Source organism: Anguilla anguilla, chromosome 15, assembly GCF_013347855.1.
Source record: "Anguilla anguilla isolate fAngAng1 chromosome 15, fAngAng1.pri, whole genome shotgun sequence".
NCBI lineage: Eukaryota > Metazoa > Chordata > Actinopteri > Anguilliformes > Anguillidae > Anguilla > Anguilla anguilla.
Window position 1 is genome coordinate 12292453 of NC_049215.1, and position 69326 is coordinate 12361778.

At 45.2% G+C, this 69326-nt stretch overlaps 2 protein-coding genes and 1 long non-coding RNA gene across 7 annotated transcripts; 1 reads left to right on the top strand and 2 right to left on the bottom strand.

The window, feature by feature from the left end:
* Positions 1–470: 470 nt before the first annotated feature.
* On the bottom strand, positions 471–39910 carry LOC118214520 (vang-like protein 1). 4 transcript variants are annotated; one of them, XM_035394534.1, is made up of 10 exons: positions 39695–39910; positions 31679–31739; positions 28013–28281; positions 21790–21919; positions 10103–10534; positions 9486–9661; positions 8179–8312; positions 4411–4543; positions 3949–4183; positions 471–3606 (listed from the first exon to the last, which is right to left on the bottom strand). In XM_035394534.1, exons 3-10 carry the CDS (start codon positions 28081–28083, stop codon positions 3346–3348), a joined length of 1572 nt encoding a protein of 523 aa, XP_035250425.1. In that variant the 5' UTR covers positions 28084–28281; positions 31679–31739; positions 39695–39910; the 3' UTR covers positions 471–3345. The 4 variants fall into 4 exon arrangements, with proteins under 4 accessions (XP_035250425.1, XP_035250426.1, XP_035250427.1 ...); XM_035394535.1 differs by having other exon boundaries at positions 39842–39909; XM_035394536.1 differs by lacking the exon at positions 31679–31739.
* On the top strand, positions 38528–46524 carry LOC118214521. 2 transcript variants are annotated; one of them, XR_004762640.1, is made up of 3 exons: positions 38528–39043; positions 42701–42792; positions 46046–46524. It is a non-coding gene; the product is annotated as an uncharacterized LOC118214521 (long non-coding RNA). The 2 variants fall into 2 exon arrangements; XR_004762639.1 differs by having other exon boundaries at positions 38528–38993.
* Positions 46525–50288: 3764 nt separating this feature from the next.
* LOC118213835 (helix-loop-helix protein 2-like) lies at positions 50289–54022 on the bottom strand. Its single transcript, XM_035393030.1, has 2 exons — positions 53265–54022; positions 50289–51924 (listed from the first exon to the last, which is right to left on the bottom strand). Exon 2 carries the CDS (start codon positions 51876–51878, stop codon positions 51510–51512), a length of 369 nt encoding a protein of 122 aa, XP_035248921.1. The 5' UTR covers positions 51879–51924; positions 53265–54022; the 3' UTR covers positions 50289–51509.
* Between the last annotated feature and the right edge of the window lie 15304 nt (positions 54023–69326).

Below are 69326 nucleotides of genomic sequence, written 5' to 3' on the forward strand. Positions count from 1 at the left end.
TATATGTACAGACCTACTGTCAGTGTGCATTTACCTGTATAGATCTACTTCCATAGTGTACATTTACCTGCAGATTTACTCTCACAGTGTACATTTACCTGCACAGATCGACTCTGTGTACACTTACCTGCATAGATATACTCTCACGTTGTACATTCACAATACCTGTATAGATCTACTCGCTGCATACCTTTACCTGTACAGATCTCTCAGTGTATATTGACCTGTACAGATCTAGTCTTAGTGTGCATTTACCTGTGTAGATCTACTCTCACATTGTGCATTTACCTGTATATATCTATGCTCACAGTGTACATTTACCTGCACAGATCTGTGGAGGTAAATGTACAGTTGTCGAATGACAGTTCGGGAGAATACATAATCAAACGTGAAGTATCTCTCTAGCGATTACTAAAATGTGAAAATAAGTTTAATTTGGCTGAAAGAATTTTGGCTTTTTCAAAACCAGGTACAATTTTTTTGTAAAAATGTTTATTTTATACAAATATTCACGTTATGAAATTGAAACAATTTGATACAATAAAATGTCAGGACTAAAACAGAAAAAGCCTTGTGCATGTGTGAAAAGAAGAATGGGATGTTTACGTGCTGAGGACCATTGTCCACACACTGCTTGTAAAAGAGGCACGTGTTCACATTGTGAAAGGGACATACAGTGCACTACCATCATCTGTAAAAACCCAAACAGCAATTGGCATAAAAATCAAAAGCTTTCTTTTTAGGAACAGTATAAACAACTGAACAACCATAGACAATATATAAAATGTACTTTCTGTATTTAAGATCTGTATGCATATAAAATGAGGGGTCCTTTTTAATAAAATGCATTGGTTTTTAAAACATTCACTTGAAATAAGAACCCTGTGACTCAATACTGTTAGCTGTCCTGATTCCCAAACACTGCCGGGTATATCTGCTAGATGGCGCTATGAGCCGTTTTTAATTTCCTTACTGGACTGCATCATCTGAATCATGATTTTCTGCACAACATAACCAACATTCCTTTTGCAGTTAGTGTCATATATTCCTGAAATAAATAAAAACCTGCATCTAATGCATGCAAAGTGAATTTCCACTCCTCTTTTAGTCAAATCTCACACGTGCCAGGTAGTGGAGGCCTCTTCCAGCCCCAGACACGGGCGGTGGACTGCAGCACGCTCTTAAAACACTCAGTATCACCACTTTCATTTGGCCAGAGGAGAATGAGCAAGTGGCCATTCTATACAGCAGGGGTTCCCAAACTGGGGGGGGGGGGGGGGGGTCACTGGAGGGGTTGGAGTGGGACGTGAGCTACAGAAGGCAGAAATAACTCACTCTCCACTGACGTTCACATGGTCTGAGGCAGCTGTTAAGGGCACTATACCAGTGCACAGTTATTGACATATGCAAAACCATTTCAATTACACCGATGCACACCAGAGGTTCTCCCTATAATTTCTTCTTTTTCGGCACACTTGAGTTACAGGTAACACTCTACAGATAACTTTAGTTTAATATGACCTTTTAGGAAGTTTAGCCCCATTTATCCACCTGGACTCCACCTACTGCAGGTGTAGGCTGGCCCCTGATGCTCAGTGAAGGTGGAGGTTGAGTGCTACATGTGTACTCCTGATTCACAGAAACAGAAACAGCCCTCTGTAACCTGGGAAATTGGACAGTTCAACACGTGTCTTTGGTTTGTGCTCACAAAAGAAAAAAATGTCATGGAAACAGGACTTATGGGTGGATATAATGGGTCTGAACACAGGTTTGGAAAAAAAGACACGCAAATATGGATAAATAAACAAAGACTGGGACGAAGGGGAAAAATAAATTCATAAATTGCACCGAAGAATTTAAATAAATCTCAAATTGCACTCAATTTAAATTTTAGTTGTAAAAAGGAAGATGAGTTGATCGCTATCCCCACAGTGCAGAAGTTCACACGGGAGTGTTTAAACACAGAGGTGGAAAAATCAATCTACTGTGACCCTCTGGTCTGGCCCAGGCCCAGAGCTGACCACGGGAGTATCAGCTGATGCCAACTCTCCAGGGTTCAAGGAAACTGAGAGCTAACAAAATAACAGCCTTCTGATACGGAAACAACATGTTAATTTGATATCAACACAATGCCATAGAAAAGCTAGAAAAATGTATTCAGAAACTGCGTTTCTAAAAAATATGTATGTATTCAAAAATAAGTTTGTATCCAGGAATGGTGAAGAGAATGTATACGAAGAGGAGTATTTTGGTAGTGTCTGAATTCCACAGTCAGTTTTTATGTGCAGGCAGGCAAATTAGAATATGAAAGTGTATCAAATGAACAGCATTATATACATTTATATTTACACACAGGCAAATACCATATGTTTGTACATATATGTTAAATACATGTATATGTATATACAAACACATATATACACGTGAAGTTCATACTCAGCAAAATTCCATCTGAAAATATGCACCTGAATTGTTTCAATGAAGGTAGCTGCTGATTCGAGCAAACAAGTTATGTTGTGCCCCGCTGAACCTGTTGCTATAGCAAACCCAGGAGAAGCATGTGACCAGGACTCTATCTGACACAACACAAAACAGGACTAGGTGGATTTCTACAAGTAAGCCAAAATAAATGGAAAAAGAAACTTGGTTGGGACTTCATGTTTCTGACATAAAAACAAAACCAGTTTGCTTGAGTGTTGTTGAGCTTTATGACCTTAAAAATGATCTTTCACACTATTCCTCTTCGGTCCAGATGTGTATTGGGGCAGGGCTTCAGTGGTCCTTTAGACAGCCACCCTGTGCCTGCCCTCTGCCCCAGGGGCCCCTCCTCCTACCCCACACTCACACCCACCCCTCCCCCTTCACCTGCCCATGTCACTCATGATGCTGGAACAGGCAGGATGAACGTGTCCATTTACACACACACACACACACACACACACACACATGTGCATGCAAACACATACACACGCACACGCACACACGCACGCACACAAACACACACCACTCACAACAAACACACGCACATGTGCATACACACATAAAAGCAAACACACACTTTCCCACACACACACACACACACACACACACACACACACACACACGAGTACACACTCGCATACTCTCTCTAGGGTTTGATTCCCTGTCTGTACACACAGATGTATCCAACGTGTCATCTGTGTGATTTTTATTTCTTTAAATATCAGCTAATATCTTTTAACCAAAACAAAAAAAAGATTTGCATAAGTGACCAAAAAAGAAAAAAAAAAAAGAAAAACGACACCTCAAATAAAATATAAACCTCGTAAAAAATGATTTAAAAGAGTAAAACCCGCGTGCGCTACGCTACACCGAGGTCTCGGACTGCAGCCGCAGGACGAACTTGTGGGACTTGGGGTCGATGAACTCCTCGGACAGCTGGATGTAGGGGATGCGCTTGGCGGTCACCACCAGGCTGAAGTCTATGCACTTGAGTAGGAAGACTGATCCCTCCTTCAGGCCGCTGGTCACCGTGGCCTCGCTGATCAGCGTCCAGTGCCTGGCCAGCCAGCGCTCCCTCCCGTACTGCAGCGTGGGGCCCGGGGTCAGGTAGCTCTCCAAGAAGGCCTGGGCCAAACACACACCCCCACACAGGTAAACAGTCAGTTAATTAATACATCTATACACCACTCAATCAATAAATACATAAATACATCACTCAATCAATTAATACATCTATACAGATACATCAATCAGACAATCAACAAAATACATCAGTCAATCAATACATCAAATACACCAATACATCAATTGCACGGTCAAATATATCAATGAATACATCAATAAATCAGTAAATACATCAATCAATCAATAGATCAATCAATCAGGTACACAATAAATCAGTCAATCACTCATTTATGTTGTTGGTGATGCTGGAGGCCAGTAGTTCAGATTAAAGTCATGTGCTACCTTGGGTGTCATGTTGTTGGTGATGCAGAAGGCCAGGTGCTGCTGGATGCTCTCCATGGTGTGGCAGTGCTGCTGCCTAGTGGTGCGGAGGTACTTCTGCAGTGCGCGGGCCATGGAGGGGAAGATGGCCTGGGCAGCCTCCCGCGGGTCCATCACCTCCCCAGGAGTCTTCTTCTGCTCCTCCTCCTGCATGCGCTTGATGTGTGTGAAAGCCTCCTCTACCGCCACCACCAACCTGCACACACAGACACACAGACCTTACACAATATCCTCATTTATACCACACACACACACACACACACACACAGAGCTTACACAATATCCTCATATGTACCACACACACACCCACAGAGCTTACACAATATCCTCATTTATAGCCCACACACACATACACACACACACTTGAGCCCCTCATGTGACCACCTCCTTCCTCTCTGCGGGTCATGTGACCGCGCGGCTCACCTGGCGCGGCGTTTCCTGACGCGCCTCTCGTGGTCGGCCTCCTCGTAGTACAGCTCGTTGTGGCTGGTGTCCCTGCGGCGGGCGGCGGCCGCGATCATGGCTCGAGACTGCCCCGCGCTGTTATTCCCCGGACCTGCGGGCAGGGAGGAGCGGGCGTCACGCCTGGACGTCAGCCAGGGGGAGGGGCCCCAGAGGACCAATGGCAACGATGCCGATCGTCACACATCAATAACAAGTGAGGAGAGGCAACAGTACAGCGAGCTGGCCAGTGAACGTACTCCAGGCTGCATCTCCCCATCGTCATACAGTACACCTGGTGGCAACACTCATACACTCTGACCAGGCTGCGATTTACTACAGTGATAAGAATGTGCCTTCAGAAGCGTGCACGTGTGCAGTCGTGTCAGAGTGAAGAGCACACACACATCAGAGAGGAGGCCACCAGCCTCAGGAGAGGGAAAGAGCCACGTGGCTGTTGGTGTGGATGAGTCTGAAACATGCGGACCTTGGCCTGGGGGGGTATAACTGCAGCAGGTGACATCTCTGTTCAGTATTGATCTCCGTGTGAACCCAGCAGTCTCGTCTGCCTGCCCAGCGGCGTGCCCCACGGCACAGACCTGGGCTCCCATTAATTGATTCCTCCTCTGACTCCTCTTCTAAAATGTCATCTCCAGCCTTGCCCTTTGACCGCTGATGCAAAATTCCCAAAATAATCTGAGAACATCTCCGGGGAATAAAGTCTGTTGTCTAAACGTTATGGCAGCCCAATGTCTGCACTGCTGCTGAAATGTCAGGGTAGGAGAGAGCCGTAGCTGGGCATTGCTCGCTTCCTGCTCTCCCTTCCCACAATGCCACAGACATCTCACAAGCCTCTCACTTGGCCAGGTGCTCACAACCCAGGAGCTACAACCCAGGAATCCATTTCACTGAAGCAGTCTAGCTCATTTTTTGCCCTCATATTCCTGCATTCAAAATTTAAATTAGGTAGTTTTGCAACATTAATATGCAAGGCAACCTAATTCTTCTGCAGAAGATGATTTGAATATTGGCTGAGCAGGTGAAGCGCATCGAGGACAGAGCTCCTGAATAATTAATCTCCCTCCTGTGCTGCTCCCACTTTAATATGTGTTCTTCTCCCCTACTTTCAATATCACAGAACACCACAGGGGGCACTGTGACATACAGTAGCCCTCCTGAGCACGCTCAGGAGGGCGAGGATGGAGGCTACCACGGCAACCATGAGGTAAGGGACAGTCCAAGGGCCTTGTCCTTTCTCTGGCCCGTGTGTGTGTGTGTGTGTGTGTGTGTGAGAGAGAGAGTGTGTGTGTGTGTGTGTGTGTGAGAGAGAGAGAGTGCATGTTTGTGTGTGTGTGTGTGTGTGTGTGTGTGTGCGTGCATGCGAGGGGGCAGTGGGATGAAAGGTATTGATTTAATGCCACGGCTGTCTCTGTGTCTAAATCGGCTGCTGAGAGCACAGAAGGGGGTGAGGGAGGAGGGAGGAGGGAGGGGGGAGGGGGGAGGGGGGAAGAGAGAGAATCAGAGAGACAGAAATGACACCGAATAAAAAGTTTCTCTCGTGTGCGATCCTCTTGACACAGTGCCATCTTTGTGTCTCAAATCTAATTTTCTGCGTGATTCCATTCTGCACTTGAGGTGTTATGTCCAATTAAAACGGACACAGCAGTACTGTCTGCATCCACACTTCCAAATCTCTCCGTCGGTTTTCCTCCGACATGCTGTGCTTTCATTTTCCATTCCTTTTGCCTGGTCTGTTCTTTCCCATTGTGGTCCAGCACAACCGCGCATATGACATTCTGGTTTGTAACTGTTTTTTTACTTTTTAACAGGGTAATCTCTATGATAATTATAACTGTTTTGTTAAAGTTAACTGCAGTTGTGCAGTGCATTGCTGTGTTCGGTGGTAAAACTGTATATGTATGCATATGTACAGACATTTCCTTTGAAGTTAGGATGTTCCTTAGATGATTGTGACTTTTCTTGCATGTGCTGCTTCTCTGTGAAATAAATGTGCCCTGCATTGGGACAAATATCTGCTTTGGAAAAAAGTGGTCTGTCATTTCATAAGTATACGCATTTCATGACATCAGTGTGCAAATAGGGCCAGATTCACTCAGACCTGTAGCAGATGCAAAACCTTTTAGCACACGCAGAGCTAATAACACAACCAATGATAGGTGCAGAGCAAATACCAAGACCAACTATTGGCTGTGTTACTGGTTTTGGGTGAAAAGCCGTGTATTGTATACATCAGTTAGGGGAGGCACAGTCCAGATAGCACACTGCTCAATTCCGTCCCCCTCCACCCCACCTCTTGTTCCATTCACACAGACTACACAAAAAATCCCAGCTTCCCCAGGCATGTCTGGATTTATGCTGACAAAATGCAGCGCCCCCTGCAGGCTAAGGGAACAGGGGCAGGACTTTCATCTCCTCCTCCCCCACCGTCCTCAGCTATGACTGACACCTCTCTGAGCCCCGCCCCCTTCATCAGGGTTAGTGCACATCACTGAGACAGCATCGGCCGTGGCTGCATTCACTTCTCTTACATCATCGATTTAAGGTAATCCACAGCAGATATAAGCCCACATCATAGAATTCATCATTCAGGAATAAAAAACTAAATTAGATGTTAAGCCTGGATGTCGACGATATTACTCTGTGTCTATAATGGGAAGGACAGGAGGCTGTGACTGTATGATCTGTATGGGTTATAGAGAACTATAAAATCCCGCAGCTGCAACTGTGCTAGCCCATTTTGCCAGCCACAGGTAAAAATTGTATGATGTACATAATGTATAGATATACAGATAAGCAACCGTGGAAGGAATAATAAGAGAATAATTTGCATGTAGTGCCAGAGTTAACAGTTTGAGATAGTGTAGAAAACTGACCGTGAAACCACATGCTGACCGTGAAACCAAGTGCATGATGGGAGGCATTCTGGACCAGTGACAAGAAGCCTGCTGAGGTGTGGGTATCTCAACAGGCTCGTGGAGAACAGGTGGGGGGCAGCATGAGTGTATATGTGGGTGTGGAAGTGTGTGTGCATGTGTGGGTGTGCACGTGTGGGGAAGGGGGGGGAGAGAGAGGAGATCGTTAACAGGATGCTTTTACTTACTGTCAATAAGGTATGCTTTCAGCTTAGCCTTAACAGCTTTGAAAAGCCAGAGAGAAAGAGAGTATCACACAGAGGAAGTGAATGTTAATGAAAGTCCCAAAGAATGTCAGAACCACAGAAAGGGAGGAAGGAAGGAAAAAAGAAAGAAAGAAAAAAAGAATGCAAGAAAGAAAGAAAGAAATCACGAGAAGAAACACACAATCCTATGACATCACAAACCCAGGTCCATAGCCTTATGACATCACAACTTCAGGTCACCAATTCCTGAGCATAAGCAGAGACCTCTCTTTGTTTCCAAGATGATAACACTTACACCTCGTACAACACGTTTCTAAAAGTTGCTAATCCTTGCTCCACCTTTTAAATTGAAACGTTTTTTTCACCACCACCGATTTGGAAGGTTTTAAGGGGCTGAAATGGTTTTCAAAACCAGTTTTAATGCTAGTGTGTATGAGTCCTAACTTTCTCCCATCTCTATTTTATTATCTCTGGGTGTGAGGGCAGATAACATGGCCTCTGCAGTTATTGGTCCAGAGTGAACAGAACTGCCCTCCGGTGCACTGATTTGTGCAGAACTGCCCTCCTCTGCAGTGATTGGGTCCCAGCCCCCTTCGGGCGGCGGAACTCACCGTCCACGTTGTAGACCTTGAGGCCGGCCAGGTGTTTGGCCGCGCGGGATTTGGAGGCGGTCAGCAGGGCGGGGTTATGGACGGGGAAATCTCGGTAGTAGTTCTCCAGGATGGACAGGGCAGCCCGCTGGATACTGCAGAGAGAGAGGGGGCGGAGTCAGTGAGGTAAATCAGCCTGTTACTGTAAGCCGCGTATACCTCTACTGCAGAGAGAGAGGGGGCGGAGTCAGTGAGGTAAATCAGCCTGCTACAGTAAGCTGCATATACTGCTCCTTTATGCAGAAAAACAATTTAACAAAATGACAAACACATAAATCACTTGGGGAAGGGAGGGATCCCCAGCAAAGTGGATGAAATGAACAGAGCAAACAATCTGCTCTTCAACTGCGCAACATGGATAAGTATCATTCCCACACACTTATATGTTCTTTACAAGAGGTGAGGAAAAACAGCAGCACAGGGAGATGGCTGTGCAGGGAAATGGGAGAACAGTCCTAGTACAAACAGGAGCATAGTGTTTGGCATTCATATAACTAAGTGGCTAACTGAGTTGTCGCCCTCAGTATGTGCTCAGTTTGAACACAAGCTTCCTATTCCCAAAGGCCATTACTGTGTTAGTGCATGTGGAGATAACCACCCCACTGAAATACAGACACCAGCAGTGAGTCATTTATCCATCAGAAAAATATATGAGCCTTCAGTCTGATCAACACTCACCCTGCTCTGACACGAGACTGACACACACGCACGCACACACACACGCACACACACACACTCAAACAGACACAAGCGCACGTGCGCACACACACACACACTCAAATTAACACACGCGCACACACACACTCAAACAGACACACACACACACACACACACACACACACACAGTGAGTTATGAAAAGGACAGAAAGAGACGTTTAGAGTGTAAATCTGAAGCGGCAGATTCATTTGCACCTGCTGTGCTGCGTCAGTATCTGCTGCACGGGCTCTGATGAAAAATTCAGCAGCTGGAAATGGAATGCGTAAATAACAGGCTGAATGGGGCTGGTGTGAGAGCCCTCCCCCCCTGCCCCCCCAATGTGAGCTCAGCACAGGCCCCAGAGCTCAGTGCTCCCACCAGTCCTCCCTGTGGGCGTGGTAGGTGTGTGTTGGGCGGGGCCAGGGGCAGACAGTAGTGTTCTGACACTGATGAGCTTCCTGTTATCAGACTGCCATTTCACAGACTGCCTTAAGGGGCACCCTCGTGCTGTGGCACTGCCCTGCCCCGCCCCCTTACCTGAACTGTCCCAGGTTACAGAGCTGGGTCTCACCTGAGCTGTCCCAGGTTATAGTGGCGTGTCTCTCCGTCAGTGGAGCGTGTGACGCACACAGAGAAGCAGGGCTGCAGCTGTCTCAGCTCCAGGAGCACGATGGCCAGGTAGTGAATGAACAGCAGAGCGTCCACCAGCGACACGGCGTACTGCACTATGCCCTGATAGTTCTCATCCTGAGAAAGAGAGACATTTTTACAATGATGTACACCAATGTAATATCATCTATACACACACACATTAGATTATTATTTTAAATTCACACTCACATACACACAAACTACAAAAAAGCAACACACACACTTACTACCATTAGTTGCTCTGTGTCAAGACAGTGTTTATAATGCCTGTCTCAGATGAATCAGTCTGAATTAAGCCAAATACTGAAATATCTTCTAACCTAAAATTAAGCACTGTATTACTGTGTTATAAACACAATGCAGTACTATATTATTGTTATAAACACCCTGCAGTAATGTATTACTGTGTTATAAACACACTGCAGTTCTGTATTACTGTTATAAACACAATGTGGTACTGTATTACTGTGCTATAAACACCCTTCAGTACTGCATTAGTGTGTTATAAACACACAGCAGTACAGCAGGGGCTCTTACCCGTGACTCCAGGATGCGCACGCCGTAGAACAGCCAGTAGGAGACGACGAAGAGCAGCACCAGCACCATGAGCAGCGCCCGGAAGACGAAGACGCGCGGGAGGCCGGCGCGGGGCGGGCGCAGGAACAGCGCCCACACGGCGATGAGGAGGATGAGCAGCTTGAAGGCCACGGAGATGAAGAGCCCCTCGCAGGCCGTCCCGCAGGCCTTGAGCCGCTCGGGCCAGAGCACGTGGGGCAGCACCAGGAAGGCCAGCGGCGTCAGCAGCACCAGCACGCCCAGCAGCACCCCCACCGTCAGCCCCAGGTACCGCCGGCAGCCCAGCCCCACGCTGTCCTCCAGGTCCTTACTGATGCGCACAATGTCCTCCTGGGACAGGCTGTGCTCCGACGTGCCCGTCACCGCTGTGGTGGTCTCGCCCCAGTTATCATCCTGAGAGAGAGGGAGGGGGGGAGAAAGAGAGAAAGAGAGGGGGACAGAGAGACTCTATTAGAAACAGAACTCAATAGAAAGAAGAGATCACTCACAGACACAGCCATCAGTTCACTGAAAGCTCTCTTATACTTGCCCCAAGGAAACAATTGAACATACCTGACTAATCAGAAACACCTGTGAAGCCATTTGGTCCAAAGATTATGGTGCCCTGAAATGGGAGGCCTATGTACAAAAAGTGCACGTATTTAAATCGGGTGAAACCGAAATGTATAAAAATACTCATTCTCTCAACTGCCCGTCTGACCTGGACGGCATATGGAGCTCTCTCAAAGCCCAGGCCCAGGCCCAGTCTGGACCTAATGTGGAGTGACACTCTTTATGTGTTCGATGAGGAGCGCTAACAGGCTGGTAAGAGTGACGGACACCCCCGCACGCGTGAATCAGAGAGGAAATGAGCCAGCTGATTTACACGGCCCATCACAGTCAATTAGGCCTAAACACATTACCTGCTCTCTGGATGCAATTCAGGAGAAAATATGCAAAGGCAATCTCATCTTCCCAGGCATGACTAAAAGGCCTCAGTGGCTCAGAATATATGGAGATATATGCAGTGTGTGTATTCATGTGCATTTTCAGCATGCATGTGTGCGTGCAGTTTGAGAGCTTGTTTATGTATTTTCCTTGGCCCTGAGACTATTTTTATCCTAGCTCTGCTTGACTGCACCATTAGAACGATCTGTGAAATCATTTCTGAGAGAAATCAGGGTTCAGGACGTACAGTTTCCCAGGATCTTAACTGATGTAAGTGCCAGGGAACACAGCTAACATGGCAGACGGCTCAGACCTGAACATCAGAGCAGCAGAATTCCGGTGGCCGTGGGCCAGGGGGACTGTGTGGCTGTGCGGCAGTGTGCGTTTGGCACTTCTGGTAGTGTGCATTAACACTCCTCAGAGAGCAGCAAGGGAGGAGACAGTCATCCCGCTGCCCCAGGGAGTCGCTTAGCAACACCTTAAATAAGGTGTTAGGAAAGAACACCAGGCCCCACTCCACCATGAATACCAGAGCAGAGGAGAGGTGCACACAATCCCCACTAAACCCTGTGGCTGCGTGGAGACGGTCCGTGTGGGGACGTCGCGGGCAGCAGCGTAGCACGATGGTGACAGGACTGGGCGTGCAGCCTAAAGGCTGCAAGTTCAATTCCCGGGTGGGAAGCTGCCATTGTACCATTGAGCAAGGTACTGGATGTTACACTGAATTACTTCAGGATGACATCCTGCTGCATAAACAGACACTGTAGAACATTCAAAAGCAGTGAAAGTCACTCTGGATAAGAGCGCCTACTAAATGTAGCCTAATCCTACTGATGTTAAACCAGGCCAGTCTTCATTCATTTATCAATTCCTCTCACTCAGCCTTTCCCACTCACTGTGACTGAGAGCACTTTCTGAATGAGCAGCTTCAGTAAAAAAAAAAAAAAAAACCCCTCAAACAGACGGTTAGCAGAACTCCTGTCCCGCCCCCATCTCCCCAAACAGCAGTGACGCTGGGAGGGGCAGGGAAAGAGAAGGAGGGGCAGGGAGGGGGGAGGACAGAGTGAGCCAGGAAGGAAGAGTATGACAGCATAGGCCTCAAACACACTGACGTCTGCGCGTGAGTGGTGTGCAGTCAGAACAGGCGGGCTGTCAAAAGTGAAGGCTCCTAAAATAATAAGATAAAACATTAACATGGCAGCGCCCCCGCCCCAAGCCCTCCTGGAGCTCAGGGGAAGCGCCGTTTCCCCTCGAATACGTCCAGCAGAACGCCGGGGCGTCGGTTCAAAAACAGAGCGGCGCCTCACACAGAATGGCAGAGGGAAGGAAAAAAAAATTAAAATAACAAACTGAGACCTCCGGTGGCAGTTAGGGAGCTATAAACAGACTGTGCTTCGCTCTCTGTGACGCTGCACCCTTGGGTGGGGGAGGGGACGGGCATTGTTCTGCCTCGGGCGGGGCGAATGGGAAACGGGCTGCGGGACAATGCACAGCGAATCAGGGGCAGGGACCAGATCAGGACCAGAGAGACTGGGTCAGCACCCCTGGCCCAGAACTGTACACTGTAACAAAAGCTTATTCCTCTTCACTGATGTCTGCATCTAATGAATGAAATTCAGAAACAAAGAAAAACAGCCCCATCGCTCACTAAACAATCAATGGTGAGCATAGCCTTGGAAATCCCAATCTGAGGTCCATGGAGGTCAAGGGTGGTCCACAGAAAACTTATGAAGAGTAATTACAGTAATACATCCCCATATCCTGGGTAATATTGTGCCCATTGTATTTAAATGGCAGCAGATCCAAATGTCCTGTACAGATGCATCACATACAGAAATGATAGACAGGTTACAGTGTGCTGATGTGTTAAACTGACACTGTGGTGCAGCCTGCAGGAAGTGTTGGATTAAGGAGTTCAAAATGAAAATTTCAAACCATTTTACCAAGCTGTTTATGTTCGTGAGAGTGTAGACTGCCCAATCTGTACTGTAAGACACAGAGAGCACGGACTGTCCAATCACAGCTCTGTATGGCATAGAGAGTGCTGACTGTCCAATCACAGCTCTGTATGGCACAGAGAGTGCAGACTGTCCAATCACGGCGCAGTATGGCACACAGCATGTGCGTGTGTGCAGCCTCTCCCTGCTGCCAGTGACCCACGGTAGCTGCAGGTCAGCTCTGTCTGAGGCGCGCCGCGGGAAGCTAACCTCGCACACGGCTGCAGGCTGGCTCATTCAGCAGCGCAGGCTGGCCCACAGCCAGGCTACATCAGGTGGGAGCAGCCTGTTTATCCTGCGCACAATACCGTGGCGAGGAGGCACTTATCAGCGCTAACGCTAACTTGGCAGCGCGAGCACAGTCTTGTTCACACTGATGATGGTTCAGAGAAGTAATTGAACCTTTTACCTGACCTTCAGGTAATAAGGTAAATAATAAGGAATATGGAAAAACACCAGGAGGAATCCACCCCACCTCCCTGTGTGTTTGCGGAAGAGCCGCCATGGCGTATTTACTCAGGATATAGAGGGGTGTGTGGGCAGAGACATGAAGAGCTCACAGATGCATCGGAAGCAGGTGAACAGGATGGAAAGGAAAGTGCCGGAACGCCACACACAGGTATAGTGGAAAGCCCCCCCCCCCCCCCACTGCCACCAGCAAGCAACACTCCAGAGCTGGAGGAGAAGCTGTCTAACCCTGCAGGCAGAGGCTCCACCCAAAAACTACAGTCACATCCCTCCTTCCTTTAATCACCTGATCTATAGAGCATAGACAGCTGAAAGCACTACAGCAGAAACCTCAGCAGCCACTCCAGATCAGAGAAATGATAAAGAGAGGGAGGGAGGGAGGGAGTTAGGGAGGACGCTACTCCAGAGTATTCAGAAAGAGATTTAGTGAACACCCTCATCCACGGATTTCTGCAATATGAAACGTCAGCCGTTCACATGGTAAACTAAACTAAATTATTTGTATTTTGGAGCATTAACCGAGTGTGTGAGTCTTTTCTAATCTTTTTTTGGGATATGCAGTCATGGGAACAGCAGCTCCTGTGGCCAAAAACTCCATGCTGACCTCAACACACCACTGCCCAACATTTAAACAGCCCGAAAAGCTTCAGTACACTGCCTGAGACAGCTTCATTTAACAGGTTTGAAAGCTTCAGTAAACCACCTGAAACAGCTTCATTTAACAGGTTCGAAAGCTTCAGTAAACCACCTGAGACAGCTTCATTTAACAGGTGTGAAAGCTTCAGTAAACCACCTGAGACAGCTTCATTTAACAAGCTGGGACAGCTTCATTAGATAGACTGGGACAGCTTCAAACTGTAGGCCAATGTCTTCATCACGCAGTGGACATGATATATGACCTCCTCAGTGAGAAATGGCTGCGGAAGGTAACACTATAACCTGGGAGCGGCACACTCACCCCGTCACGAGTCCCAGACCACGCTAACCCACCCCATCAATCACGCCTATGATGTGATGGGGTCAGGGGGTCACGGGGTCAGATCCTGGGGAGGGTCACTGATGAGTATCACCCTAACATAAAACATGAAAGGACGAGTCCATCCAAACCCCTCTCTGTTTACAGCCTCCACAATTAGCATGCCTAACGAAACTGGCATGCAACCAGACACGCTCATAAATCAGGGCTGCCAGGTAGAGCATAAACAGCGTAAACACAGCCAGACTGCAGCGTGCTCTTCCTTCTGCTCTTACGCTACACGGCCGCAGCGCTGACTGTAGCAGCTCTATCAGCATCAGGCAGCAGAGCCGCAGCGCTGACTGTAGCAGCTCTAACAGCATCAGACAGCAGAGCCGCAGCGCTGACTGTAGCAGCTCTAACAGCATCAGACAGCAGAGCCGCAGCGCTGACTGTAGCAGCTCTAACAGCATCAGACAGCAGAGCCGCAGCGCTGACTGTAGCAGCTCTAACAGCATCAGACAGCAGAGCCGCAGCGCTGACTGTAGCAGCTCTAACAGCATCAGACAGCAGAGCCGCAGCGCTGACTGTAGCAGCTCTAACAGCATCAGACAGCAGAGCCGCAGCGCTGACTGTAGCAGCTCTAACAGCATCAGACAGCAGAGCCGCAGCGCTGACTGTAGCAGCTCTAACAGCATCAGACAGCAGAGCCGCAGCGCTGACTGTAGCAGCTCTAACAGCATCAGACAGCAGAGCCGCAGCGCTGACTGTAGCAGCTCTATAGGCATCAGACAGCAGAGCCGCAGCGCTGACTGTAGCAGCTCTAACAGCATCAGACAGCAGAGCCGCAGCGCTGACTGTAGCAGCTCTATAGGCATCAGACAGCAGAGCCGCAGCGCTGACTGTAGCAGCTCTAACAGCATCAGACAGCAGAGCCGCAGCGCTGACTGTAGCAGCTCTATCAGCATCAGACAGCAGAGCTGCAGCGCTGCAGGCGGGGTGAATCTCTGCGGCGTACCCCCTGAGGTCAGCGGGGCCCTAACAGAGCGCTGGTAACCGCAGCCTTACGCCACTTTCACTGAAACACCCGTAAAGGGGCCTGTGACCTTTAGACGGGCTGAGAATCTTCCCCACAGGCTGAAACCTGAGGACCAGGAGTCCACATACAGCCCGAGGAAACACATCAACGGCACAGCATGAGCACTGCACGCATGAGTGTGTGTGCGCGCGCAGGTCTGTGTGTGTGTGTGTGTGTGTGTGTGTGCATGTGTAAACACACAAATGTGTATGTTTGAGTGTGTGTGTGTGTGTGAGCACATGCACAAGTGTGTGTGTGTGTGTGTGAGAGAGAGTGTGTGGGGCGGGTAAGTAGATACGTTATCCGACGCAGGGCTCCAGACGCCTCTGACTCTCCAGGCTGATGGAGTGACAAAAGCCAAGAGAGAAAAGAGAAGAGGAGAAAAGCTGATTCATACGAGAGGAATTCCTCCCTCAGAACTCTGAGAGTATCCTGGGATGATCCCCACAGTGTGCTACAGTCCACTTACTCTGAACCAAAGCTGATTAAAAGCCCATTCTCCGGCTCTCTCCCTCCTAACAGCGACCCACAGTGCATTTTACAGATGGCCAAATTAGGCTGTGTTTATCAAGCTTTTAATGCGTCCACGCTTGGACACGTCCCAGAACGAAGGAGAGCAGGAAAAGAAAGTGGCAGACGGGATAACATGTTAAAGTGCGTGTGAGATTCCACATTCCCCGTCCTCTTCCTATAACTCAAAACACGGGCCGGGCGCAGCGAGCCAAACGCCAGGCCTGCAGTGAGGGCCCGGCTCAAAGTCACTCAATTCCAACTGCCATTTTATTACGTGGAATTGAATCAAAGAACTGGGAGAAAGGCCTGAAAAGGAATATTTTGGTTGGAGTTCTCTAAAATTATTTTGCAGCTTCACAGAAAAAGGCCTATGCCAAATAATGCCTTCAGGGCACAGCTGGCACTCTTCCCCCTGCATAATCAAACAGAAAAAAACAGCCACTAAGCTCTGGTGGCACTTAAAGCAGACTGGCATGCATTAAATACAGTGCTACAGAGTAACCAGCCCTCCCAGCACAGGGATCCCCTGGGCCACATGGATCTGAGGCTCAATGACACAGAAACAAGTCAGCCTCTGAATCAGGCCACAGACACACCAATGCCCAAACCAGCAATTCCAATGATCTCCATTTGAAAAACAAATACACTGAAAACTGGAAAAATGGATTAAAATAGCATAAAAATGGTCAGACCCTAAGCAGAAGCATTCATTCAGCACCATACAGACTGCATACAGATGTGGCAAAAGAAATAAAAATTTGAACGGAGTACAGACTCTATGACCATAGTCCTGTCAAAGAGAAAGGCAGAAGCCTGGTTGCTTGGGGAATGGATAACGCATTTCCTGCCATGCCAGCCACCAGACCCAGACAGGGGCACATTTCCCATTATCCAGCTCAAAATATAAAATAACCTGTGAGAAATATAATTTCCAACAATGTGAAAAAACCATTTAAAAACTCACCCTCCTTCCCAACATACAAAACAACTCCCACCCTACTGGGGGAGGATGCATAAACTATAAATAAACATGTAAACATCCACCAGACTGTCATACCCTGAGGAAAAAGGCTGAACATAAGAATAATGAAAATTCAGGGAATGTCAATGTATTATTCATTTCAATATTCATCTGCAGCTGCAGCCTCGCCGCGGACGAGGAGGGCCCGCCTGCAGCTGCAGCCTCGCCGCGGACGAGGAGGGCCCGCCTGCAGCTGCAGCCTCGCCGCGGACGAGGAGGGCCCGCCTGCAGCTGCAGCCTCGCTGCGGGCGAGGAGGGCCCGCCTACAGCAGCAGCCTCGCTGCGGGCGAGGAGGGCCCGCCTGCAGCTGCAGCCTCGCTGCGGGCGAGGAGGGCCCGCCTACAGCAGCAGCCTCGCCGCGGACGAGGAGGGCCCGCCTGCAGCTGCAGCCTCGCTGCGGGCCAGCGTTCAGCACGCCGGCACTTCATTAAGGCTCTTACAGCCCAGCGTTTTCAATTACTGTAAGTGCTCGGGTCCCCCCAGATTAACTGGGTATTAACCGCAGCCTCCCTGCACAGACGAGCGGATTGTCTGCGCAGAGCCCGCTAAGTGTGAACGCACTGCGCGCGGCGGGGCGAGACCAGCGCGACGCGGTCCCGGATATGACCGCGAGCGCGAGCCGTCTGAAACCAGCGTGCCGCCGACAGACTTCACCTGCGGAGAAACGCGGCGGGGGAGGCAGGCACCGAAAGAGGCAGGGAAGGAAAAACAAAAAGCAGGAGCGGAATATGAACTGCATTAAAGCAGTAGAGCAATGGCGCAGGTTCTTCAATTCGGTGAGCAACTCCTCAGATGCGTGAGAGAGAGGGAAAACTGCAGCGCGGCTGGCATTCACGCGGTACGTTCCAGCAGTATCCACCCCTGGCACAACTCCACCAAACATTTACGAGAACTACTAGAAAAACATCACTGCTGAATCAAAACCAAGACATGAACACGAACAACGGTACCTGCTACTGGCCTGTGTGCTCACACTAAGCGTGAGACAGAAGCTGTGAGCCACATGGAAGCTGCCGTCCTTGGCTCAGTGCCACACCAACATCCCACAATGCAATCCTGCTTCCTTTAGCAGTGATCACAGATTCAGATTCATACCTCAGATTCAGCTGTCCCTCGCTAAGCCCACTTCCATCCCACACACTCCAGCACAGGTGCACCTGAGCCCGTTTCTGCCCAATGTACCCTAGCATGGATATACCTGAGCCCAGAATATTCATTGAATGGTTGCCATTTTTAAGGATTATAGTGACATATTGTACTAAACACCCTTCATACCTGGGCCCTTCACAAGCGGCTGGATTACCATACAGGTGGGTATGTGCTAGATTCCCACACACACAGAGGTGAGGATTTACACAGGCGTTCCACAGGAGTGCTGCGGACAGAGAGCAAATGGGGCACAGGATGCCTGTCACTGAAAGGTATGCTGCACACACACACATGCAGTCGAGGAAACCACAAACACTAAAGGATTTAACTCCAATCGCCTCCACTCAGATCATCCATATTCTTCTGATGAGCAGATGTACACAATTTCAGTCAATGCAGCATCAGCAAGCAATATTCAAACACCAAACATTCAACCATTTCACCACTACTTGATAGGAATGAACTAGAATTTGCACTGTTTTGTGAGACCGCGTTAGGCGCAAATGATAATCTCTGAAGGTCAGAGGACTGTAGAGGGTAGGCGATGTGTGTAAATATGTACTCATGCCCCCTGCACACATACGGTGGATATTTCGGTGGCCTGTGTTTGCAGAGTGATGTCATCTTCTCCAGTTCAGAGCCAAGTCTCTCTGGCCAGAGGCACACATTCCAGCCCCCCCCCCCAGTGTGTGGAGAGCTGTCAGAACGGGCAGAATCAAAGGGCTCGGGTGTCTCCGCTAAGCGACCGGCGCTGTGAACGGAACGCACATCCACACGTTAAACACGCTGATTACGACGTTCACTGGGACCGCAGCCAGGATGGGGCCAGACTGAAGGTCACGTGTTACAGGGGAGTGTAAATGAGGTGCGGAGCACGTCACGCGTGAGGCTGCAGACGCCCCACTTCTGAACGAGGTTCAGACGCTCAGAAAAAACAGCGCACTCCATGTGAAGGGCATCTGCACAGCCAGGTAACTGCAACTGAAGCAGCCTCCTTTCAAATGAGCACCGTTAACACAATACCGCCAAAACAGCACCATTACTCTTCCATGCTATTATTCCTCTCTCTTTCTCACTCACACACACAGGGCCACAGTAAGAACACTCCTGTCACATGATAGGGGTGTGGCCTGCCTGTTCTGACACCCTTGTTTGCTCGGTGCGTAATCCTGTGAAATCTGAACAGGCTGAGGAAAACAAAAAGATCTTAAAGAAAGGTGGAATAAGGGGCACTACCCCCCCACCCCCACGTCGGCTCCTTTACACCAGCTGCCCCCTGTCCCCCATTATGGCCCCTTTACACCAGCCATACCCCCACCCGCACCTACATCAGCTCCTTTACATCAGCCACACCCCCATCCTCACCCTCACCAATACCAGCTCCTTTACACCAGCCACGCCCCCACCCCCACGCCTGCCTCTCTCAGGCCCAATAGGGGCAGTGCCATGCAGTCCCCTCTCCTCCCCAGAAGCGTGCACACGGGACCTCTGGCCTGCCACACGTCAAGAGGAACCAGCAGCGTGAGGAGCCGGTGGGAGAGAACATGGCATAAACGCAGAACAGGAGAAGGCTACTGAAGAGATCAGAGAACACACACCATGATTCAGAAAGCAAGCCGTGACAGAGCAGCGAGAGGACGGGCAGAACTGCAGAGCACAGACTGCGCGTGCTTTATGTCCGCGACTGTGAGTGAAAACACACATCACATGATCACACAGAAGCTATATGACCTTGCTGCTGATTGGCTCTCTAATCAACACCCGATTGACATCAGTGACGTCTTTCCCCCAAAAGCATTTCACATGGCCTCTGAAACTTGGATGTCTACTACCGCATCAGGTATGATCAAAGGAGAAAGAGATGAAAGACCACTGCTAGGCCTCATGGTGGCGATTGTTCTTATTACGCTTTAAAAGCTGCGCTTAGATGTACCATGCAGCCCTAATTTAAAATTTCCCTTAATGAGCAAACATGATGAAGCAATAGGTTTAGCTACATGCCATAAGGCCTTTTTGTGTGGTTTATGAAATGCCACTAATAGTTGGCCTTTTCCACTAATAGTACTTTGATTTATATCCTACCCAGTACCTCATAAAAACATGTTTTGCGCAAGGTTTTTCCTTTTTTCATATACATATATACCACCAGTCTGTAACAAGACACACCTCAGGTCTACAATGGAACAGGCAGAACACAAACAGTTCCGCCCAGCAGAACACCTCTCATCTGTCTAACAGCATGCAGCTGGGCTCTGGTGAGCCGAAGTCTGCTCTGCTGCAGGTTAATGATGTCCCTGTTGAGCCTGTCTGATGCCTGCGTGTGCTGTCTGGTCCTACTGAGTTTTTACAGTCAAAAGGGCCTGTGCTGACTGCTGTCCTTCAGCTTTGTTAAGTAATCCCCTCTGTCAGCGGGTTTTGTGTTAATTTCAGGGGGATCGCGTTTAACACCGGGATTACGAATATCGTCTTTCCACGACGTGCCACTTCATGGTGTGCCCTATTAATGAGCCTGCATTCCTCAAGGAACAACCCCAATCTGTGTGTGCCTTAAAAAAGCATCGAATTACCTAGATTACAGACCACATTAGTTTCCACACATAATTATACATTTCACAGGAGAGATAAAAACACCAAATGAGCATCCATGAATTGAAAGTCTGTGCGCTCTCATAGCCAGAGGCTGGGTACACATACTGGGAGCTGAAAAATTCAGAGAAAATACCTAAAGCACAGGTATGCATTCACACACATGCACACACACACACACACACACACACACACACACACGCGCGCGCATACACATACACACACACACACATGCACGCACGCACACACACACTCAAACAGACACACACACACACATACACACACACACGCATGCACGCACATGCATACACATACACACACACACACACACGCACACATACACACACGCACGCACACACGCATGCACACAAACACACACGCGCATACACACACACGCACGCACGCACGCACACACACACACACACGCACACACAAACGAATATGTACGCGCACACACACACACAAACAAACACGGAAGCACACACACATGTTCCTCACATGATGTTGTCAGAGTAATAGACCACACATTCCCAGAGTCACAGCTTGAAAAAGCACCGACACGCTCTGGAGAATGTCCAACAGCTGGTTCACTCGGTCTCTACGTCAACCTCTCATTTGTCACATGGGCATTTCCATCACTAATACTGCAGAGCCACTGTGCAGAAAATTAATTTAGTGCGTTTCCTGCATGTAGTCCAGTGCATTTCCTGCACATCAGTGTGCACGGCCAAGCTGACTGTAAGCCGCTTGCGTGGGTAAACACAGGGGGTGTTTGGAAAAGTGCAGTGACCTCTGACCTTTTAAAACCCACTCTCCTTATGTCACCCGCGGATGGAAACAGGAGCTCTGATATGCGCAGAGCAGACGCAGCCGTGTGCATGTGCGGACGTGGCGGTTGTGCATGCGCGGATGCGTTAGCGCGGTTGCGCGCGTGCCCAGCGGTGCTGTACGTACCTGCACCTCCTCCCCGCGGGAGGCGGGGTCTCCCAGCAGCGGCTCGGCGGGCGGGGCGTTGATGGTGACAGATTTCTCCGATCGGCTGCTGTCCTTGCTGCGCGACTTGTGCCGGTCCCGGCTACGCTCCCTGAAACACACGGGGGTGAGAGGTGGGGTGAGGGGGGGCTGGAGTCAGGGTGAGGCTGGGACCCCAGCGTTTACCCCAGCTTTACCTTAGAGTTTGACCCCAGAGTTTAACACAAAGTTTACCCCAGATTTACCCTAGAGTTTAACCCTAGAGTTTAACCCCAGAGTTTAACACAAAGTTTACCCCAGATTTACCCTAGAGTTTGACCCCAGAGTTTAACACAAAGTTTACCCCAGATTTACCCTAGAGTTTGACCCCAGAGTTTAACACAAAGTTTACCCCAGATTTACCCTAGAGTTTGACCCCAGAGTTTAACAAAGTTTACCCCAGATTTACCCTAGAGTTTGACCCCAGAGTTTAACACAAAGTTTACCCCAGATTTACCCTAGAGTTTGACCCCAGAGTTTAACACAAAGTTTACCCCAGATTTACCCTAGAGTTTGACCCCAGAGTTTAACACAAAGTTTACCCCAGATTTACCCTAGAGTTTGACCCCAGAGTTTAACACAAAGTTTACCCCAGATTTACCCTAGAGTTTAACCCCAGAGTTTAACACAAAGTTTACCCCAGATTTACCCTAGAGTTTGACCCCAGAGTTTAACACAAAGTTTACCCCAGCCCACATCAAGCTGCCTCTACCGCCCTGTGGCTGTAGTAAATGTCCCACGGAGTTTATACTTTGTACCATCAGACCACACCCGTCTCATTAAGACACATGGCAGCCAAGGACCTGATTGCATAGCTTTGGATTTTGCTGGTTAACAGTGCAATCGTGGCAGAGATCACCTTGCGTAAATATCCAGGGTAACTACAGCACCGGAGCAGAGGTGACAACAAGACTGCAGACATTTAGTGCAAAACTGGTGGGACTCGACCGCTAAGCAAGAGACTGAAATGAGATTTTATGCCCAGGAGCAGGAAACATTAATACTAACCCAACATTACAGTCAAACAGAAGCACTCCAAATCCCTGTCCAAACCACCCTGGCCAGTGAAGTGGTGTGCAGAAACATTTTATTCATGTTTCGCTTCCCCCCATGTGTCCAAGGTGCCAGACTGGAAGCCTGTGTTGTGTGAAATCATGAGGGACCACCCCTCAATTTACATTTCACACCACAGCCCCCCCGACCACCACCACCACCACCCAGCCTGAATCATGTGACCCAGGGCATGACCTCCCACTGGGGAGAGCAGATCCTGAGTGTGGGCCAGCAGGGGCTTCATGAGGGACTCTCCTGTCTGTTCCTGCCCTGCCCGATTCACCGCCAGCCTCACTGCCTTACCAGCGCCAGCCCTAAAGGTCAGGGATTCAAGCCAACGGGACCGCAGTCAAAGCCAAAGCCCAGCCTGTGAGAGCAGGAGTCACACAGAGCTCTGTGTCTCTGAGACAGGAGCGGCTGCAGAGGAACTGGCTCATTTGCATACCTGCATATCTCCAGGAGGGAAGCAACTGAAAAGGGTTCCTCCCGCTTCATTAACTAACTGACGCTAATGTTCAGCGCACGAAAAGCCTGTTCCTTCCAGGGAATTCCTTGGGCAGGAAATACATTATTTCATAAAACTAATCATATCACGTTCTATTAAAATGAGATTTACTCCATTTTTTTCTACAGTCATACTGCAGTCTTCCCTACATTATACGCCTTTCTAAACCCTAGAAAGCCACTTCGAGACGGTGACAAATGGGATTTTTGTTCGGTGGGAATTCTGTGTTCTTTGGTTTCCCCAGGCTATGGAACGGCTTCCACAGCTTCTGAAAGACTGCGGAGGCATTGCAGCGCCATTAATTAATGTCACCTCAATTTAAACCTCCTTCCTACTTCAATTCACCCCTTTCATGCATGTAGACAGATTTGCAACAACACATTCATAGTGTTGATACAGCTTTAATGGCCTGGTGGGTGGGATTAACTTACATAAAAGAGCAGGAATTTAACCGTACGGGCACCACTGTACAAACACCCCACTGCTGAGAAGAGAAAGAGGCAAGTCGGTTGTTTTTCTGTCAGGAACTCGCTTAGGCTGCTGGGCAGATCCTGATCTCCAATCATGAGGAACAGTGATAGGGTGCCAAGCCAATAAGAATGAAGAACATTCAAAAATTCCTGTCTCTCACTGGACAATGTGTCTGAGTGAAAGGTCATATTTGTATTAATAGCATTAATCAAGTCAAAACATCAATAAATTTTAATCAGTGTGCGGCTTTGGCCTTTTTTCCCTGTCAAATAGAGTTCAGATCACACAACAGTATGAAAGGTGTAGGACAGTATTCTATAAACTTGCTGCTGTTGATCAACTCTGTTCATACAGAAATGTTGTTTGACTAATAAAAGATAACCAGTTCTCAATCCATGAGAAAATTTTTTTTTAACGAATAAAAAATGTCATGAAAAATTCTGAATGTTTTTAAGTTTGAAGGCCTGCAACAATTCAATCTCTTTACACCACAGAGGGTCCCCAAATCATAGCCAGACATCACAGACCATGGAACAAGAGGCACCGATTTGACATTCCCTCCCATATGGCAGCATGTAAAGTTCTGTTGGGAAGGGGGGAGGGGAGGTCATGTGATCAGTAGCTGTGACAGCTGGGCATTCAAACACAATCTCTCCTCCCTGACCTGCCCATAACCTTTATTTCCCAGGACACAGAATCTCTCCAGAGCTGAGAAAACTCACAATTAAGCCTGACGCCACGACAACATCGTGTCAGCTGTAGCCCACGGAAACTGGAGCAGCGTGCTGCAGCCCGATTGGCTGAAGGGGAACAGCAGTGGGAAGTGTGCTTAGCTTAGCCGTGCGGAAGCCTAGCATCACGCCGGCATCTGAAAACCTGACGCCGGCCTGTTGGAATCAAAGCCAATTCTGAGACTGGACACACTGATAAAATAATAATTCATCCATCCATCCATCCATTATCTATACCCGCTTATCGTGAGCAGGGTCGCGGAGGGTGCTGGAGCCTATCCCAGCGTGCATTGGGTGAGAGGCAGGAATGCACCCTGGACAGGCTGCTAATCTATCACAGGGCACACTGTTCACTCACACACTCATACCTATGGGCAATTTAGAGTCTCCAATTAGCCTACCTGCATGTCTTTGGATTATGGGAGGAAACCGGAGTACCCGGAGCAAACCCACGCGGACATGGGGGGGACATGCAAACTCCACATAGAAAGGCCTTAAGCCGAGATTCGAACCCATGACCTTCTTGCTGTGAGGCAATAGTGCTACCCACTGCACCACCATGCCGCCCCTAAAATAATAATAATAATAATAATAATAATAATAATAAAAAAACTCAACAAAGACCAATGCAGAGCTCTATAATGTGTTGGGGGGGGTACTTCTCATCAACCACATGAGTGTTACCTGTACCTGCACATCACAGCAAACCTGCACGGCATGGAGGAACTATTTCAGTGAGCTTTAAATTATGAATGACACCATTCCTGTTCTCGCTTAGTCCGGTGGTCAGGGAATGCTGGAGAGTTCCGGTGCTCAGTGGATTCTGGAAATACTTATTTAGTATTCCAAAGCAAACCTGTATGTTTTATGAATGACGGCTGACTTCTATGAGATGGGATGAGCGTGTGAATATCCCCAGGGGATGAGGCTCTGACAGACACTGCCACTGCTAAACAGCACAGGGTGGTGGAAGCATTTCACTCCCACACAAACCAAAAGACACACAAAATGCCCTCAAAATGACCAAAAATAAACAACACAGATAATAAGCCATATCGTATGTGTAAAGACAGGGTAAACCTTCTACACTAATACACTGTTCTGAGAAAAAGTTTTCTTTCCTAAAATAGAAAGGTGTCAAAAAGGTGCCCGTTTTCAGTACTTTGTGCACCCTTCCTTTTCAAGGATAAAACTAGTTATCTTCTAGTGTATTATCAGATCCGTGATCATATTGGGGCAGGGGGACTTTTACCATTCATCCCTACAGAATCGTTAAAGACCCTTTGGTCTGTGCTTGTGCACAACCCCAAATCACTCTTTTTCAATGTCGAGAGACTGAGAATGCACTTGCAAAACAGTAATTTTGTCAGTATACCATGGCTTGGTTGATATCAAATTGTGCTTGAAATCCTTGTCCTGATCAAAGACCCATTTTCAGCCAAGTTAAACTTCCTTCTCCCCCAGATAACGCCAAATGCTTCATGTTTTTATGATGTCAAAATTTATTTGCTGATTAATCAGACTAATTAATATGTTGATCAGAACACCACTTATATATCTATACTTATTCGCTGGCAGACCGCAAAGCTCAGCTTTGTGTATGTACAAGAGAACAAATGTCCGTTTACAAGTTTAGTATCAGCAGGAAATGTCTAAAGTGTCTATCTGGGCATTTCTCCAAGTGCACAGCCAGGGATGGCCAAGTGCCCAATCCCCCTCCCCCCCTCCTTTACAATGGCCTCCTGAACACATACATCCAGCAGTGATTTAGCAAACAGTCATCAATCAGAATAGTGTCCCGTTTGATAAATGAAAAATGTTTTGACATTTCAGGCGTTTCAGGGTTTCAAAACCACTGGGTTTTGACTCAACACTGGGGTTACATGTTCTGTACTTTAGCCAACAGACCCACAGGGCCCCAAACATAACCGACACAGTTGTAGTGATTAGGTATTGTAAATGGGCAGGAAAAGGAGAAACGAGCTTAAAATGTCTATTAAAAAAAGAGTGATATTCTGGGCAGTGTGAATTCCGGAGAAGCCTGGACAGGCCGAGCAGCCTGACACCAGGACAGGAAACTCCACAAACAATCGGAGGCAGTGGGTCACTTCTGGTATGCAGACTGATAAGAATAAAACACATCTATCAATGTGCAGCTCTCCTGGGCTCTGGGCCAATCACAGCACAGCTCTCCTCTACTCTGGGCCAATCACGACGCAGCTCTCTCCGGCTGCGGGCCTATCGCAGCGCAGCATCAGCTGTGTTGACAGCGGGTGAGAGAGAGGAAGCCGGGGCAGGGTGTGAACAGCGCTAACACCCCTCATTGTGTGCAGGTTTAACCCTCTGAGCTGCGCTCTCTGATAACACTGCAGTGAGGAGAGACAGCTCAGAGCAGCAGCCCTACAGCCAGCGCTCAGCCCCACACTAACGCCCAACGCTACGCTGCGCGTGCACGGGCGGGGTTTGGGCGCGGTTGGGGCGGGGTCCGGCGGCAGGAGCGGCACGGTGCCGTGACTCCGCCCCGCCAGGCACGGTGGAAGCAGGGCTGTCCGCACCGTGAGCCTCGGGCGCTGGGGGGCGAATTCTTTTAGCGGGGAATGCGAGAGCAATCAGAGCCCGGAAAGCAGACCCGGCCCCTCTGTCCCCCCTGGGCCCCCATCCATCCACACGGCCTGCTGACACGGCAGCAGCACAGGGGCGGGGCAGAGCGCTGCTGTATGACAGAGTCTGACAGAGTCTGGGAGAAGGGCATCCGCGCTGGGGTGAGTACTGCGTGACAGACACAGAGAGAGGAGCCGCACAGCCACGCCCCGTCACAGCAGCGAGGGGGGGCAGGACCAGGGGGGCAGGGTGACCAATACAGGCCGGAATACGGGCCAGAATGCGGGCCTGTACACCTGGGTCCTGCAGGACTATGGGGAAGGGTAGGAGTTATGTGCACTGCATGAGGAAGTGTGTGCTGTACATGTGCATGACTGTGCACACGCTCCTGCAGCTCTGTCCAACTGAGGGCACACAGAGCCGGTCGCCATGGAGACATCAACACCTGTCCCCTCTCCTTCCCCCAACATGCCTGTTCCCACAATTTCACTAATGACAGACAAATTATTCAGAGAGAGAGAGAATGAGAGAGTGCCTCCTTACCAATGTAAGCAGTAGGGAGAGACAGAGAGAAAGACACAGAGAGACAGAGAGTGAGAGGGAGAGAGAGAGAGAGAGAGAGAGAGAGAGAGAGAGGGAGAGTGAGAGGGAGAGAGAGACAGAGAGAAAGAGAGAGAGAGAGACAGAGAGACAGAGAGACAGAGAGAGAGAGAGAGAGAGAGAGAGAGAGAGAGACAGAGAAAGAGAGAGAGAGAGAGAGAGAGAGAAAGAGAGAGATAGAGAGATAGAGAGAGAGACTCCTTACCCATGTCGGTGAGAACCCCTGGAGCGGCCGGAGTAGTAAGAGTACCCAGAGTAGGTGGACTCCGTGTCCATGGCGACGCTGTCCTGCCCCAGCGATTGGCTGAGGGCCTGCAGGTTGCTGGGCTTGGCGTCGGGCAGACGCAGGGGGAGCTTGTGGGCGGTCTTATCCGGCAGGAGGCGGGACTCGCTCAGGAGATTGGCCGAGGCTGCCTGCTGTTGGGGGTCTATCTTGAAAGCAACCCTGCGGGCCCCCCACAAGAAAACATCAACCTGGGGAGGGAGGGGGGACAGACAACAGGTTACAGACCCGGCGGGGTAGCCCTGCTCTTACAGTGTCACAGCGATCAACGACATCAGCACCATTCAAACAAAAGCCTAATCCAATCCCTCAACAGAGATGCAGCAGTAAGAGGATTTGAAGGGAGAGAAATCAGATTCGAGACAATAAAGCATAACTCATCATTTCATAGTAAACAATAAGACGAGCTGCAACACGTGGAAGCTGAGCAGGAGATCAGTGAGGTACAGACATGCCTACACAGTGCTGTACTCCCCGGTCTGAGAATGCTGCCAGCCAGGTCTGCCATTATTACTCACGTACATCAGCTGGGTGCACTTATGTTCTCCTGCACTGTAAGTCACTCTGGGTAAGAGAGTCTGCTAAATAGATGCTTATGTGATGTAATGTACAGACCACAGGCTCAGTGTTAGCATTTCACAGCTCACTAACCAGAGGAGGCGCTCTTTCACAATGTGACAAGGGAACGCTGCCAAATGAACACTTCCCTTTGAAACTCCACCCCAATTATGGCGAGGGCCAAACAGCCGGTGCTGCCCTGCTCCAGGCTGTAACCAGCCCGAGTGACTCTACTGTGCCTGGGCTGGATGAGCCCTGGGAGGACAAAACTGCAAGTGAGGCTAACACAGGCAAATAGAACTGTGTTCTCCTGCAAGTGAGGCTAACACAGGCAAATAGAATGGTGTTCTCCTGCAAGTGAGGCTAACACAGGCAAATAGAACTGTGTTCTCCTGCAAGTGAGGCTAACACAGGCAAATAGAACTGTGTTCTCCTGTAAGTAAGGCTAAAACAGGCACACATATCTGTGTTCTCCTGTAAGTGAGGCTAACACAGGCGCACAGAACTGTGTTATCCTGTAAGTGAGGCTAACACAGGCGCACAGAACTGTGTTCTCCTGCAAGTGAGGCTAACACAGGCAAATAGAACTGTGTTCTCCTGTAAGTGAGGCTAACACAGGCAAATAGAACTGTGTTCTCCTGTAAGTAAGGCTAAAACAGGCACACATATCTGTGTTCTCCTGTAAGTGAGGCTAACACAGGCGCACAGAACTGTGTTATCCTGTAAGTGAGGCTAACACAGGCGCACAGAACTGTGTTATCATGTAAGTGAGGCTAACACAGGAAAATAGAACTCACAGTGCTCACAGTATGGGAATATCAAGTGAACACTGGAACCCAAGTGGATCAGAAAACAGGGAGCTCTGAGGGTCTGTATCACTCTCTTTCATCAAAGACCACTGAGCTCTTCAGAAATGTCAACAGTTCTGTCCAATTAGCATGTTCTAAATAAGGAACAGTTGGAGAAGAGCAACATTTGGTTTGGGACAAACAGAAAAGTCCAACTAAAACACTGCATTGAAATTGTATTGGTAAGTGATTTTACCGAAAATACATTTACAAATAGACATAGTGAAAAACATACTTAACATGGGCTGTGTTCCTATGATGTAGGCAAGAATTAATACAGCATACTGTAATTAGGTAGCCAATTTGAACAGACATTACACCTGGCAGCTGGAAAGATTCTGTTAATACACACTTATGTATATTGATACCAGCAGCTAATCAAGAAGTTGGCCAACTTTTCAAGTTGTGTCAAAGATATTCTGATGCCAGTAAAGACTTGGTGATGGCGTGTTTCAAATGTAACACAACTCGTGCATACTTGTGTTCTCATATACTATAAAATTATTTTGAGTATGCTTGAATGAGTATAGAGTAGAATTCAAGTATGCACAACGGAACATTCTGGGTCTATTTTTAAGCAGCACTCCCGTATGTGTGTGTGTGTGTGTGCATGCGCGTGTCCAAGTTCCCTCTTTGGCCTTCCCAGTCTGCTCAGCCTGCTTCCTGGTCTCCCGTTTTCCCATAACACTGATGTTCTATGCAAATGTTATAATGTTTATTAATCACTCTGCCCGTCGGGATAAAAAACCAGGAGCGGAAAATTATGCTAATCCTACGGATGGCTTCTCCTTCCTGCCTCAGAATTCCAGGGTGAATTCCTAGAGAGTGGAGTCACTCCATCGGTATGTAAATGAGGTGTGAACATAAAACTCCCTCCCCTCGGTGAGCACGCAGAGCATCCATCTGTCCCACAGCTCAGTAACGACACACAGCGTCAGTCTGTCCCACACACCGCGTCAGTCTGTCCCTCACACAGCGTCAGTCTGTCCCGCAGCTCAGTAATGAAGCGCAGTGTCAGTCTGTCCCTCAGTGTTAGTCTGTTCTGCTGTTCTGGCTACAGCAGTGTTCGGTTCAGTCAGTTAAGCCACAGTAAATGCAGATAGAGGGAAGATGTGGGGAATGAAGAGCGCACTGACAGATAAATCAGCTGGACTCCGCTTCTCCAGGAGCTTCCCGAGCCCCAGACGCCTCTCGCCGGATATGAGCCAGCGATGCCTGTGGGCAGTCACCACACGGGAGTCACGCAGAGAGAAACTCCATTCTGGACCATGTACAGAATCATCACTACACACTGCACTTGGCATCACCTCATTCTACGCACACACCCTCTCTGTCTGTCTGTCTGTCTGTCTGTCTGTCTGTCTGTCTTTGAAGGTGATTGTCACTGTGCTCTGCTGAATTGTGGGATAGCAGTCCCCCCTGTGCACTTTCTTAGAACAGACTCCCTAGGAGGACCCACAGAGCCCTGAAGACACTGCACCCCAGCTGGACCCCAAAAGGGAAGAAAAAATATTGAATATCTTTCCCGGCAGACGTGAGACTCATTTGGGATATTTTAAGATTCAGCAGTGGTGGGGAGCTGTGCTTCCTTTTGGTTTAATGTTTGGGCCGCACAGAGAAATCTATTGTTCAGTGTGTCCTGGTAACCATTGATGGGTATTCCCGAGCCAAATCTGAAAGCTTCCACAAAGCCGCTGTTGCCCCTGACGATCAAACAGACATACTCCTGGCCTTCAACAAGCCCTGTGTGCACAGACCCCAGCAGAGCGTCAGCCCCAGTGGTACATCACTGCACACTGCTGGGGCAAACAGCCCCAACAAACATGCCCTCAGCCATAACCTCCCGGCTTTCCAGGCTCCTTCTCCAGGTCCCGCTGTTCCCGTTAGGCCCCGCCCACATTCATAAGGGGGAGGGGCGGAGGTAGCAGACAGGGTAGTGCTTTAGCGCAGTAATCCGTGTGACTGGCCGCTCCCTCCTGCAGCCCGTCGGTAGCAGAGCCGTATGGTGCTGCTCTGCCGGTTTGGCACTCATCGCTGGGATGTGGTCTTCAGCCAAACACCAGTCACCCAGACACCCGCAGCTGGACAGCTGTACCCCCAGGCCTGAATTCCAGAACATTCCATACCCCCTCCCAGCCCTAACTGTTAAGCAGTATCAATGAACACATGAAGCCTCACTCACCTGGAACTGATCTCAGATCAGCCACACTCAGGGGGTGCAGAGCAGAGGTTTAAAAAGCAGCCTAAGGGAAGAAACATGAACAATTCTTAATTCTTATGAAACACAATGTAATGGAGATCAATCCCCCTTTTCACAGGCCATGTTTAAACCCCGCCCACATCCTCAGAACCACACCGCCAGCTTATCAATGAGTAATCTCCACTCAAAGCATTCCTTTGGGATTGTGTCACACCATCACCAATAAGGAGGCTTTGGCTCAGAACCACTGAATCACATTACAGGTAGGCGAGTTTCACTGATGGGAACAATTCAACCAGCTCCATCACAACAACCAGAGACTGAGTTTCCCCAAGTTTCTCTCTCCAAAAGCCTCTCCTGGAATACAAGCACTCCATCGGTCATCTCTGGTTTCCTGCCAAACACAACGCAACATCTCTGCTCCTCAGCATCAATCAGCTAAAGACAGTTACAAGCCAGAAAGAGTCTCCCACAAAAGTGCTCAAACACAATACACAAACAGAAACAAAGCATGTGAAAGATTTTCAGAATCAAAGAGCCAAAAAGGCCCAGCTAATTCCCCAAACACAGTAAAATCCTGATACCTTACAGCCAGCATTAAGGAGAGACACTGGGCTGCAAGCGGGTTTAGATAAAACAGATGAAAAGAAACAACAGAAGAAGGAGAGACCCGAGTTGAACATGACGCTCGCTTGGCAGCGGAAATTGAGTGCAAGCACCTGATAGCACATGCACTGCAGCGAAAAACAAAAAGTGAGAGAAGGGGAGAAGAGAAGCAGAGAAAAGACAAGCTATAGCTCTGAAAAAAACAAGATTAAGATTAAACGTGTGACTGAGCAGGAACACAAAGGGTGTGTGAGAAGGAGAAAGGACACCCTCATCGCCATGGCACCAGGAAAGCTGGAGCCCTGCACACGCGCGCGCGCGAGTGCCCGCGCTCACACACGCGCATGCACGCAGTTGCAGGTAATGCATTTCCCACTGGAGCTGTCTTTCTGTTCAGCTATCATAATCTCTCATATGGACCCTGGAGACAGAGAATGCAGACAGCCATACCTCAGGAGGATCTGCCTCTCAAACAACTGCAGCAAAAGGGGTATTTGTGATATAAAAACATGCAAACATACACACACATGCAAAGTCTCTCTCTGTCGTAAAACAGAGAAAGCTGGCCTAAATTCACAGAAACGGGGAAGAGGCCTTCAATCTCTCCAAAACAACTATTTTGAGTCATCGTTCATTTCAAAATATTCAACAAGCACAGTGCTCATACTAATTCTGGCCAAAATCTCCAGGCTGCTCATGCAACATTGGGCACCCGCAAACTGTGTGGATTAGCTATGCTGCTTGTGAAGCCTAGAGATGTATGGACCGAATAACACCAGTGTAATATCAGTAAGTGTGTTTATCCTCACACTGGCTGCAGGGTGTGCAGGTGAAGAGTGTGCTCTGTGTGGCACAGTCTCAATAACCTAAAAAGTGAATGTGAGGGTTAAAACGCACTCCCACAAACTCCTGAAGCCCCCGGGCCAAACCTCACCTAGCCTCTGCCACTGCCGGCCAAAACCCAATTACAAAACTGCTCTATTTAGCGGTGCCCGCTGCCGTGGCAACACTAACAGCTCCACGTCGTTTCCTTGTTTGGGGAATAACGAAAGGAAAGGACCAAACTTTTCAAATCAGGATGGCACTGAAAGAATGGATCCAGGCCATACCTTTTAATCACTCCACAGGAGGCCAGTTTCCTCAGCAAACCGCCCGATTATGAACGCCGCCCAAGCCCACCAGCAGTGACACACAAAAAAAAGAGTTCCAATGAACCGAGTGAGAACTGCCCCCAACCTGCCAATGAGAGCCAACTGTGCCAGCCCTGCAGTGCTAACTGCTCCAACCCGCCAACTGGACTGCGCCAATCCGTTAATGGTGAAAACTGGACTGTGCCAAATGATTAATGGTGAAGCCTGGACTGTGCCAATTAGCGAATGGTGACAGCAGGCTGCGCCAACCCCCCCCCCCCCAACAGCTAGAACTGTGCCAACAATGAGCGTGACAACTGTGCAAAATGAAGAATCCAGACAATGGAAAAACAGTGTGCGGCTCCTTTAAGAACAGTGGCTTTGTCTCTCTTTATTAGCCTATGTGCCTAAATCTCCCAGCACAGTGCCAGGTGTGCCGCCTAGGGATGCGGGCTTAGCACAGGCGAGTAACAGCGCAGCCGTGAGTAAGCGCACACAAATTTAGCTTTTCAGCGGGCCTCGTCAGTCACGTCAGGCGGAGCACAGCCTTGGACTGGGCGAGCGTTGGTTTCAGGGAGAATTATGACGCGGCTGTCGCTCGGCGCGTTTGAAGACTGCTGGCTCCAGAAGCCGCAGGACCAGGAAAGGTGTGTTCCTGCCCGCGTGTGCGCCCCAGCTCGCGCACGCGCTCACACACGTGCGCGCGGCCGCCGAGAGCGGGCTGACCTAGATCCCGTCTTCCGTTAACCACAGAGGTGGCGTTCCCCCTCGCGGTTACAATTACCGCTCAGAACCATGCTCTTAAAGATCTGTTACGTTCCGAGGGACATTACCCAGTTCACTATTCCCTCAGTGAGACTACAGAAACTCTAAAAAACCTCACTGAGCAAAAGTGTGATTAATGGAGAAACTGGCTGTGTAACCTGGGTAAATGGAGCATATCCCCAGGGCTAGTCCTGTTTGCTTTCAAAACCAGATTCGCCGCTTTGCTTAAAACATCTCTTCGTGCTACATATATGCATCCACGTACGTAAAGCGCCAAGCCCTGTGCTTACTATCAGCCAATGAAAACTACCGATTGCAAATTTTTTAAAAAACAAGATAAAAATACGGACTGGAGATCGAGGAGCACGGAACCGCTCTGAGAAAATATGACAGAATCACAGGTCAAACAAGGACACCGAATTGGCTCAGAAGTGCAATGACAAATAACTTGTGAGAACGGCGACAATAATTAACCCCAAACAGCAGGTGTGACATGGCTCATCTGAAGTGAGCTGATGCAAACATTACCTTTTTAACACCCTGTTCTGATTTATGTGTAACCGCGCTTGTGCTACGCTAAAAAAGAAAAGCCCTTACTGACAGCTACATTACAGGGCGTAAATAAACAGCTGTGTTTTTAGCCCTTCCAGCGAGGGCCGCATGAAAGTTTTATGTGGAGCTCCAGTGGGCCGTGAGGAAGGCAGGCGGAGTTCAGCTGCTCCCTCGCTGTGCCGAGCGGACACATTCGGCTCCCCATCCCCACCCAGCACACGCCACTCGTCCCAGCAGCCGGCCCTTTCAAAGCCGCTGATCGCCGCTGATCGCCACTAAAACGCCGGCTGTCGGAACTCCGTCTCCGTCTGAAACATTAAGATCGTAATCTGCCTTCGTCTTTCCCTCGCAGTGCGGCGGTCCGTCGCCCGGTCCGAGAGCGCGTGGCGCTCACAGCGCCCCCCTCGCTCCGCCAGGCGGGCGGCGGCAGTGCAGGCGGCGTGACGGGGGGGCCGCTGTCTGGGGGCCGTCGGCGATGCGCTTATCTCTGCCCCGCCTCCTCTCGCAGCCTGTTGCTGTATGGGGGAAGCAGCACGAGCGGGCAAATCCTCATGCTGGTCATGTGACTCTCAAAGGCATTTTATGCCGGTCATTTGACTTAGGCACTCCACAGTGGTCATGTGTACGGATTAGTGGGGCTGCAGAGACAGCACTATCTGTGTCTGTATCTGTTCAACAAAAATGTGTGTAATCATTTTCGGAAAAAAGGGGGGTGCGGACGAACTGTCGATGTGGGGGGTGGGGTTTATCTTCATCTTGCACAGTTATTTGTCAAATTAATCTGTCAAAGTGTAACATTTATAGCCTATACAATACATTATCTGTGCTTTTCCAAACAGGGTATTCAGGTTTGGACACACCTCTAGTAAAGAAGCAAGATAATATCAGGGTCTCATAGGTATGAGCTGATACCAGTTTAGAACAAAATTATCGGTAAACTCACAAGTAAACTTTTGGGAATCAGTAGCTCTTTAGACTCATATTCTCTGCTTAAAATAAGCAAGCTGAAATGCTTTGCTGTGCATGTAATAGGATTGGCTACATTTCTCCTTCATAAGTTATGTTGGCTCAGCTACTTCCTCTGAATGTGGAAATTTAATTTGGTTGCAGTTTGCATTTGTGCTTTACGCAGCACAATAGGGTTAGATACCGGTCGGCCCATAGGTGTGAACACAAGCATACGCGCGCACATGCACACACACAAACTCCTACAATAGTTCCGATTTAATGCCCACTTGTAAATAAAATTATTGTAACAGCAACACAATCCATTAGGATTCAAAGAAGAATAGCAAAGCAGAGGACTCATAGTGATATAAACCAAACCCCAATGTCACACTGGGTCAGTAATATATTCTTGCAAACAGAATTGAAAACAAACTAACTGGAGAAAACCACTGAGCCACATTACCATGCAGACAGTGTCGGCACGCAAATGATCACCAGCGATATGAAATTCCAGCAATGTTCTGCAACGTCAACCTCCCGCCCTCTTGTTTATTAGTCTGTAGCAGACGCTGAAGCAGACACAGTGGGTTAGAGCAGAGACAGAAGAGACAGAAAGGAGGGAAGAAACATTTTAGGCACTTAGCAGACGCTCTGATCCACAGCTTACATCCTTTTACCTATGATCCAGACACACAGCTGGATATTCACTGAAGCACACTGGGTTAATTACCTGGCTCACGGGGCACACTGACAGTGCCCCACATCGAACTTACAACCCGGAGAGCTGCAAGCCCAACTCCCTCAGCATTATGCTGGGGTTAGGGATGGGGAAGGAGGACACAGAAAGAGGAAGAGATGACAAAAATATGGATTTCCCACATTCATAAACAGGACAATTCCCTAAAGAATAGGCTATTTATTATGCGAGTATATGTGTGATTGTGCGTGTGTGTTCTATAGGTTATACAGAAGCTAAAGATTCCATAGAACTGTAGTTTGTGCCTTTGGCAAGCAATTAAATAATCGGTGTGTAGAAACTGCATGATTCTGAGGTGTAATGAAAATAACTGCTTTATTAAATAATAAAATCAGGGAAGCTGTAGGCTGCCGACTGGAACTGTAACCCCTGGCACTGGCACAGTCTGGATTTGATACAGACCATATGACCCTTTTATGTAGAGGCTTATATATATATATATATAATTAAAACCAGTTACTATAGATCATTGTTACATTGCTGTGACTCTGTGCTGTTTGGTGTGGTGCGCTCCTGTTCAGAGCGGAGTGAAAAACAGAAGAAGATGGACAAAGCGTTCAGCGGCAGCTCACGCTGGTGTGAAAAGCAGGGACTGGTGTTAAACCCATTTCTTTCGCTCACACATCTCACAGATTCCTTCTTCGCACATTTTAGTTCAGTAATACACATTTCTTCATACGTCACACATAACAATAAGCAGTTACAGACAGCGAGACAGACAGCCACAGGTACTCACAGACAGTCACTGACACTCACAGACAGCCACAGGTACTCACAGACAGTCATTGACACTCACAGACAGGCACAGGTACTCAGACAGTCCAAGATAATCATAGACACTCACAGATAGCCAAGCACATTCAGCGAAGGTCACAGACAGTAACATCAGTATAAGAGTACTTTACATGCATCACACATCCCTGTGGCTGCAGTGTGCAGATCATTTTAAAAGGCAGGGCGTGCAGCAGGTGGGCGTTAAAACCTGAAGGAGACATTACCCCCATGATAGGTTTTCCTAATCTTATTAAGGCGGATTGTGGCCATGCTGATGAAAGCAGACAAACACCTGTAATGAATTATTCATAGTGACGGCATTGTTGAGGGTGTCGTTTTCATGCTGGGGATAGTCTTCTGATCATTGTACATGTACAATGAGAAATTTCAGAGAGAACCCAATTCCCACCATCCCGACAGAACCACAAGCCCAAAGCCAGATCAGCGCTCACTAACTGAACGAGCGTTCACCAGAAGGAGGCGCTGGTAGGCCTAGCCTGCTGACAGTGAACGTGTGCTAGACAGCTCTGAAGGCCAATACACACAAGCAGTGCCCTGCTCCATTCTGGCACATGATGGTCCTTCTTTCATCCAGTTATCCTCAATTCAAACAGCCCGATAATGAAAACAGTTCAAAACAGTACTAAAGGCAGAAAAGGACCACAGATGATTTAGCTTTTTGGTGAGATGACAAAATGTAAAAAGTCTAGATAGGCTATGTGCTGAATTTAAATGAGGCCAATGGCTTTACCCCGTGGCCTTGCTGCAATCCCTGGTGTGCAGGGGTCTGTGAGTGTGTGTAGACTGATAAGATTGCCCTGACAATATGGCCTGCAGCACTCAGTCACATGACTGTGATAAAATTTACTCCCTAAGTATTCATTGCACTTTTAAAAACTAAAAATGTAGCTAAAGCACAAGATGATTAGTCAAAAAAAATGTAATGAAACCATGACAGCTGAAAATGAAATCACATCTTCGGGAATCAATGATTCAGCTACTGGAATTTGATACGGTGTGGGTGTGTCAGTGTGAGATAAAAGAATCAGCCAAGCTTTTAAATAACGTATAACATACACTATCGTTTCACCTTCAAAATCAACACGGCATGCAGCTGACACGATCTGTGTATATCAAATGCAAGGCCTCTCGCGCTTTAAAGAGCGGGCTGTGGGCAAACGCTATCGCTCCAGAATCTACAAAGGCATTCAATGATCTACAAAAGGGCAACCGGAAAACTGTCCTGGGACCTGATTAGCATGTAGAGGGCCCTCCACTACCTAATCCATTGATGTTCAATTAAATGAAAAAGAAATTTCCGTCCAACGGGCAGAATAGAATATTCTCACATTCAGGGAATTTCTCATGGGAAACTTAACTTGACAACACATAGTTTTACTAAGCATTAATGTTTATTATATAAACGGAGTATATTTATACACAATTAATATTTATTCAACACTGTTTGCATGTTGTTAAACTTTTATAATATTTACAAATGTCTAACCGTAACCATTTTGTTATCGTAAAGAAAGTGCTGGAGAGCAACGCATATTCACAAGTAGCCTTTTTCGGTACATATTTATTGGAGAGTATGGATGTTAAAAGTAAATTGCCTTGCTGCCGCTTATGCTACCTGCAGCCTACCCTACTGCATCCCAAATGGCCGACCGAAGTAGGAAACTCCCTGGTTTGTTTGGGCCTCGACAGCCCTGCCCTGTACATGGGAACTATCAGGCAACAAAACTCTTCTCCAGAACAACCGGTAAGGACAGGAGGAAATGCATACGAAACAATGAAACTGTCACCAAACGAGTAAGTTGAGCATGGCGTTTCGAAAAATGAAATGGGCTATACAAACATACAGCGTTATTCCAAAGAGTCCAATTCACCGATTTTGATCCAGCGCGTGGAAATGCGGCATTATAACACACCGTACGGAGTCCACATAAATTTAAGTTCTCCAAGAATACGATTTATAAGAATCAAACAGTCTTTCGTTCGTTCCTCCATGAAGCAGTAAGTAATAAAACAAATCAGAAGAACAGGGTTGTGCAGCTGGTGGGAGAAAAAACATATTGGCTAATTAGTTTAAATTTAGCTAATTGGTGCATGCATATAGTGAGTGGTAGCATACGTAGCTAGCTAGATTGCTAGTTAGCCTGCTGCATAGCCATTCCCATTGAGTTTGGGACAATTTACATTACGCTCCACCAATTTTCACCGTATCAGTTCTTCGCGTTTCAAAAGAATAGTAGCCTGATCCATAGATAATATCACTAAACACGAATATGGTTATCAGGAAGTTATGTTTCAACACGGGGAATACAAAAACACAAAACAACAGCCGACCAACCCTTTTAAGCGAAAGAGAAAAAAAAAATCATAAAGCTGCAACGAGAACTTTACATTGGCATTTCTACATTGAACGGCGTTCACAATTAAGATAACAATGACTACACTTACCGACGACGAAGTAGGCCAACATAAACTCTGAGGAAATGTGGAAATCCTTAACTACCTAAACATTTCAGTAAGGTAACATTCCCACGGATGGATCTCGCGTACACATTTACATTTAGAAGCTGAGCGGATAGTAGGCTACACACTAACCCGGATAAGAGCTGGAGGATTCCCTCGTACAGCAAAGGCATGGGGGGCTGCACTTTCCGTGGATCTCGCGGAAAAGGTGTAGTACGCGCAGATCGCGCTAGGGGGGAAAACGCTGGTTGTAAACGCTATGTGTTAATGACTTGCAAGCGGTATTAACGTCGCTCCCACAAAAAAATGTTTCCTACTTAGTATTTGATATGATTTGTTACGTTATTTAATAATTATTTACATTATTATACTCAAAATTCATCCAAGGATTTTATGTATTATCTAATTTTTTCTTATTTCCTCATCACCCAATAATGCTTCTACTGGGCAGTTTGCCATTAACATTAGCTCAATATCTTTCCACCTGGCTTGATAACTTGGGTTGCAAGAATTAATCAAGGGCCTAATCTGTGCTGCATAAAAATAATCTTTCAAATTTGGTAAGGATTATCCTCCCTTCTCCTTTGGAAATTGTAATGTTCTGACTCTTATTCTTGGTTAATCTTCGATAATGTTGGGGTGTCCCTTGGTAAATGTACTCCCAGATACAGCATTTCAGTGATTTTTAATCCCACTTCAGTTTATAATTAATTTTAAATCAGTTTGGGGGTTCATAATTGATCATTTAAACTTGAGTCTCTTGGGCATTCAGTGTATAACCTGCCAATGGGCCAAAACCATCTAGAAACTTCATAAATTCTGAAAAGAAGTGAGTGGGGTCCTCTAAATATAGGAGTGCATCATCTGCATATAATGCAATCTTGCAGCATGGTCCTTCCCGTGAATATTATTATTATTATTATTATTATTATTATTATTTTTGCATCTCATTCTATTGTAGCCACTGGGCCAGTAGCTCTATAGCTACAAAAGGCAAAAAGAAGGTAGACTTGGGGACACCTTTCTGTCGTCCTTTGTTCTAAGAAAATACTGTCTGACAGTTAACCATTAAGTTTAATTCATGCTATTGTGTTTTTTTAATATTTATATATATTACTTGAATACTTTTAATTACCTCTTGATGGAAATCAAATTCACTTAAAACTTCATATAAATAATTCCAGCTGACCAAATCAAAAGCATTTTCTGCATCTAAGCTCACCAAGGCTGCTTTCAAATTGTTGTTTTCGAAATGGCTGATGATATGCAATGTGTGCCATATATCATAATGGTCCTGTCTGAGTTGAATGAAATCCAATTGATCATTATGAATGAACTGGGGGAGAATCTTCTCAATTCTCTTTGATAGCTGTGTACAATTTATAATCTACATTAAGAACCGAAATGGGTCTAAACAATCCACAGTCCAATCTATTCTTTCCTTCTTTAGGAAAAACAGAAATAATGGCCTGTCTCTATGATGGGGGGGATTTTCCCCTCCCATAATGCTGAATTACAAGCAAAAAGAAAAGTTGGCACCAGCTCAGTTCGAAAAGTTTTATGCTATTCTGACTTAGACCTGTCGGTACCAGACGATTTATTTGCCTTGAGTCTAGTAATTGCTGCCATAAATTCCTCAGGGGTCATTGCTGCCTTTTTTGTACTATTTCGCCCTTCTGTAAGGACAGGTAAATGCAGGGACTCAAGAAAGGCTTCCGTCTGTTGCTCTCTTTCTGCTTGTGGTTGTGTATACAGCTTTTTATAGTATGTATTAAAAGCAGTCTGAATATCTTTCCATTTATATGTAACCACCCCATTAGTGTTTGGGTCCTAGTATTAATGTTGTATTTTGTATATAGTTTTTTTCCATCTGTTGTTTTTGTAATTCTCTCACTAATAATTTTGTTGAATTGACCAGGCCTCGTAGTATTGTATTAATTATAATTAATTAAAATGATATATCATTAAACTTATATCATTTTATGTATATGTGAAATAATTGTCCCTATACGAGGACATAGCTTCCTGTTCAAAGCCATTGCTTATTTTCCATAGTTATCAGGTGCAACTAGTTGCAAACAGCAAGAAGAAATAAAAAACGCACGCAAAAACATGGGCCAGGTCTCAGGAGGCTATTCAGCGCATCTAATTGATGTTTAAATTGGTGCGAAAGGAAGTGCTTTTAAGCTCAGAGGCCAGGAGCTCTGGAGAGCTATGACAGTCCTCTGAAGTGGAAGCAGCAGCTTGTGTAGAATGTGAATGGAGAGTGTTTGGGGGGGGGTGGGGGGGGCTCGGTCAGAGAGAGCGGGTTGAAGTGTGTGTGTGTGGGGGGGGGGGGGGTGGTCTGGCATTTTCACAGAATTTCTGCTGCCAGCATTTCTATTCTCAGCCAAAGAGCGATGGGAGAAGACAAAATTGTATTTGTTTTAATTGCATTTTTATGAGTTTGATCGCTAGCATTTGGCTGCATTTTCTTCTGCACCAAAATGCAGAATTTAGTGAAAGAAAGCCAGCAGTGATTTATCACCTTGGCCTTAAACAGGCACTATCAGCACACGGCTCCAGACTCCCGCATTAAAGCCAATGGCAGAGGAAACGCAGGAGCTGTCGCCTGTGTGACGTGCTTTTATGAGTGATGGAGTGGAGCATCTGAGCGTCTCCGCCTGGTTTGTCCATCAATACCTCCCATCCTCTGTACAGGGGGGCACTCCCCTCTCTTTCCCAGAGGTCTGAAACTCATAAATGTAACACTGATGCTTTGGCTAGTTGGTTGACTTGTTTTGCAGTGCATTGGTCTGGATTATGTTTGAGTTTGCTCAGTGTGTGGCCAAGGTCATTCCCTTAAGGTATGCACCTGGGTTATTAAAGAATATGCCATTTTATTCAACATTTAATCATAAGAGCCCTCCCTGAAGTCGTGCTTAAAACTTGGTTAGACTTCAGGAATTTGTTTAGTGTGATATACATTTAACACGTTTTGTGTTTACACAGGTTCCATTTGACCATCCATCTATCCATCATCTATACCCGCTCATTCCTGCTCAGGCTTACGGGAGCCTATCCCAGCATGTATTGGGCAAGAGGTAAGAATGCACCCTGGACAGGTTGCCAATCACAGGGCACTCTGTTCACCACATCACCATGCCGCCCCTCCCTTGACAAATATTACAATAATAGCGGAAATCAGGAAGGGGACAAATACTTTTTCACAGGACTATACACACACACACGCACATTTAGTAAAAAATTATTCACAGCCTATGCTATGAGGCACATTGTGAGAGGGGTCTATTGAGATGCTCTGTTCTGCTCCACTGTTTTGTAGCAGTGCCTGGAGGCCCTTGTATACCCTTAGGCAGACATGATTAAAAACCTACAAAATGTTGTAACTAAACACATAAAACTGTCCCAGCTTTGCTCTTACCCCAACATGATATCTTCAGATGTGCATGCTGAATGGAAAATCTCATTAAAGCATGTTACAGTAAAGGGTTGTGTCAGATCATTCACCTCCAATACATGTGTATCAGCACTGGTGTTCATATTGCACAGCGCAGACCTTAAGAGAGACAAGGCACTAAGTCCTGCAGCTCCACTGCTCTGTTTATTTAAATGCTCAAACTAAATCTGTACTTGACATCAAGTCTGCACGCTTCCCACTCAGGCTGGCCTAAATTGAGTGGAATGCTTTTATTCGGTCAGGTGTATTTGACAGTAGGCCTCTGGTTCAGAGGAATGTAAATATGTGTTCATCTTCAGGCTTGAATGTGTTCTGCAGATAGCCAAATCATCCTCTCTGTCAGCCAGAATGCCCTTACAACATATATCAGCCTAATGTGCAGATAAAGACAACACTAAAATAAAATGTGTACGAAACAGGCAGTAATCCAACAGTTCAGGGGTCACTCAGAAACCTCCAATAAAATGGTTCTAATTTCATATTCACTCAGCGTATTAAGACGTATTAAAGATGTTTTCCAGCACTAAGGTATCTGTTTTGCGTTATTTTCTCCTGTTTCTTAATAAATAGAACTGAGAAAGACTGAAGACCTACAATCTGACAATGGAAATTTCCTCTGAAGCACCTATAAACAACTATGGCAAATTTTGGTTCTAATACATTGCCGTGCCAATGTCACAGTTCATTGTGTAATGGTTCACATTGTATGCAGGATAAACAGTACTATAAATATCAAGGTTTATAGATGTATAGCCAGACATGCGTAGAGTAGGAGGTGTGGGGTGGGGTGGGGGTGGGGGGGGGCAGTGAGGCTCTGGGTGCCTGAGCACCTGCCCCTTTCGTGTAAAGTGTTCAATATGTTCAATGTTGATTTGATTTTATATATATATATATATATATATATATATATATATATATATTTTTTTTTTTTTTTTTTTTTTTCTCATTATTATTATGTATGTTGCTGTCATTCATTTTCATTCATTTTGGTAAAATATATTCTGAACAATATATTTTAGACAGATGCGCCCTTTTCTCACTTTGAGCACCTGCCCCTAAAAAGGTCTCTGCACAGATCTACTTAGCAGCCGCAGATACCTCAGTTGGTTCGGTATTGGTTAATGTTTAATGTTCATATTATGTGATATGGCTGATATACAATCGACAGCGCTGGATTTTATTTTGCCCTTTTCCCTCTTATAGGAAAGCATAGTGCTCCCCCTGCAGTCACAGCTGTGTACACCCATAACATTGCACGGATAGGTGTGGAATCCAGTTGTTAGGATTTGCTTTCTTGAAATATTGGCCAATATGTACATCAGCCTATATCTTCTAATTTATTGTAACTGTGCCACAACATGCAACTATACCTTTTATAATATAGTTAGACAGCATCTATACATGCTTAATATTGAATAGTTTCCTCTAAAATACACCTCCCTCTAAAATACACCAGGCACACTCAAATATTATTAGCATGCTATCTCTTACGCAAAAGTAGGATGCAGTGAAATAAAAACGAATTGTACTTACAGCAAGTGACCCGTTGTAGTAACGGTTGATCTGGTATCCTGTACTATGCGACCGACAGAGGGCAACCGTATAACGCCTAAACGGAGCATATGCTTCAAGACTGGACTAGAGCGCTGTTTCTTTCCTACGATATTGGGGAGGATTTATATCACCGGTGCACACGCTTGTCAAGTTGTCAGTTAAATTTTCTATTTTCATTACTTTAAATAAATTAATCTGGTTTTCGTTCTCAAGTTCTGTTTTACCCTTGTTTTTCGTCGAAGCTTTTTGTTGGGCTACTGCAAGCACAACTAACAGAAATTACTGTTTATTTTTGGAGCCCTCGATGCTGTTATAGCCAAATAATTAGGTGTAAATTCCATATGCATAACTGAGCTAATTTGGTATTTTAAAAACATCTTCCAGTTGCAATCAGTTCATCAAATTGAAATACATAGCCTACTCTGTAAACTCGGCTCATCTAATCTGCAAATAATTAAGCCTACTCGGTGTCTGTTGTCAAAACATTTAATGTGGGCCTGCTAATTAATACAATCAGCCGAGGCACTTATTCGGATGAGCGGTGAAACGGTTTTGTGTAATAAGAAAAAGGCACGGCTGCAGACTAAGTTTTGCCAAGAATAGTTAATCGTTAACCTTACAAGTTCACATGAAATATTTTTTGTATCACTTAATCGAGCATGGACATTGCTGAACAGACTTTACACCGACATCTATGACAGCCGTACGACTATGCTTCAGAATAAATTACAGTTAAGTAAAATTGATCCAAGTGAAAATATCACCGTTAGAAGTGTGCCGAACACGCTCTTTCACGTGAATGCACGCTCCAGGAGCGAGCGAGAAGCGCAATCGAATTCTGTTCATTGGTTTTACAATGCACGGAGGAAACTGAGGTGCAGATGGTCCCTATTGAATATGCAAGATGGGCTCGAGAGATCATTGAATTTGGGTGTCCGCGAGATGGATGGGTACCTCCCTGTAGACTCCAGTGGGGGGTGGGGGTGGGGGGCACTGAAAATGAAGAAAACGTGAAAAGAAATACACTACATTGTATGGGACCACACGCGGAAACTCACGCACGCGCACACGCACACACATCAAAGGCCATTTTTTAACAACCACAGGTTCAGGCACCCATATAAAGTGTTGTCAGTCTGTTGGTATAGGCTACAGATGGTTATTGCCGGAGTCTGAATGTGACGGGACTATCGAGCACCAACATGTTGTATGGAGTGTGCCGGCTACAATGTGAGAGTTAATGAGAACAGACTGACTCTTTTTTCTTTTTCAATTTCTCCATTCTCCCCTCTCTCTCCGCTCGGCACATATCCATCTGTTAGAGACAAAGGGCCAGGAGCCGGAGCGAGCCGGGTCCCTGCTGGTGAAGTGTGCAGGAATAATGCAGCCATCTCCACTGCTGCATTACAACACATGGACCTGCCTTTGTGCTGTAAATCCAACAGAACACACACACGCACTCTCTCTCTCTCTCTCTCTCTCTCACACACACAAACACACACACACAGGCTCTGTTCATTCTGCACCTCCATATCAGCACAGTGCCCAGAAGGAGGGGGACATTCTAAACCATTGTAATAATGATGGTGAATGAAGAGAAGACATTAACACAGGACACTCCTCAGTACTTCTGATGTTCCTTCATAAGGAAGTGTTTGGTTGTTTCATTATGAAATGGATTATATTGTATATGGTGTGCTGCAGCCTCTTAGGCAGGACTCTGTAAAAAAAGAGATTATTATCTAAATGGATCTCACCTGGAAAAATAGTGGATGAATAAAAATAAATACGAATGATCATACACATGCATCCTGGGGCTTTTTCCGTGCATGTGCCTTGATCACAGACTCATTTTCTAAGGGTACATATCTGGGATATAACCTTAAGGATATAAATAAATCAAAACCACATCGGGGTTTTTATGGCCAGACCTTGAATACTTAGTAATGATTAAGGAGGGTTTCCATAATAACCCATCCCAGCTGTATAATAACCCACCCTGGCTGTATAATAACCCATCCCCACTGTATAATAACCCAGCCCCGTTGAATGCAGGGAGCATATGGTCCCTTGTAGTCCTATGCCATTACATAATCCTGTGTGAAAGGCAGGCAATATGGGCCGTTCTCACTCACAAATGCACGCGCGTGCTGCGCTCAGCGCTCACCCGCTAACGCTTCTGCCCCTCTCGGCCATATAAAGAGCACACTGAAGGGAAACAGCAGAGGGAATGAGAGATGCAATAAAGCTCCCCGTGCCCCTGCCAAACATGCAGGGAAGGCCGGTGGTGAGGAGCCATGAGTACAGGGGCAGAGATTGAATGTTGAAATTTTCTTAAAATGTTGGGATTGTTTGATCGTGAAAGAAAGCTACCGCTTAAAGAAGCAATCACATGAATGCTCTGCACATGTTGGTGATTGCACAAAAAAGGCACTGATGCAAGTTTGTACGGTAGATCTCCCATGCCTGGAGAAAATGCAAATCGAGAGCTCCAGAAATTCTGCATGGCAGCATACATGAATCGAAAAGCAAGAGAGTACAGGTCTCCATCTCTTACGGCTGTTTGGAAGGCTTTCTAAAAAAAAGACTTGGAGGGAATCAGCACAGTACCTGCAGACAGACAGGACAGACTCCCAGACAGCTGCCAGCCTGGATGATGAATGCAGCTGGAATTGGACTGTTAGAGAGAGGAGACCTTGGGCAGAATATGTCTGACAAAAGATGCATCTCTCCTGCTACAGAGAGACATGAATAGAAATGCAGCCTGGCCTTGCACTCCTGGCTCAGTGGCCACCTGAGGACGACGAGGCTGCCTCTGGGTGCATGGGCGCCACAATACACAGCTGAGCTTCACTCCCCCGTTGCATTATGGGAACGTGTGCGCCAAGAGTTCACCCACTTTGTCCTTGTGCTGTTCAGCAAGGCTTCACTCTGCTGGCCCTCCTTGTGTCTGTTCATTTCTGGGGGGGGGGGGGGGGGGGTGTCACACAATGATTCTCAGGTCAGTACTGTACCCCACTCTCCAACCTGTCAATCAAGTCTCATCACCTCTGTGACAGGGAGCAAATTATTAACTGGATAGGAGGCAACATGTTACAGACTTAAAAATGTGTGTCGCTATTTCAATTCTCCAATCGAGAACATAAGAATACATTATGACGAGAGCAGGGCATTCAGTCAATCTAAGCTCATTGTTAGAAAGCATCCATCACTGCGTCAAGTCTGGACATGAACACCTTTGACTTTGACTTGTTTTCAAGTGAGTGTAATAAATGATAGTTCTGAATGACTTTAACCACTTTCGTTTCAAGACAGCTGACCGTGTGACATTCTGTAAGTGATAGATTAAATGAATGCCTGTATTCTTATGTTCAATGAGCTTGACTTTAAATCTTCAGTTTTAGGAAACACCATTCACAGAAGACATTTTAAACAAGAGAATGGTATGGCAATCTTTAAGGAAGATTGAGTTGACTTGGTAAAGCCGCAGGAGTGTTCTTGCAGTTCCATCCAGACCCCCCTTTCTTTTAAAAAGGAACCTGAATTTTGATACCATCAGAGATGAGTGTAGGTGCTGCGGGTTTACCTGTACCAAACATTCATTCTCAGCCGTACATTCATTTCGTGAACATAATTTTTATTTGAGCCAATAAAGTTTCCTCCCAGAAAGAGAAAAACTCCACTGACCGTCTCCAGCTGAGCTGCACCCCTGTGGGAGAGAAGTCTCGGCACAATCAAATGCATTAAAATGAGCGCCAAAATGCCATGTTGATTCTGTGGAAATTATCTAAGGCATTACAGCAGCCAAGGAACACCAGACTAACTACTACAAACTAACATCAGAACAAGAGTTAGGAAAAATGAACGATACGACATTAATGGTAATCTACAGTAGCCTTGGGAGTAGCCTAGCCTCCTATATCGTTTCATATATTTTCATATGTTTTATTAATAATGGCACCGACGAGACCTTCATATTTTGAAGTTCATTCATATATTTTAAAAGAAATACTTTGCTGCGCACGTTTAACGAGAGATGTAGCTGCGCGTTCGATATGTTTAAGCAAAATGCCGTCTGCTTATGCCGAATATTTTTTTCGGGCATCTGATCTCAGAGTGAAAATAATTTGCCTCCGGCATGAAACACGGTATATTTTTAAAAGTAAGTTTTAATTGGCGGTTTTCAGTGATCAGTAGACATATTTATGTTAGACCCCATATTAAAAATGTTATATCCTTGATATGTTGGCCTGTTTCGATTATACTTGTTCAAACTACATTGTATTTAATATGAATATCAATATTAATACTCGCATTAACAGCCTATCTCATTAAACTGTTTGAAAATATGCAATGGTTTCGCAATCGGCAATATTGCATGGCTGTTTTTCCTTGGTCATAAATTTCCATCTCTCCACTTTCTCTATGTCTTTCTTTCCCACGGGAGGTGCCAGACGGCCAGTAATTTGGTTGTCTTGGCTCGTCTGGAGTAACACCTGCCCTCTCTCTAGGGAAAGCGCCTTTCAGCCAAATGCGAGTAGGAACAGCGAACGCATGCATAGCAAAACCTCTCTCGCACAAGAGACCTGGACTGACCAGACGCTCCCTATAAAGAAAATTCGCTCATCCACTACCAGGGTTTTATATCGACAGGCACGTAAAACGAATTGACGTCACATATGCCCACCGTTTGTTCGCTATGACAAGGAGTGTTAAGCGAGAACGATTGGGGCTGATTTAAGATTGCACCACTCATTACCCGTACAAAGATGTGGCATCTGTCGTGTTAAAATCTGACATATTTAAGGAGCGCTTCTTTTAATTTTAAACAAGCTGCTGAAAAAAAAAACATTTATTATATATTACCAATTCCTTCAACACAAACTTCTGGCCCACATAGATGTAGCCTACGTAATATTTTCCAGTTAATAGTTGAAATAAATCAACAATGTTTTACAGTTTATTGCAATCTAATAGTGAATATGCACTAGACCTATTGATTTCTTAAGCCGTGTGACATCTGATACATGTGTTGGCTAATTCACCTTTCCCGACACTTTCAGGTAATGGACAGAAATCAGAAATTCAAATGATACGTTTTTTTAAAATATTTATTTCTGCAAACAATTCACTATTAAAATATGAAAAACTGTGTTCGTTAGAAAACAGCGTATTATAGCTACTCAACTACAAAAAAATAGGCCTATGCTATAAAGTAACGAAGACACGGTCCGACCCTGAAAGACAAATCTTTGGATAGCGGATATGTACTTTTCCTCACTATACATTTATATATATATAGGCTATATAAAATCAATCATTGAATTAAGCCCAATGCAGAGACACATACATAATCAAAACAATAAAATTCAGAAAATTAAATAAATTATAATAGGCTTATGATAATAATAGGCTAATGTTTCATATCATTTTTGGTTGCAGCAAAGGATATGTCCCTTGGAATTTACTGTGATGTCATCCTAATATATGGAGACCATGTTGTAAATTACAGTTCTTGCAGTTGATAGTAATGTACGTACTACTTTAATCAGAATGAAGGGTGTATTTTATGTGCGTGTTTAATTGCATTTCCCTCAGTTGTATTAATTCAAATAGGTCTACTTATTTAAATGAAAAATAAACTATAAAAATATCGGCCATCCACAGTGTATAACAATTCCAAGCAACCATCCCTTTAACACTCTTTTAAATTAATTAATAAGGAAGTTGATACAAATACATCTAAGGTGAAGTGCTTCTGGTTGCCAAACATGAAATAGATTATCAACATAACAGATTGTTTGACGTACAACCCATTTACAAAATACCCATAACAACAAAAAATCACTGAAAAGTGCAATTGAAGAGCAACAACATCACTCATCGTCCAACACCACGGTCTAAAGAATAAATAATTATACATGAGTAATTATACATACATTTACACGTAAACAGCGGACATTGATCTGTAGACACTGTCACGATAAATAGATAAATACATTAAATAAATATTGATAAAATAACAATTACATAAATAAGTACAGAAACAAACAAATAAATAAATAAATACAAATAAATTAATGTGTTAAAAAAATTAAGGTCATAATTTGACATCTCTAGGTAGTGGCACTTATCCATTTTATTTTTTCTTTCCCTTTTATATACGGTTCTTATTAAGCAGCTGTTATTTGATTTGACTTAAGGTTAAAGACTTTCCAAAGAGGGCTTTCTTTAGCTCATTTAAGTCACTTTCAGTGTCGCGTAATCCACCGCCATATAAGATTTGCCATCGCTGTTGAAATAGTGTAGGCTACAAATATTTTTGATCGTTTTCGTTGGAATTTGTCTTTGACAGACGATTTTGTCTTTGACAATAATGTAGGTCTTTTTAAAATGAACTTTGCCCCTGTCCATATGACATTATTGCATTCCTGTTAAACGACTCAAAGACACGTTACAATTGTTGCACAGCACCATCAAGCCGTTTAGCGACTGTTTGGAGCAGAAGAGGGGGACTATGTAGGCTATGCTCTCAGCAACACCGCCTGTTTATTTATTTCATTTTATTTGAATATCAGTTTAGCTAATTACTATATTCATGGCTAATGGCAGGTTCCAAGTTCTTTAGACCTCCACCATATGCCTTTTTCGAAGGCCAATTTATCATGGTTAATAGCATTAATATTAGCAGCACCGTGATTCTTCAGGGCTTCCCAATTACCACTTTTCACTTTTAAGAAAATGGAATTTGATCTCACGTTTCCCCCTTTACGCCCAGTCCGTTCTCTAAACATCCAATACGTGATTTAGATATGAGATGTAGCAAATTGCAAGCCTGAGGATTTCGATCTTGGAAAGCTTCTTGTCTGGTGGTAAAGTTGGCAACAGCTTCCTCAGTTCGGCGAAAGCCACGTTGAATGCCTCGACTCGGATGCGCTCTCGGGTGGCGTGAGCAGAGCGGTACTTGGCTGTCGCGCGCCGTCTCCTTCGCTTCTCCTCCCTGCTGAGACCCTGTGGCGCGAGAGTCCTTGTCTTCCCCTCACCTTCCATCGGCTCGTCTGAGACGCAGCCAATTTTGATGTCATTCAATACCGATTCAGCGTCGGACTGGCCCCATGGCAGGTCGGAGTCAGGTTGGTCTGGACTCAGCATCATTTTCAGTTTTTTTTCTTAACAGTGCTTCAGTATCAAGTGGAAAGCGCTGAAACAGAAACAGAGGCACAGCTATTACTGCACGCTGAGGAAGAAGCGATTCCCATTTACAGAGGCAGACCCTAATTAACAGGCCATGCTCTGATGAATCACCAGGTTAGTGTCGTCCCAAGTTTTCCTAAATTGGAAAAAAGTTTCGATGTCTTTAAGATGTAGCTGCACATTACCATCGGTAGCAATCCAATCAATTTGATATATTAAGCTCTAGAGCGCAATATCTAGATTTATACTCTTAGAATGCGGTCTAAGAAGGGTTTCCAAACAGTTTTCAAGCTATTTTCTCTGTAATTCAAGATATGAAGAAGCACATCATTCTCGGCTACTTAGCGGCGCAGCACTATTCTATTTCGGCAAAGTAGCCTACCACAAACAAGTCAATAAAGAAGTGAAATTCATAAGATTTTAATAACTGAAATAAATTAATTGGAATGCAGATTGAAACAAAAACTGCAATAGGATACCCAAGTAAAAAAAATAACATGCCGATGTATACTAGAAGTATATTTTAGTGTAGCCTACTTCAGCATAACTGAGGTATAATTAAAGTTTAAATTATATTGAAGTATACTATTTATCACATGGGTATCAACAAGGTGAAATCAAAATGGCATCGTTGCGGGCTAGTTTTCTCACATTGACTTCAATTTCCTGATTAATTTGTTTGGTTATCAACTGTATATTTTCACCTCGTTTATACATATGCATACTTCACAGCTTCGCAGATCTTATAATAATGTATAATTTTTTACTACATCCTATTGTCCAGTAGCCTACTTACTGTTATCTAGAGCCCCATCACCAAGAGTGACATACGTTAAATAACTAGCGATCGAAATTGAAATAAAGTATTGTCAGAATTTGGAATTCATCTTCACAGATGACCATCTGTCACTCTAACCAAATCTAGTTATCTCGCAGTCTGACACCGTGGCACGCGGCACGGCACTAAAATATGCAGCTATACAGAGAACACGCAGAAGCGTTAGTATCAATCTGTTGCACTAGGCACAAAAATACTGCCCCTGAAACAGGGTTATAATTTCAATTTAATGCAAACATAATTTCCCCAAATGAAATAATATAAGACCACTCGCATCTCTCAGATTTGCATGCATCAATATTAATATTGGAATGTCTTCAAACAAATATTTGAATATTTTTTTTTCGTTTTTGTATACATTTTAAGATATTATTAACATTTTAAGTGTAACATTGTAAGACATCACAATGTTGTAACTTAAAAATAATTGCACAATTATTGAAAATAAAATTTCACAAAAATAGCTTAATCAAGCAATGTGTTGGCATAGGCCCCTTTTTAAAACTTACCTTGCGGTGTCAATAAACTTCAGCTGTAGGTCCTCGATGTCCTTTTGAAGAGTTACGTGCACGACAGCTCTCACCACAAAATATTCTCTCTTTGGTTCATTTTATAGAAAACATTCTCCTCTCCAATCCTGTTCGTCCTTTGCATTCATTTATTCAAACTATGAAAGCAATTTCCCTCAGACGCCAGTAGGCTATGATACTGTAACAAGATAAATTATTCCAAGCAACTGGTTCCTTTCTCAAATTTTTAACTGAATTGCAATATTTTTGTTTAAAAATCTGCGATGCATGGAGTTGTTTTTTGTGTTGTTTTTTGTTTAGTCTTTCAAGATAGAGACATGTCCATGCATGAGTAAAAATAAATGAACGTAAACAAATAAGGAGAGAGCAGTGTAGTTAATGCTATTCGAAGATAAAATCTTGTGACAGTGGTGCCTCGTGACCCCCAGTAAGAAAACAATAGATCGTGTGCAGATAGGATCGAGGAGCTCGAGCAGAGATTTCTCCGGTCGTCTTGTGGGAGATGGTGATGAGAATAAAATCCCTCTTATATCGAGCTCACCAAGAGCTACACTCTGATGGAACAGCAGATAACAAATCCCAGTCCTCTCTTCGCTTCTCTCTTCCCAGTGTTGTCAAACCAAGTTGATGGTAGCCTACTGGAGATGAGATTAAACGACGGCTCCTAATAAACCAATGACGGAGTAACGGAGGAACGGGGTAATTTTGTGGGATCGTATTGTCTGTCTCTCCTTCGACCACCCCCTTCCTGCACACAACCCACCCCACCCTCCACCCCCATCCTCGACACACACACACACACACACACACACCTCTCCTCTCCTGGGTAGGCTATACCTCCGTGACGGATGGTGCACCGGATACGAACTGCGAATGAGATGAATTTTCTTTATCTTATTTGGCAATGAATCGGAATTTAATGAGTAAGCCTTAGATAGAGGTTCTGGGCAACATGTCACTTAATTGGCTTTGACATCTGTCACGATGCACACGTTTTCTCAAAGAGACAAAAGACCTATGAGAAAAATAAAGCAAATGTAAGCTACCGAACCTTATTTCTTTTTCAAAATAACGAACAGCTTCACCAAAATGTGTAAAGACGACGAATTATTATTATTATTATTATTATTATTATTATTATTATTATTATTATTATTATTATTATTATTATCATTATCATCATTGTTATTAGTTTTATAGCCTACCCTAATAGTATTGTACAATATTAGGCTACTATTTGTATAGGCCTACTATAACAGGCTAGTAATAGAAGTTGGAACAGCAGCAGCAGCGTTCTAGAAAGTCACGTGTAGTAACTTAAATGCAGTAGTGTTATATTAATAAGATTAAGAATGCGAACGATTGAAACTGTCTACCCAGACACTGCAAATAGAAATGACAGGATTGAGTTGTGCACATTCATTAGTGATGTATAAAATTGAACCAATTTCATGTAGCCTAATAGGGTGAGCTGGGGGAGGCGGCCCCCTTAAGAACCATGTCGATGTATTGCTAAATTCCAACATATTTGGATATCGATATCAGAGTGGTATTTACGTAATATTTATTTTTTGAACCAACATGCTTTTAGGAAAAATTAAATGTAACAGTGGGCAACCTTGTTGTTATAGCACAAAAAGGAAAGTAATGTAAAGGGACTTCTTGCCTCACTATTTGGATAAGTCTCCCTACCTGGGGCAAGAAGCCCATTGAGGTGCACCTTGATCCATACGGAATTGTATTATTATATTTAAAATTTTTACATATATTTTAGCAAAATTATATTTTTTATCGACTGCATCAACCAAAGTTGGCGTTATTTGCACAAACAACACCAAATACCATGATTTAAACTAAAACTGAGTAGCTCAGCTATTTTGAATTATACTAAGCAATGGAATAAGCAATGGCAAATCAGTAAAAGAAAACACTAGAAACATTTGCAATATGAATTTGTTGATTCATACATTTATTAATGTTGTGTAAATTAATTTAATAATAAAAATAACATTTTTTAAATCATAATGATGCCCACAAATTAAGACAAAGAAATATTAAAAATAAAACATTTTACACTTAATACACAAATGCAGTTTGCAACATTTATTTATTAATTATTTTTTTGCTATTTTTGTTTGCACCTCAGAATGTCTAGCTAAAGCAAGCAATGTAGTAGCTGGTTAATGCTTGCTAATTGTGATTCTATAGACAGTAAGGGAATCTTAAGTTCAGAAAAAGTAGAAATCAAAGACAAGATAAAGAAGTAGGGCTACTGTTAGCTAGCTACCATTAATTTAGAATTCAGTTTGAAGAGCAAACTTCAGTTGGCTTTTCCAGGCTACTTTTGAAAGTTTATAATTGAAAGGAAAAAGTACACAGAGTATAATAGTGGTTACAGCCTGAAAGTAAAGTTTCACTTTTAAATACAATTTTTGAACATCTTTTCTAGCTAGCCATGATCTAGCTATAGGTTGACCAGATTTTTAAAACTTAAAACTGGAACCAACCGTTTTCAACAGCACACAAAATCGGAACACTTAGCTTAAAATGGTTTTTTGAGCTGGAATGAAAATAGACCTTTTTTGTGTACTAATATGACCTGCCAATATGAAAGCTGCTTTGTTAAACAAATAATGTTATTAAATAATATTTTATTATTTACATTATTTACACCATGTTAACCAGTTTAACATTGAACATTGGGACCTAAGTAAACATCAGTGTGTGGAACATCAGTCAATTACTGACTGTCAATACTGCCAGTCAATTAGCGGCACATTATAAAACAAGAAGCATTGCTTCTCTGAATTTGCACCTGCCATGGAGCTCCTCTCATCCTCATAGATGCTTCCCATTGTGCTAAAAATAATTCTCCCAAAAGTACAGATTTTTATCTGTTAATGTGTTTAGAGATACATTTACTCTAGGTTATAAAGAAAAGAAAATGTGCAGAGGCTCAGCAGTAGTCTGACGATTATAATCTGTTATAAACAAGTAGCAAATGAGCAGGCGTCTGTCTGAAAACACTATGAATCTGTCAGCAGGCCACTGGAAAACCAATCAGCAAAAAATACCGTGAACCACTGGCTGTTTCTGCTAGCAGGCACGCTAACTTCGCCTGCAGTGGACAGCTTGCTTGGTCTCTGCTGTCTAGTGCTAGCAGCTCACTATATTGAGTTTTCAAACTGAGCCAGCTGCTGACTATTAAGTCGTCCACCACAAGCTCAGCCTGCCATTTTGATAGCACAAAAAGTTTAAGGGCAGCATTCATTTTTGTATTTACCGCACTGTACTGGCACTGCTCATAGAGAGCAGCTGGATATTCTGCGATACAGGCTTGGCGCACCCTGCATAAAGCAAGATGGTTGAAATCATCAAAACGAATGCACACTGATGTGATGTTCCCTCCCTGAACAGGTGTTCTGTCAAACTGTGTTTCTAACTTGCTTTGTTCATTCCCTTGAGAAAAACCTAGTATCCCCAAACTCCTGGCAAGTAACCTATGGCCTTCCATAGCCTGTCAAGGCAGGTCACATTTGTTTTTGAATTGTCGTTGTTGGTAGGATTGGATCAGCAGAGGTGAAAAACTACAGTGATTTATCTGCTGTGATTAGACAATGTACTGTATGCAATTAAAGTTTATATCTGTTTCTATGTTTAGAAATACTTTCATTGTAGTTGTAGAGATGCGGTCTAGGTGCGCCGTCAGTCCTCTACATAGGCCACATGTAATACTTGATTACCGCTGCAGATACAGATGTTGTCCAAACTAGAAGTGAGGCATGATTACAAGAGATGTGATAGAGAACTACAACATCAAGATGGTAGTACAAGTTATGTGTGACATGAAAGTTCTAGAATGAGAGGTTCATGGAGGAATGGGGAGTTTGTTCCATCACTGGGGAGCTAGGGTAGAGAAGCACTGGGGAGCTAGGGTGGAGAAGCTCCACAGTAGGGATGAGTAAGAACCATTCACCCGGATGGCAGGAAGTGCAAGTCGCCCTGCTGCAGCAGAGCAGAGTGGTTGAGTTGGTGACACACACCCTCTGTGTGTGTGTGTGTGTGTGTGTGCATGTGTGTGTGTGTGTGTGTGTGTGTTTGGGAGAGGGGGCACGCATAACCAGGCTGTGGAAACTGGAGCGGCATCACAATCCCCCTCCTGTCTCACACCCCTGTCCCCCTGAAGCAGGGCCGCCAGGCTGGCTACACACTGTGCTGGGCAGTAGCTCCACGCCGATGCCTGACCAACTGATTAAAGCCAGGAGAGGGTAGCGAGTGACTGGCTGTTGCTGGGAGACACGGCTTGGAACACTGAGATGGGTGTGTTTGTGTGTGTGTATGTGTGTGTGTGTGTGTGTATGTTGGCGGGGCGGGGGCGGTGGCGAGTGGCACACAGACAGTATGCCCTCGGCCCCCGTGTCCCCAGCCAGGCCGCCATGGCGAGCAAGGGCTGGTTGGAGGAGGTGTCTGTGCCATACTGGGGGCTCCTGGCCAAGCAGGTCTGACAGGGAGCAGCAGGGAGTCACACTAATTGCTCTAAACAGCAGAGAGAGGAGCTGTGACCCCCCCTCCAGGCCTCTGTCCCACCTTGTAGCAACAGCAGATCTCTGTCCCTCACTGTAATTACAGCAGACAGCTACTTTACTACTGAAACAGCATGTTGGCAATACAGACTTAGTACAGGACTGTATAATATATGTTCATGTGCATTATTTATATGTAATCTACCTTGTATAAGTGTATACACAGTCCATATGTATGTGACCCGAATTAGACTTCACTGCAGGTTGATAAAAGAGAAACACATCTATTGTTTAAATGCCAAATAAATAGCAATGAATTCTGCCAAACTACTGTCAGGTCAACACTGAAAATACAGCCAATGCTTCTTCAATAGTAACCTATGCTGCAGAAATACATATATCTGATCACTGGTTACTATTTCACTGTGGCTGTGCTTTCATTTTTGTATTAATTCAGACAAATGCGTATTTGCTCTGATATATCCATTATTGCACAGACCATGCTAGGGTTAACCGAGTGTACGTTTCTATAGCAAAACCATGATAGAAGTAAAAAAAAAACCAAACAAAACAAAAAAAAAAACAATGACACCGCTTTTAATATATTGTATCATTAGGGAATAATACATAGGTAAATCTGTTTTTTTTTAATGTATTGCATTACATCAGCAAAACAGCAGACAAGACAGAACACTCACAATTCAGCAAAGCCTGTGATCCTGGAGGAATTGGTGCTCCTTATCTTCCAGCTACATGTTTATTTGTTAAACCAACAAATAAGGCCTTCTGAGAGCTGCTGTCATATCAATCCTTCGCCCCAAATCTGCTCCTCTACTTCAATTATATCTGTATCTGCCCTCTCTATGCCTGTACCTGCCCTACCTGTATCGGCCCCTGTCTGCCCGACCGTTATACCTGTCCGCTGTTTACATCTGTATCTGCTCCCAGACCACATACTTCTTCCCTCACCACAGTCAGGTTCTCAGGCACAGCTCTTAAGTGGACTGAATCATACATCTCTGAATGGTCCTTGAGGGTTTTTGGAGATAGTGCCTTCCTATGGGTGTCCCCCAAGGCTCTGTACTTGGCCCCCTCCTCCTTTTCCTTTATGTGCAATTTCCTGGTTCTGTGATCGTCTTTCACTGTTTCTCATACCTCTTCCATCTTAGTGATACTCAACCTTCCACCCCTCTGTCTAACACTTTGGTCTCACTACTCCCAAAATGTAGCAGCACAGCTTTCTACAGCCTTCCTAAGACTGTCCACATCACACTTCTTCGCATCTAACTTCACTGGCAGCCCTGATGTAAAGTAATGTAATGATGACATCACTGAGGGGAAGATGGAATCGCAAGAGGTGGTAGGACTGGATGATGACATCACTGGGGGTTAGTAGGATGGATGATGACATAGCTGTGGGGGTAATGGTGAGCGGGAGGTGTGGGAGCTGCAGTGAGGGCCAGTGGTCCTACATTAGAATGTGGCTGTTGCCATGGCATCCTTCCACACCATCTGTGGTCACAGTAGGGAGGGGTACACCTCCCCCCTTTGGCTATGTGTAGGGGGTTCTCTGGAGTATTGGGTTATTAGGTCCTAGCTGCCTTAGCACCTTTGACATAGAATCCATCTACAACTCTCATTACAACCCAACACAACATATAAAACAAAGTTTTATAAGTTTTAGCTTCATAAGTTGTTCCGTCAGTTGACCTGCAGGGTTTTAAACTTGTATTTCAATGGCTGTCCTCCAGGGGGCCCAATAGGCACTCAATAGGCACTCTTACGGTGCTGTCAAGTGAATAAGCCTACTGTTGAGTTTCTAATTGAGACCTTTAATAAAATAATAATAATAATTAGTTGATCTACTATGGAAAGAGTCAGGAAGGAAAGTGAACATGGATGGAGAAAACAAGGGGGGAGAAACTGGTGGCCCTATTCATCTTCATAAGCGTTACATACTGTAACACCTTCATGCCCACTACATAAACATGCAAAAATTCTTATATCATTAACTAGGCATAAGCACGTTTTATCACCACTGACATAGCAATTGGCATTACCATGACATACCTAGTGACCATATGCCTATTTGCAGCTATTGACTTTAGCATTTATGACTGTCTGTGTAAATTTCAGTTGTCATTGCCTGCATGATAACTTGCTGCGAATAAAAAGCTGACAATGCTGTAGTGATCCTCTTTGCACTGCCTTCACGAACCCCCATTCTACCCCCATTCTACCACTGCACTGATTATGGTACAGGGAACAATGTTGCATCCCATACAGAGTGGTATCTGCGCTCTGTGCTTTAGACCTGTGTGAAACCAATCTGCTCATGATTGGTCAGATTGGAATGCCAGCAGTATTTGTATGTATTTATTTCTAATAGCTAGTTCATAGTGAGAGATGACATTGTGAGAGAAGATACTACATGAGTTTGGTCTTGTTTGCAAAGGCAGTTGATCAGTTCATATAGCATGTCTGAGCGGATGATCACTACACCGAAACACACAGGCTGGCATTTACAGAACCATCCTGAGCCTCCCTGTAGCTCTCAGTGTGTCGATCTATGACCTCTGCTCAGTGCTGCAGCTCATTCAAGGGAAGGCACTTCCTATCGTTCAATAAACTCCGTGGACCACACGCTACTGGGCTCATTATACTACTGATTGCAATGTCCCCTGATTGGCAGTTGTACCAGTGCATGCTGTTGAGATTAGAAGTATTTTTATTCTTGAAAATTTCATGTACACATGCGTGGGCACACACAGCACTCACACACACACAGCATTTGTAATTTCAACAAACTTGATGTCACATTATGGGAAACAGTCTTTTCAGTAACTTCAAACTATTCAGACAGACATTTTTGCACCACAGAGATTGTGTTTTTCCTCCTTCATGTGGAAATGGAAAAGGTATATTTTGAATTCTGTCTTATAATGTGAAGTTTCAGTACCATTTTAATTCCAATTACAATGTTTTGTTTTGTATACATATGTATTTACATAAATATATATAAAATGCATCTTGGGTCTTGTTTTATATCTATGCTTTATAGTCATGATATGTTTTTGTTATGACAGAAAGGTCCAACTTTTGCATGGCATCTTTCCAATTGGAGCATTTAGTCAGAACATTATAATTATAGTTCAAACACAGCATCAGCACACATCTGAAGAGCAGCACTGCTTGCATCATCCAGTCTTACTGTAATATTTTTCTTTTCTTCTAGTTTTATTTCCGAAGCCCTTTGGGCGGCCTGGTCTGAAAGCGCTGCTTAAATGAAATGTATTATTCTGTAGGCAGTTGTATTTTTCTCTAGCTCATTACCTTCTCTGAACACCATCAGCTGTTACTGTAAGCTCTTTTCCTTCTGCAGACAAGCTGCTCGCGAGGAGGGAGTGATGGAAATGTTTTTTTGCCAAACTCCCTGAAGGACAGAGTGACATCTGGCCCAGTATTCTCTGCTGGGGTAAATTAAACAGGGAGACAGAGAGGCAGAGAAGTGAGGACTCATTTAATTCAAAAACATAAAACAAACAAAAAATATGCCTCAGGCAGGGTTTGTCGATGCACGTGTGCATGTGTGTGTATGTGTGTTTGAGAGGAAGAGGGAGAGAGAGAGAGAGAGAGACAGTGATTGATAGCTGTCCCCTGCTGACACTGTCTCTGGAGGGTGTTTTCAGCCAGCTGTCTCTTTGTCCATGGTGCTGCAGTCAGGCAGAATCTGTGCAGATCTTTGTCCATGGTGTTGCAGTCAGGCAAAGTCTGCGCAGATCTTTGTCCATGGTGCTGCAGTCAGGCAGAGTCTGCGCAGATCTATGTCCATGGTGCTGTAGTCAGGTTGAGTCTGCACAGATCTTTGTTCATGTACTTCTGCAGTCACCTCTGGCATAGACACACACACACACGTGCACACGCACACACTGCTCCAGAAAAAGATTTGCTTTGCCCTCCCTCGGTTGAGAGTAAAGGTGTTTTTCACACTGCTGTGAGCTGTGGGAATATAGTTGGTTCTAATGTGATAACCGCCTCACAGGCAGGCTTTTTAATGTTCACACATCTCCAGGGGAATGAATCCGTCTGTAGCTCCAAACACACAGGGTGGGGCATTACTCCAGAGCAGGCAAGAATTGCACTATATAAACCCGTTAATCCTGTTAATTAAAAAACAGCTTAGCAATGGTTACTACACCCTAAACTCCAAAATTACCATTATTCAGAACATTATAAGCCCCATTTATGTATTTATTTGCATACACGTAAATATACACAGAAATGTACATATAAATATATAACATTCCAAATACAATTTTTTCTTCTGAAACTAGTGGACAATAAAGCATTTCAGCGTATAATGTTTTCATTTGAGTAATTAACTGCTGAAATAATCCCTCTCTCATTTTTTCCTTTCCCCCTCTCCTCCCCATGCTGCCTTTGCCTCGCACCCCCCCACCCCCAGAGTGTGCAGGATCATGGCCAGCCCCCCACCCCACCCCCCAGGCCTCAGGTGCACCCCAGCTGATGAAGGGTCTCATATGCATGCTGGATGGGGTGTGGGGTGGGGTGGGGGGGGTTAGGGTGGGGGGCGACGCACCTGAGCATGACCGAGGGGGGAAGGGGGAGGGAGTGGCACTTCCACGTCGCACACTGGATCCCAGGAGAGCAGGGGGTGATGCTCTACCCCTTACTCCGTGAGTGTGCTGATGGATTTAGAGTGGGACAGGAACTGCTACTCAGAGCTGCTTTATACCCCTTCTCCCTCCTTTCCCTCCTCCCCTCCCCCTACCGCCCCCAACCCCCCCTCCCCTGCTGGGGATACCCCCTGGGATGGACCTGGTCTGGCTTGGCCTGGCAACCATCTGTCACATAATGCAGCAGGATGGAACCCCAAATCCTTCATTTCCACACATCCTGTGTGTGTGTGTTTGTGTGTGTGTGTGCTTGTCTGTAAGTGTTGTCCCCTTATCATTGGCTGCATCAAACTGATGCATTGGAGAGCAACATAACCACATAAGCCCACATTTCTGATGGTTTTGCAGGTCCTGATTGCCTTTCTAAACGGAAGTAATTGATGGCTAGGAATATGTACTGAAGTGTACTGACCCATTGAATTGAAGCGTATGACAAACACACTCAGTTAATCACACACACACACACACACACACACAAACACAAATCCCAGGTGGATGAGGACAATGTATGTCTTGTGACTGCTGCCCCTTTTTGAACCCCTTTACGGAGCTGACAGTGGGGGGAGGGGGGTGACAGGCTCATATGTTGCCTAGATTATATGTACATCTCTGGCTGAATGAACAAAGGCCAAGTGACATCCTGCTCCATTGGGCCAACGTCCTGGAGGCATGGTGCGGGAGGTATCACAGACTTCCTGCTGCTCAGCCAACAATGGCAAGTGTGGGAGAGAGTCCTGCTGTCTTCCCCAATGCAGCACAGCACATGCATACCAGACACCGTAGAGATTCAGACTTGAATTTATACTAGTCACCATAGAGTATGAGCACATTCATACCAGACACCATACCATAGAGGTTCAGAATAGCATTCATTCCAGACACCATAGAGGTTCAGCACATTCATGTCATATGCTATAGAAGTTAACCATTGCATTCATGCCTGAACAGTAAAATGTTAAATCATCTCTTACAGAGTATAAGTGGTTCGTATTGGACTCATACACTGACCGAGTAGAATTAACATTGGACATTTTACTTTGTGACACCATAGCACATAGTGTAGCACAACCGTCTTTTTGTGACATCATACCCTTCCTAGGATACAATGTTTTATGCAAGATAGAGCAATATCTATAAATAAATGCAGTTACATTAGTTCTATTACACTGCAGACACAATGTACAAAACTGGATAAACATCATGAGAATATTATGAGCTTCCTGGTGTATTCCCAGGACTGTTTTGGAAAGAGGCCTCCCTGTATTCTGATAAATAAGAAATATGAATAAATGCAGAATCCTCTGTAGACAGCACTGGAGCAAGCTGTTCCCTCACGCGAGAGTATGTTCGCAGGAGAAACATTTGGTCGAGCTGTGTGAACAGACGGCTCTTCTGTCTGTGCTCAGCACTGGCATGGAAAGATGTGTAAGTAAGCCCATCAGTAAATAAGGAAGTGTACACCACCTCTAATCGCCATGGTGACATGGGCCTGGGCCACCCACTGCGGCCATGGCATTTCATCTTTTTCTCACAGTGTCTGATCAGTTGCCTCCAAATTGATCAGCCCAGTTGCCGTGGCTACTATCTGTAGGAGGGCATAAGATAACACTCGTTAAACAAATGAATACAGTACAGACCTTTAGTGTTCAGACAGTGACACAATTTTTGTTGCACTGGCTCTGTAGTCGAGCACGTTGGATTTGAAATGAAACAACGAATACAAGGTTATAGTGCAGACTGTAAGCTTTAATTTAACAGTATTTATATCCATGTCCAGCCCTTTTTATATATAGTCTTCCCATTTTAGGGGACCAAAAGTAATTGGACAGATTAACATAATCTTAAATAAAGCCATCATATTTATGAATCTAATGCAAATCCTTTGCATTTGATGACTGCCTGACGTCTCTGACCCATAGACTTCACTAGACACTGGTTATCTTCCCTAGTGAGGCTCTGCCATGCTTGTACTGCAGCCATCTTCTGTTCCTGTTTGTTTCAAGGGATTTTTGCCTTCAGTCTTTTCTTCAGCAAGTGAAACACATGTTCAATTGGATTTAGGTCAGGAGATTGACTTAAAACCTCTTGGCCTTGAAAATCTTCTCAGTTGCTTTAGCTGTAAATTTAGTATTATTCTGCCACAAGGTGAAGCCCTGGCAAAGAAATTTACTAAAGACCCTTATAATTGACATGAATTATATTGATAATACCATTGATATACGGACATTGGACTGAGTAGCTGTGATTACCTAAATTCTGTCTGTGGCAAACAGGTCCTCACAATGGGGGTGCAGTGGCTCCTCTGGGTGCGTCCATTTTGAGTTTTCACACCCTCAAAGTCAGGACAGGGACAGAGGCATTGATCTTAAACATCTACACAACTGGGAGGACATGTTGGCACTGCGGTCGGGCTCAGACAGCTGAAGCAGCTGATGGCTATTGCTACTGCTAACATGAATGCTAACAGCTGAAACAGCCATAGGCTAACACCAATGGCTCAAGCAGCTGAGCACTAATTCTAAGGCCAACACTAGCGCTGACAACAGAAGTAGCTGCGGGCTAATGCTAACACTACATCTCCATTATTTCCCTGGAGCTGAAGACTGCAGACCCCAGGCTGCCAACGCTGAACTGCACAGGGATAGATTTGTGGTGTGTGGGTGCTGTAAAGTCCTTATATGTGCACCACCACTCTGTCACAACTAGTAGTCAGGATCAAAAACCTGATTAATGTGTTAAAATATTGATATGTGTGCTTTAACAGCCCGAGTCATTGTGCATAAAAACATTTTGTTATTGTCTATGGACTATCAATGTGCTGTCAGTGAGATCTGACCGTCACATTCTCAAGCACGTACATGCACACAGAGGGATATTAAAGATGCACAGACATCATGTCACATTATGGTGATCACGCTGAATCTTCTGTTCATTACACACATGTAAAACACATTAACTAAGACCAGGCAGCGTGTCACATTGGGACCAACAGAGACAATGAGCTGCTGGTCTGTGTCTAATACTGTGGCAATGAAATGGATCAATAAATCAATAAACTATAACTGATATAAAACACCATGCAGATGTGTGTCGGGGCAACCAAGAGTCATGACCTTGCATGTCTTACCATCTGCAACAACGCACACACACTCACACAGACACATACACACATACACACAGGCACATAAACACACACATACACAAACATACATGAACACACACTCACCTATCCACACACACACGCACACACACACACAATCACACACACACACACACACACACACACACACACACACACACATACAGGCACATAAACACACACACACAAACACACCTACGCACACACATACACACACAAAAAAATGCACGTACACAGACACACACACACGCACACACACACACATTTGATGCCCCATTTCCTCTCTCCATTTCAGCCCAGACCATATTTCTCCGTTTTCCAATAGGAAATTAGGGGCTGTCCCACATCTCATTCCACACAAAGGGAAAATATATTCTTCAATCACAGCTCACCCATGGATATTATCATCTACTCAAGAAAGAGTCCACAACCAGCTGCCTTCTATTATTAGCCAACCCAGTGCCACTAATCAGTAATCATGTCTGCCTGAGCTAATATCACCACTATATGATGACATGGTCTGTTGAATAATGATGTTCCTGTTATAATTAAGACAAAAGCTATAAGGTCAAATGGGGTAGTGAAGTACACAAATGCAAAAATCTGAATGTAATTATTGTTCTATTTTGAAAAGAACTGTCAGTGGTTGATCCAAACATAACTTATATAGACAGTTTTACACACAAAAATATATACATATTAGTTGTATATATATATATATATATATATATATAATATATCAAGCCTAAAGCATGACACATTACATGTATGTTACAGTGACACATTTAAACATTGTGACACATATTTCTTCTGAATAATGTTACCATGTACATCAACATTTTTAAGACTACATTGATATTTTATGGTTAATAATAGTTACAGCTTCCAAAATGGACAACACCATTCCACCTTCCTTAACCTATCTCCTTAAAAACCACTACTGTCGGATTTGTTTCTTGGTACCTGTGTCCTTGGTACCTAACTACACTACAGCTCTTCAGTGAAACTGAATATTTGTATGTTTCTGTGTTTCCGTGTATATATGTGTGTGTGCATTTATGTGTGTGTGTGTGTGTGTCTGTCTGTGTGTGTGGTATGTGTGTGTGTGTGTGTGGTATGTGCAGAGCTTCAGTGTCTGTGTGACAGGCGTGTGGTCATGCTGCAGTGGTAAATAGCAGTGTCTGGGCCTGGTGTTTGGCCTGGGGAGGGAAGGATAGAGACCCCTGTCATTGTTCCACAGCTGCCACCCCCCCCCCCCCATCCCATAACCCCCCAGGCCTTGTGTGCCCTGACACCCTCATACCTGCGAGCGGCTCTCTCTGCGTCTCATTAATAAAAACTGACAGCTTTCCTGGAGACAGAGCTGAGCCAAAATCACTTCATTTTTTCCATACATTTCAGACTGTCAGATCCAAAATGAACTTTCATCAATTCAAAATATGAATTAGATGTTTCATTGTTTAAATAATCAGGTTCCCAATATGAATATTAAATTAGTTCACTTTTGGTGTTTTTTTATGTTTATAGACTATATTTTTGACATGCAGGAAATGTGTTTATGGTTTAACAATTCAGTAATGGTCTAACTCTTATTTATCCTCATGCAGAATATTGCAGATTTTCAGGAGAGTGTTATCAGTTAACCAGAGGATAATTTTGTAAATTAACTGTAGGTCTGTTATATTTGGGTGCAGGTGCAGGTGCAGCCCAGACAGAGAGATATAGAGTGTCATGAACCTGCAGGCTGCCCTGTTCTGTGACTCTCTGTATGGAGTCTGACCTGATCTGTGACTCTGTATGGAGTCTGACCTGATCTGTGAGTCTGTATGGATTCTGACCTGATCTGTGAGTCTGTATGGATTCTGACCTGATCTGTGACAGTACCTGGCTGTAGCATAGCTGTTAACCCAAATATGGTTAGTGCTATCCACAATAACGTTGACATATAACAAATATGCCAAAACAAAATCCACCCATGGCCAAAATTCTCTCATAGGCTGAATATCACAAACCTGAAGAGGACCAAGCAATGGGACAGACATCAGATTAACTGGCTAGCTGTGCAGTCGAAGCCATTTATTTGAGAGTGGGACCATGTTGAAACTGTTTTTGTGTTTATCTTTGAAAAGGGTGTCCCTTTTCTGCATAATGCTAATTTTTTATTAGAAAAAGAATAAAGTTCTTTTTTGTAGTAACATTTTCATGTTGGTGATCACTTGCCAATGAATGAAAATAGACAAAATGTTCCAAACATCATTAGTCTACTTTGCGGAAAACAATATCTGAAAGCAACACATTATTTGCACATTTCTAATAGGCTATTCAGGTTTGGATACACCAGTACAGTATGGTACAGAATGGCATGTTATGTTTAGGTACGGTATGGAATGGCGATATGATATGGTATGGTGGTTTGGGATGGTCATGGTATGGTGTGGTATGGAATGGCGATATGATATGGTATGGTGGTTTGGGATGGTCATGGTATGGTGTGGTATGGAATGGCAATATGATATGGTGGTTTGGGATGGTCATGGTATGGTGTGGTATGGAATGGCGATATGATATGGTATGGTGGTTTGGGATGGTCATGGTATGGTGTGGTATGGAATGGCAATATGATATGGTGGTTTGGGATGGTCATGGTATGGTGTGGTATGGAATGGCGATATGATATGATATGGTGGTTTGGGATGGTCATGGTATGGTGTGGTATGGAATGGCGATATGATATGATATGGTGGTTTGGGATGGTCATGGTACGGTGTGGTATGGAATGGCGATATGATATGATATGGTGGTTTGGGATGGTCATGGTACGGTGTGGTATGGAATGGCGATATGATATGGTATGGTGGTTTGGGATGGTCATGGTATGGTGTGGTATGGAATGGCGATATGATATGATATGGTGGTTTGGGATGGTCATGGTATGGTGTGGTATGGAATGGCGATATGATATGGTATGGTGGTTTGGGATGGTCATGGTATGGTGTGGTATGGAATGGCGATATGATATGGTATGGTGGTTTGGGATGGTCATGGTATGGTGTGGTATGGAATGGCGATATGGTATGGTGGTTTGGGATGGTCATGGTATGGTGTGGTATGGAATGGCGATATGGTATGGTATGGTGGTTTGGGATGGTCATGGTATGGTGTGGTATGGAATGGCGATGTGGTATGGTGGTTTGGGATGGTCATGGTATGGTGTGGTATGGAATGGCGATGTGGTATGGTGGTTTGGGATGGTCATGGTATGGTGTGGTATGGTGGTACGGCATGGCTTAAAGGAGGCAACAAAAGAATGAAGGTGCTGGAGAGAAACAGTTAAGACCTGATTTACTTGAATTTACATTGAAATTGCTGTGTTGGGCAATGGGGAGTCAGAAGAGTATGGAGAATTATATGTTGGTTGGGAGGCCTGATGTGATGCAGCCCACCTGGCCAGATCACAGTGGAGCACTACCACTGAACCGCAATTAAAATCAAAGTGGAAAAAGCCTTAACAGATTCAGATAAGCGTGAATAGAAGAGCGTAATGCAATGAGTTCCAGCAGAGTACGTACCTGATTCCATTAAAGGGGATTCCCCCTGTGAATCCTCTGCAGTTTGTCAGCTGTTAACGAGGCGCTTTATTAAAAACTCCATCCACTTCAATTAACTGCTTCCGCAAAACAGT

Coding starts and splice junctions, on each gene's coding strand:
- LOC118214520 (XM_035394536.1), bottom strand. CDS start 28,083: ATGGACACGGAGTCCACCTACTCTGGGTACTCTTACTACTCCGGCCGC. Junction 10,535..21,789: donor CCCGCGGGGAGGAGGTGCAG/GTACGTACAGCA, acceptor CCTCTCTCTCAG/GATGATAACTGGGGCGAGAC. Junction 4,184..4,410: donor GTCAGGAAACGCCGCGCCAG/GTGAGCCGCGCG, acceptor CTGTGTGTGCAG/GTTGGTGGTGGCGGTAGAGG.
- LOC118213835 (XM_035393030.1), bottom strand. CDS start 51,878: ATGATGCTGAGTCCAGACCAACCTGACTCCGACCTGCCATGGGGCCAG.